General features: G+C 38.8%; 2 protein-coding genes and 2 long non-coding RNA genes across 6 annotated transcripts; 3 read left to right on the forward strand and 1 right to left on the reverse strand.

The window, feature by feature from the left end:
• The first annotated feature begins 18,058 nt into the window (after positions 1–18,058).
• LOC109183661 lies at positions 18,059–23,849 on the forward strand. The gene is made up of 5 exons (XM_019333717.1): positions 18,059–18,135; positions 18,253–18,291; positions 18,393–18,476; positions 18,587–18,745; positions 23,629–23,849. The coding sequence occupies exons 1-5, from the start codon at positions 18,060–18,062 to the stop codon at positions 23,847–23,849; spliced, it is 579 nt and encodes a 192-aa protein (XP_019189262.1). The 5' UTR covers position 18,059.
• Positions 23,850–28,064: 4,215 nt separating this feature from the next.
• Positions 28,065–28,510, forward strand: LOC109183676. Its single transcript, XR_002054593.1, has 3 exons — positions 28,065–28,120; positions 28,281–28,330; positions 28,426–28,510. It is a non-coding gene; the product is annotated as an uncharacterized LOC109183676 (long non-coding RNA).
• Positions 28,511–29,513: 1,003 nt separating this feature from the next.
• Positions 29,514–35,860, forward strand: LOC109183601. 3 transcript variants are annotated; one of them, XR_002054572.1, is made up of 8 exons: positions 29,514–29,539; positions 29,634–29,659; positions 29,748–29,805; positions 34,716–34,781; positions 34,996–35,055; positions 35,136–35,186; positions 35,345–35,391; positions 35,478–35,860. It is a non-coding gene; the product is annotated as an uncharacterized LOC109183601 (long non-coding RNA). The 3 variants fall into 3 exon arrangements; XR_002054571.1 differs by having other exon boundaries at positions 29,525–29,659; XR_002054573.1 differs by lacking the exon at positions 35,345–35,391 and having other exon boundaries at positions 29,525–29,659.
• A 3,273-nt stretch (positions 35,861–39,133) lies between these two features.
• On the reverse strand, positions 39,134–40,078 carry LOC109183663. The gene has a single exon (XM_019333718.1). The coding sequence runs from the start codon at positions 40,076–40,078 to the stop codon at positions 39,134–39,136; it is 945 nt and encodes a 314-aa protein (XP_019189263.1).
• Between the last annotated feature and the right edge of the window lie 32,011 nt (positions 40,079–72,089).

The raw sequence follows: 72,089 nt of genomic DNA on the forward strand, positions 1-72,089 counted from the left end.
GCACCTAGGTGCAACTAATTATAACGTTAGGCACCTAATTATAACGTTAGATGCACTTAGTATTGATGCTCAGTGTAAATTTTACTTGCACCTGTAATACATTTTATATGCACTTGTAATACATTTTACATGCACTTAGGTGCACTATATGAAACTGCTACTTACACTTGTAATACATTTTACTTGCACTTCGATGTCAATTACTTGCACTTAGGTGGTTGATGCGGTGCTGTTGACGATTCGTGCGTGGTCTGTGTGGTGTGCCAACGTTGCACACACACACATATTCTCTTTAGATAATGATAGAAAAACTAGTTTTGGTGATTTCTTTTCCTGGTGTGCTCTCATGTCAACTATATATAAACTACCATCTCAAATTTAGGCTGCTGATTTTGTTTGTTCTCACTAACGGATCTCTAATTTTAAAATTATACATCCACTTTATCATTGTACACTCCTGATACCCTGTGCATCCAAACTGCTACATGGATCTCAAGGTTAGTGAGGATGGGGCAAATGAAAAGGGGACAGAGCATAACACTCACAATCATCCTTCAGTAAGATAGTACTAATGTGATTATGGGTTAGTCGAGTCATCAGTCATGTTTGAGGTTAGTGTATACGCGGAGCAGTATCATCGTTGATTGTATTACTGGGAGTTGATGATCACCGTTCAGTGCTTTAATAGTACTTGTGATTATGTGTACTGGAGTAAATGAAGTTGCTTGACAGTTGACATCCTGTGATTATGTGATACTTTTTGATTGTTTTTGATTAGTAAATGAACATCCTTTTCTAAATTAGAGCCTCAATTATCTAATAAATTTTAGGTTTTCAAAAAAAATCTAATTAAGTACTGAACACTATTAATTACTATTAACTCAGGTAGCATAATTTGATTACTAGCAAATGCAGTATACTTGTACTAGATACCAATCATCCTAGAGTTAATTAATAATAATGCTAAGTTGAGTGACCAGGGCCGGATTTTGGGCTGTGCAAGCAGCCCAACAGCACAGGGCCCCAAATTTTAGAGGGCCCAATATTTAATTTTTACTTAGCTACTTAAGATATTAAAAGAGATAAAAATTTCAATTAATTTTTAGAGATTACATAGAAGAATGGTAAAAACATGTGACTATTGTGTTTCCTTTGGGAAGTTAAAGGTTCAATTCTAGCCTGTGACATCTTTCATATTCTCAAGCTTTTGATAGGGCCTCGTATGAACTACGGACGAGCACAGTACTATTAAGCTAGATCGTGCCGGTGAAATTACTATGCGTTATTTAGTATGCAGCAGACAAGGGGCCAAAGGCGGTGGTCACATTGAAAGACAGTGTAGGTATGTAGTAGTGGCAACCGGCAACGGCCGAGAATGGTTTCTAACAGAGTTGGGAGCAACGTCAAGATTTGTTTTAGGAAAGAGGATACTGGGGAGTTTAAGGTATCCGTATTTATAGAGGAACAAAACCACAGGTTGTGCTTGGAGGGTGCTAAATTATTTATGTGAGGTAACCGGAAGCTTAATGTGGCTCAACATGCATTTTTATCGAATTGTGTTAAGGCTAATGTTGGCACTTCTACAGGGTTCCGGCTATGCAGGAAGGTCGTAGGCTCGTTTGAGAACGTAGGTGCAACGGCGGAGTGCACTGTTGTAAATGCACAAAATTTGGAGCACAGGCAGATCACTACTTCTGATTAAATTTTGGAGCATGCATGCTTTGTCAACATAAATCTGCTTATTAAACCTTGGACCTTGGTGCACAAATTGGACTTTGGTGAACAAATTAAATTTTGGTGGACTGAGGGTGTTGTTTTTTTTTTTTTTTTTATTGGTGAGCTGCATGACCTGCCGTGATAACTCATCTTATTAACTAGGATACAACAGAAAGAACTTTGGTTACTGTTAAGTGTTTCTATCCACCTTGATCGGCCAAGGGTACCTGGGATTGCAAAAGTGCTTTTTGAACACTGGTAGGCTAGGCGTGTTCCCTCATGTTTGTTTGGGTGCACGGTTTGCCGTGAATCTACTTGTTATTAAAGTAGGATATTGCAGGAAAATCAATGGGTGCATTGAAGTGATTCTTTCCGGCCAGTGTGGTGCACCCATACGGAGGTGCACTGTTGACAAGGTTTCAAGTGTTTATAGCATTGTAATAAGTAGATATCCTAATGCAACGTTTTTTTAAATAGCTAGATTATTAAGCTAAGTTGGTTGTGCACAAGGATTCAGTATAGTGCACACAGTTCACTGAAAACAGCATTATAATAAAAAGTTATCCTAGTGCATGCAACGATTTTTGTTCCAAAAATAAAGAGGCATGCATGCGCTGCTTATCGGCCTCCGGTCTTATTTTCCACCACTCAGGTTTCCCATGTTTCCCTTCCCTATATTGGCTTACCAGACATTAGACGCTCATACCGTGCTACCCGCTAGGCGACCGATACCTTGTGCACGTTCATATCAGACATTATGATATCGTAGGTCTGCTAACTGCTCTTTGTCACCTCTAGTTACGTTATATATATGGCAATCCCACTCCCTGGGGTCTTCACCAAGCTAAGGTAGGATTCCATGTGCCGCATCGCATTGCATATACACCGGCCTCTTGCGGATTTGTTGTTTTGCGCCATACCATCTGCATCCGCTTTGGCTTCATGTTCCTTATCAGAACTGCACGAAAAGGTTATTCCTGCTGGCTGTCTAGGAAAGATGGTAACAAATCCATCTGCAAAAGAAGATACACCATAATATAGAACTGGTAAACTCTAGTTTGTTGCAAATCCAAAACGCTAGGAAAGACAAGTTTTTCATGCATTTAAAGTAAGTATGCTCAACTCAACGGGTAACCCATCAAAAGTACATGTACCATACTTGTGAATGCACACACTATGCATTTAAAATTAGATATATAGCATATATAATCAGTATGTTTTAGTTTTCTAAATGTACAACTGCAATGCATTTAAAGCCAGAATGCACAATCAGAATGCATTCCCTTTGTATATGCTCATTTGTAATGCATTTGAAGTAACACTGCACAACGGGACAACCAACCCATAGCATTGATTATACCATTCAGAAGAGTGCACACACACAGCATTCAAAATTTGATACCACAAACAGAATGCATTCCATTTAAAATGCATTCGATGTTAGAGTGCACAACGTGACAACCAACGGATAATACCACCCCACAGATAACACAATCCCAGAGCACAACATATAATTATTGTAAATTTAACTTTAACTACATTACTACTTGACAATCTGTCTTTAAATAAGCACAGATCTTTCTCATATGCATGTTGGTAGTATTGCGCATGGAGAGTATTTAGTGCCATTGTTAATCTTGGTTAGGTGCATAACCCTCAACATAGTTCATTGAAAACATTTCCATTCCTACTTTCAGACCCAACCACCCGCGCAATGCACCGCCCCAAACGTATTGCACTTAGCTTCCAGCCACCACCAGTATGCAAAACACCATAGCGAGGCTGCCGTTCGACAATAAGGGCTGCGAATCGTCCAGCGAGGAGACCACGCCCAAAGGCTGAGGCGCTAAGCGAAGGAAATGGATTTCACCCGCACACGGATAAACCTCCCAAATTGACCACTGCTGAAACAGTCTAAGTAGAAGACCAAAATACCCCTTGTGCATAGACTACTAGATGGGACACGGTGCACCTGGTCGACGTGTACCCTAATTTATGGCCATTTATCAGTATAAATGCACGGCCAATATGAGTGCACAAATGCACATGATAATTGAAGTTCACACCAGAACTCTATTATATATATATATATATATATATATATATATATATATATATATATATATATATATATATATATATATATGGGGAAGCAACTTGGAACCACTAGACCACAAGGTCTTTGGCACATGTCAATTTGTTTACTTCATCTAACTTTTAAAAATAAATGTGATATTATTACTATTATATATAAATTTATAACTACATATATAAATGATGTTGATTTTCAAAGTTTAAAAATGTGAAAGGTAAAATATATTATTATGATTTTAGCATTCTACTAATGACAAATATATATATATATATATATATATATATATATATATATATATATATATATATATATATATATATATATGTATGTATGTATGTATGTATATTTTACCTTTCACGTACTTTATGTGTAAAGCGTATACACCTTAAGTGTATAACTGACGCACCTTAAAAGGCGCACATTAACTGTTAAAATGACGCACCTTAAGTTTCAACAAAAAACGCACATTAAGTTCTCAACTGAAAAAGTGACGCACCTTAAGCACGGAAACCACACACCATAAGAAGGAACACGACGCACCTTAAGCAGGGAAACCACACACCTTAAGAAGGAACACGACACACCTTAAGCACAAAAATTACGCACCTTAAGTTTGACCAATACATAAAAAGATCATATTGTCACCGTGTTTTTTTAATCTGTGTTCAATCTAGACGGTTGATTTTAGCGAGATTAATGGCTATCATTCAACCGCATCTTTCACCTGGACACATCCATTGCATTTGATCTCTCTCTCTCTCTCTCTCTCTCTCTCTCTCTCACTCACTCACACAGTGACTACCCAAAAATTTATTTTTTAAATTCTATTTTGCGAAATTCCAAAATAGCTATTTTTCACTCTTCCAAATTTTTTTTTTTTTTTAAACAGTGTTTGAATTAATTATTTTAGCCATGTTTTTAAAATAAATTCAACACGAGATTTATTCCATTTCTAAAATCCTAAATTCTCGGGTACATTAGGTACCAAATTTTGACCCAAAAGTCAATCTGAGTGAAACCGGAAGAAATCTGAGAAACCTGAACCAAGTGTTTATCAAGAAAACATTTTTCGAAAAACTTATTTTTGATCCCAAACTATTTAAAACCACATTTCTAGACTATGATCCATGTTGCAAGGTGGACCATAAACTTTCTACCACTTGTTTGATATTTTTGAGAGCCAACCAAAAGACCACTTTTCCCTCCACCAATCATTGATAATCTTCCTAGGGTTTTGAACCCTATAAGATGCCTCACTAGCCACATTGTTTCCCTGATCTCATTTCTTGGCCTCCCAGTGAACTCTCTGCAAACCAAAGAAGCACAGTAAGTATTTTCTCATCAATCCATTCATTTCCTTCTTAAAGATCTCTATTTCTTTTTTCCTTTAAATCTATGAAGTTCCTTCCTTGTGGTTTTCTTGGTTGTTTGAGGGGTTTAGGAGGTGAAGGAATTGCTAGCTAAGTGGGGAGGAAGAAGGGATCCATACAAGGAAGAAGAAGCAACAAAGGTATAACCCATGGACTCCCAACTACTTATTTGACTCTGTGAATGGCTAGATTGAAGATTAAATGCTTAGAAATGTTAGATTATTGTTATTGTTGAGCTATTAAAGAGTTATTGTTGATATATGTTGGATTTGTGAAGTTTTGGGAGTGTTGTTTTGCACTCGAAGTGTCTAACAGGAGAAGAGGATGGCTCTGGTACACACTGTCTGGTACACCAGATAGCCTCACGGTACTAGCCAACGGACCTCGAGGAGGTCCGCCGGCTAGCACAGTAGAGCAACGGCTCTAGGGGACGTGTAACACCCCTAAATTTTGAAACTTTTAACGCTTATGAAATACAGGCAATTCTATCATTAAATCCCAAACAGAGCATAACTAAACATAATTGTTGGGGTGCTATATATGCCACATCTGAGCTGGAGAACTCAGATGCACAGGCTAAACTATCTAAATACCAGAAATCCTAAAATCAATATCTAATACAACTTCGAGGCACGCAGGCTGATAAAAGAACTAATCTAGCTAGGTTCACGGGTTCAACTAGCGTGCTCTGGAGCTACTCATCTGTGCCTGAAAGCAAAATATATCTGCTCAGCGAATAATGCTAGTAACCCACTCTAACGCGTTAAAATACAATATATATATATATATATATATATATATATATATATATATATATATATATATATGTATATATATATATATATATATATATATATATATATATATATATATATATATATATATATATATATATATATATATATATATATATATATATATATATATATGCCATTTTGAACCAGGAATAGATATATACTTATGAAACTCTAATTTAAAACCGAGAACAGACTCAACAGGTAAGGGTAGGCACATTCATCAGATATAATCACGCATATGAAGATATTATCACACACCCTAAGGTCACAAGACTATTTCACATCATTCATATCAGTATATAATCATTATCTCAACACGTAAACACATTTGGTGGTGCCGCAGGACCAATCGCATGCCCATATATGAGGGTCAGCGCATATAACTCTGACACGGCCTCGAAGCACCCTGCCTTGTACCGCAACACAAGGGGATTGATCGCAACCAATCGATGAACCGCAGCTGATTTATAACGTTTGATCGCAACCAAACGGTGGACCGCAGCCCGAATAGTAGGTATATCTGATCGCAACCAGATTATAGACTGCAACCCTATATATATTTATATACCCGTCCGATCGCAACCGGCCGGGTTAACAGCCGATGGTTCTCAACCCATCCAACTGCCTGTATAGCCAATTGATTGCAACCAATTGGGGTATCATGCACAAATAACATATATCCAAGCACATGCAGCCCACATTAACACATAAGGAGGGGGAAATCATACATATATAACTTATGCGTGGTCAACCACATTACTAGAGATACGCCTAAGAGTTCATGCATCTTCATCCTAGGCCAACGGGATACCAATTCGACTAGCATGCAATACACAAGACTCTTTTATCCTATGAACGGTACCCGATACATCAAACTAGACTCAAGCACGACAAATAGGATCCAATGGGATGCCACGGGGCACGGGGAAACATCAAACGGGGAAAACCACCACGTTCCATGCTGGAAGTCCAGCGGGTGGCCGGCGGGTGGAGGGCCACCCGCCGGCGGCACATCACGAGGCAGCGGGTGCCCGGCGGGCAGACGCCTACCGGCTGCCGGGCGGCCTCATGGGGTAGCGGGTAGGTGGCGGGTACCCCTGCCCCCACCTATCCCCCACTGACTCTTATGTAATAATTCAGTCTCGGGATTCCTCGTGGAGCCCGAAACCATGTCCAGACACATTTAAACACAAACGACGACACCACGTAATCAAGTAATGGATTAAAACCAAGAATCACATTAAACACATCCTAACATGACTTCTAAACATAACCAGACTCAATACCCGAACATGCAAAATCCCACCCAAACATACCAAGAATATCACAATATGAAATCCACGTTTTAACCCTAGGGCTCTAGTCATAATTAAAGTACAAGATCATAATTTATCTTAAAATCAAGAACATCAAGATTATCACATAAGCATCAAGATCAACACATAAATATCAAGATCATCCCATAAACATCAAGATTATCTCATAATCATCATAAAAGCCTTATCAAGACACAAACATCGAATTGCATATCAAAGGAGCCAAAGAAGAAGATTATAGCAAGGAAAATAGATTTTGTTGAGACATGGGTTACCTCTTAGCCTTAATTAATCCCCCCTTGGCTATTAAGGTTATTCTCTAAGATTTCCATCTGATTGATCTCCATAGGCTTGGTGGTGGGGAATCTACCGGGAATATTTTCGTGTAATATAACTATGGGTGGTAAGGGTTCTAATTGCTTTCTAATCCCCTATTTATAGAATCAGGAATCCTAATCATAATCTGAGTAATAAAGGCCTACTTTCTTTATTCCTAATAGATATATAGGTCTAGGATTCCCAATTAGAATCTGACTAGTAAAAGGTTTATTCTCTTTATTCCTAATAGGCTTAACTCAAGTTTAGGCAAGGGTCCACAATCCATGGTGGACCACGTTAATTAATTAAAGGGAATTCTAACCAAATTAAATCCTTTTTAATTATTATTAACGAAATTAATTAAATAATTAATTCGGGATTGAAGGCCGTAACACGGGGTGTTACAGGACGGATCATAGCATGATCCGCCGCCCAGGGCCGGCGCTTGGCGGAGCCAAGTGGCGGGGTTTCCCAAGCCCCGCCACCAAGCTCCGCCAGGTCAAAAAGAGTTTCTGGTCGGGCCCTCTGTGGCTCAGCTACGTGTCGTTCGGATCGGGACTCGTGGGCCCTTGAGGCTCGGACACTCGGGTTTGTTACGACGCACTTGTAGAAGTTAGTTTCGTTGAATTTGGAGTTGAAATGCTTGTTTTACAGTAGAAGTTGTGTTGAGATTTATTCTTGTTGTGTTCTGTAAATTGTTTGCAGTGAAGGAAAAATAGAAGTATTTGAGCTTAGTTATTTGAGAAAAGAAGCATGATCATTATCTGATAGTTTTGATTGAAAAGCATGTCTATGTACTTATTGTTATTTATTGAGAAGCTTTGCAAAGATTGTGAGAATTTGGATAAGTCCAGTACATGTATTTCCTAGTTTACAGTAAAGAGAATTTGCTAGAATTTGAAGTACATTTTGAGCTTAAAGAGCATGATCAATACTTGCTAAGTATTTGCTAAGAAGTTTTGCTAAGTGTTGAATTATAGGCATGAAATAGTACCTTATTTCCTTGATTCACAGTGAAAGAGAAATTGAGATTTACTTTACAGTAAAAGAGCATGCTTAGCATTTCATGGTTACAGTGCATCATTGGCTCTTAGTAAGCCTAAGTTTTCTCTCAAAAATCTATATCTATTTTGGAAAACCATTATCTAGTTGCATTGAGAAGTTTGCATGATAGTTGATTTCCAATTTGTGAGAAATGAGAAGTTGTTGAGAAACTACGTGCATGAGCTTGCATAAGTTAAATTGTTGCATGAGAAAGAAGCGCATGAGTTATATCTATATATAAGTATTGTGAGGAGTTTGAGGTTGGAGACCCTTTGGACTATGTCCTTTCGGAAGATAAGAGAAAGACAGAAAGTTGAGAAAGAAACAGACATTGCGATCCGATATGAAGTAACGAGGTCGATATTCCCGAGTTACTAGGTTGGATACTACTCGCCGGGTTTGGAATCCCGGTTAGGGGGTGTGCACACTGACAAGTACGATACCTGATTCCACAGAGTTTGAGAAAAGAACCAAGAGAGTGGTTCTGTGGGCGAGATGAGTATTAGGTCGGCTAGATGCCAAGCCCAGATAGGCCCGTTCACATTGTAGTGAAGTTCCTACCTCGCCCACAAGTAAAGAAAGTAAGAAAGAAAGAAAGAAAGCAAGCAAGTCAAGAGACTCAAGTGAAAGAAGAGAAAAGCGAGTCATTGTGACTCAACAAGAAACCTCCACAGAACAAGTGTTCATTGATACAAAAGAGCGAGTGCATATGTATATCTATCTATATACTTATACTTAAAGCATCATGATTATCTTGTTGCATGGCTTTCATGACTTGCATGTTTAGCATTAAAGCTTGAAGAGAAGTATGATACTACATTGTTGTTTATTGATCGACTTGATAGCATGAGTTTGCTTGTTAAAGTTAAAGTTCATTCTTATCTATCAGTATGAGCTATGTTTAGAAATATCTGTGAAAGCATGAGATTTATGACAAGTTGAGTACTTAAGAAAGCATGCTTAATTGATAGTTAGGTTGCAAGCATATAGAACTTATTGTTGAGTATGGTTTGAGTTATTGCTTAAGTAATTGAAAGCATTTGATTTAAGTATGAATACCAAATATTTTCCAAAAGTATATATATAGTACTTTACAAGGTTGAGTGGCGTTATACTTAGCATTCGTGCTAACGAGTTGTTTTCTATTTACTTGTTTGTTAACCCCTTTCAGGTGGACCCAGTGTTTGAGCACGCTCAAGATAGATTAGCACGTAGCTTAGAGTTGCTAGATGTTATTCTACACTCTGTTTTTTATGGTTGTTTAAAACTCTGTTGTTTAGATGTTTTGTAGACTGATGAGCTTGAGTCTAGACATTACTTATCCTAGCCTGTGCAGTCATCGTGTGTGGTGACTGTGGCAGTGACACCTCTTTTGAGATTTGTTTTAAGTTATTAATCATATCTTTTCCTTGTTTAGTTATCTTTTGAGTTAAGTGTTGGGATTTAGATTTAAGAAAAGTGAGGTGACACACACACACACACACACACACACACACACACACACACACACACACACACACACACACACACACACACACACACACACACACACACACACACACACACACACACACACACACACACACACACACACACATATATATATATATATATATATATATATATATATATATATATATATAAATCTAATAAGTGTGACTGAAAGTTGGTACCCTTCATTTATGTCCATTTTTCTGTTATCTTTTTTGATACATTAAGCTATAAATGTTGTACTATATAATTTTTTAGACAACAATGCCCATACGGTTATAACTTCCGTTATCTATTTCCATTACTGTTACCATACACTTGCATCCACCATATATTTTCTTACATTCTTTAATTGTTTTAATTGTAATAATGTATGTAGATATTATATTAGAATATGTAATAAATAAATTATTAATCATACCATAATTATTAATATACTTTTTAATATATAATATGAATTCTACAACTATAAATTTTATGAATTTTTAAAATAAATTATAAACTTTTATTTTTTAAAAAAATTATAACTATAATTTTAACATTGAATACTAATGTTGGGCACTTAGTTTTGCGCATCGCGCATAGAAAAGACTAGGCCTATACTAATAAGAGCCAAAGAGAGTTAGGCCTATAATGGGTAGAAAAAATGACGGTCAAATTTTTTAATCAAATGAATGTCTCAGATTGATTATATTTTAATTTTTCCTTGAGATTTCCTAATTTACCCTTAATTATATGATTATCCGTTAACTTTTCCGTTAAATATTATCTTCTCAGTTAATATTTGTTAGTTCACTGTTAACTTACTCATTGATTTCAATATGAAAGGTCTTAGGTTCGTACTCCATCTCAATCAAAGTTGGCATAGTTGGTACTCTATTTTACTCTTATTAAATTAAATAATAATTTAGTAGCTACAACAAAAAATAATAAATATGCATTTCTTTAATTTAGAATTATGTGTCTACAATGCCTTTATTAAAAAAAAATTATTCATTATCAATAAATTAGATAAGAGAAATAATTTCATTAGTTATATTGTCTTTTTTTTTTTTTTTAAGGTCAACCAATGGGTTGTATTTATAGATAAGCTGAAATAGAGTCAGGCGGGACAGTGTCCCAATATATAGCCGTATCGTACTGAAAAGCTGTAGAAGCTAAACTATGTGCTAAATAATTTTACGATCTAGGAATGAAATTAATACGGAAAAATGCAAAAGTAGATATGTAGTGTCTGCATCCATCAATAGCATAGCCAATGTATGATCGTGGCGGCGGATCTGCTGAAGTCAAATAATTTCGAAGAGTCTGACAATCTGTATAGAGCTCAATAGATTGTTCACCACGCGTACGTAACCAAGAGAGGGCCTCCTTACATGCATATGCTTCGGCCATAAGTGGAGAGAAACAATGGGGTAAGGCCGCACTGTACGCTGAGACAAACCGATCGTCCGCACCCATGAGTACCGCTCCTACTGTAGCTGAGTTGACCGTATGATGATAGCCGACATCGACATAGCACTTGCTCAGCCGTTGCATAGGACACTGGGGCGGTGGCAGCAGTTCCGGACTCTGGTGGGTAACGTGGCGCGAGGCTCTCGGCTGCTGTACATCTCGAACATTGTGATTTGTATTGGCAGTAGGCGGTGGCAGTGGCTCGGCCACGTTGTGGTGGGTAGCTGTAGCCATTGGGGCGGATGCTCCATTTGGTGCATTGGCGTGGACTTGTTGCCATGTGTGCATGGCGGTTTCGGCCATAGCTAGCACCCTTTTTGGGAGTGGTAAGTATGCATCCTATACCGCTCCATTCCGGGCCCTCCATAGATGATAAAGAATTGCAGCTGCGTAAATAATTCCATCAGAATCTAGAATATTTAATATTGCACTAAACCATTCATAAAAAACATTCGCCACAATATTTGGGAATGAAAGGTTAGATAGTGCCCAAATGGATTTTGCATATTCACACAAAACCAATGAATGCATAATATCCTCATTGGCAACCCCACACATGGATAACGGATCAACTTCTACCCTTTTTATAAGTAAATTGTTGGTAGTGGGAAGGATATTACTTATAGCTCTCCATAGAAAGGTTTTCCATTTGGGTGGAATTTTTTGCTTCCATAAAGTGAGCCATTTAGTGAAGCCCATATTTACATTATTCTCATAACTTCCAACAATGCACCTATAACCATTATTAACCAAGTAGCAATCTCTGGGGTCCACATGCCAATACTACATGTCATCATAATCTGGGGAAACTGGTATCTTTATGATCCTATCCACATCATTTGGCTCAAAAATATCAGTGAGCAAATGATGATCCCATGTTCCTGTCTCCTGATCAATTAAATTCATCACTTTAACATTGGCCAACTGAGGTGGCATCTCTGTCTGAATCATAGGGTCCTCTTCATCTTGTAACCAAGGATGTCCCCACACTATGGTAGAATTTCCATTCCCAATTCGTCTTCTCACGCCACTACAAATCCCTAATTTTGTTTGTTGCTGGTTTAATTTATGTAATTATGTGATGCCCTAATAATGGTAGTTGTTGGAAATGTTAGGTTCTAAATTCTGCATCAACTGATTTACTGTATTGGGATCTGGCATACCACCCAGAAGGTCTGGTAAACCAAGTCCACCAAGCCTTTAGCTGCCATAATACTCCGCCATCAGTGGCTAGGGTTATTTCCCATTCCTGCATCTGAGAAAGAGTGCCTAGGATAGTACCTTGCTTTGTAAACTTTTGACACCAATGAGTAGGGGTGAGCAAAATTATCGAAAAATCGACAAAATCGATAACCGACCGAAAATTTCGGTTTTCGGTCGGTCATCGGTTATCAAGTTTCTAAAAATATCGGTTATTCGGTTTTTTGGTTTTTTATCGATTATTGATGTTCAAAATAATCGGTGGCCGAATAACCGACAATATATATACCATTAATGAAATATATATAATATATATATGTTATTTGTAGTTTAGCCCAATAGATGCCCAATCCATAAGCAAAGCCCAATGCCTTAATATCAACCAAAATAACCCAATCTGCCAAAGCAATATAATATCCTATAATAATCTAACACTATTTCACTAAAACACTAACATCCCTTCGACAATCCCCAATTCAACATTTCAACCCACAAAAATCCCTAAAACGAGTCTCTCTGTTTCAGGCTTCATCGGCATCTCGTTCAGCGATGCAAATCACAATCGACTTTCAAGGTTTCACAGTTCTCACGATCAACCTTCGGCACCAGCTCTTGGCACTCGGCCAGTCGGTGGCTCAGCCCATTGGCATCTTCTCTTTGATCTTCACCTCTTCAAAGTTCATTTTGCGGTTCTGCCCAAGTCACAGTTCTCAGTTCTCACAAACTCGCTCCAAGGTATTTTGTTTTGGTGACTACACTGATAGTAGTCTTCTCTTTGATCTTAGAAATGATTGGAACTTGAAATTTTAGAGTTTTGATTTTGGATTGTAAGTTGTGTCATTTATAATTGAATATATTAGCCGTCTTCTCTTTGATCTTGGAAATGCTTGGAACTTAAAATTTTAGAGTTTTGATTTTGGATTGTAAGTTGTATAATTTAGAATTGAATATATGATGTAATAGTATAATGTTATTTATTTGAAATTTACCTTTGCTTTGTGCAATTCTCGGTTATTCGATAACAGGTATAATCGACCGAAACCGACCTTTTCGGTTTCGGTCGGTTAGGTATAAATAATCGGTCGGTTACTAGAACCTTAAAAAGGCAAAGGCAATCGGTTAATCTGTTTTCGGTCGGTTATTGACTGTAACCGACCGATGCTCACCCCTACCAATGAGCTAGTATTGGTAAGTAGCCTCCAAGCCTGTTTACCCAACAGTGCTACGTTAAATGCTCTCAGGTCTTTAAAACCCAGACCTAGTTATATTGTCTTTATTTTTCTCCAATATAAAATTCTTTACATTCAAATTCATCAATTGATTATATTCGCTACATTGTCCTTACAATGTCTTTATTCAAAAAAAAAAAAAAATATTCATTACCAATAAATTAATTAAGAGAAATAATTTCATTAGTTATATTGTGTTTATTTTTCTCCAATGTAAAAATTCTTTATATTCAAATTCATCAATTGATTATATTCACTACATTGTCTATTATTTTTTTTTGTGCACTATTTTTAATTAAATATCAAAGTTATAATACAAAATAATGCTATATATTTATTTACCAAGTATTTTATTAATACCATGAAAAAATTTAAAAAAATATATAATTAAGCCAATCATATTAACTACTTGAGGAATTTGTGGACAAAGAGAGTATTCTACTACTACAGAAATGTATTACAACGTTGCCCTTTTAACATCGGTTCTTTACAAAACTGACGTTAAAAATGTAAAATAATTTTCATTTTTTTATAAATACATATAACATCGATTTTTAGTTAAAACTAATGTTATATATAATGAAATAAAAAAAAATGAAATTAGAAATTATATGACGTCGGCTCGTAAATTATTGGACAGGTTCTTAAAATTGTTGTGAATTGTAAAAGATGTACAAGATTAATGCGGTGGAAAATCGTAAAATAAAAATATAATAAAAACTACGTCGATTATTTATAAATAACTGACGTCATTTATTATTATTTTTTTATTTTTAAAGTTAACATAAGACGTCGGATTTTACAAAAAAATCGACGTATTATGTCACTTTATTTTTTTAAAAAAAATATACGACGTCGTTTTTTTTAACTGACATCGTATCTCTTTATTTACAACGTCTGCGGCATAGACATCAGCCGAAAACGGACGTTAAGTGTCTTAAAAAACAGACGTTATAAGCGATTTTTGTAGTAGTGTTCAAATCACACAACAAATTAAAGTGAGAAACTATCGCGCAATGTCTTTGTTTGGCAATCAGCGGTTAGCTTTAGCGGATTATATTAGTGGATTTGACCAGCAAATTATAGCAACGGTTGGTAAAAAGATATTTGAAAAAATTAGCTGTTTAGATTAACATGTAAAATGACCTAAGGGTATAATAATAATAATAATAATAATAATAATAATAATAATAATAATAATAATAATAATAATAATTATTATTATTATTATTATTATTATTATTATTTAATAATAATAATAATAATAGTATTTTAATAAAAGAAATAAAAAAAAACATATGGGGAGCCGAACGTTCGACTCCCCTTAGTTTTTTCACTTTCCCCACATTGATGGGAAAAGTGGCTTGTGAGCCTTGAGGCTCCTATAAAAGGAGTCTTAAGGCTCCAATTTAAAAATAAGCTTGCCCATCCGTTGATGGGCAAGCAGTGAGCTAGCGAAATTGACTCTTGTTATTCAAGGAGTCAAAATGCTCTACAGTTTGAATTTTTATTTTTATTTTTTTAATATAGAGGTGTTTTGGGGAAATCATTCTCAAAAACGCTAAGTGAAAATATTGTTGGCTTGGAACAAATTGTTACTTAAAACTATTGAATAACCAAACACTTTTTTTTAGCATTTTGATCTTTGGGTTACATCATATTTTACCAATCATTCAATATCTTTGGGTTACATTATAATTAAAATTTTTAAATTTTTACTACTTCATTTAAATTCTTTAAATTAGCAAAACAACTAAAGGACTGGTACCGTTGATTCATTCATTGATCTTGTATATATATGCATTTATTAAATATATTAGAACACTTTGAATAAAAAATACTTGATTACTATTTAAAAAAGTTTAGTAACAATTAATGAATCTCCTATATTATATTGTATTAATATACTATGAGTTACATATTTAAATAAACAAATTTGACATTAAATTACTTATGTATGAACTTCTCATATATAATCTTGTATTGATATACTTTCAAATATTTATTTAATTATAAACATTGAATATTAACTCGTTTGCGCAATGCGCATGTAAAACTAGTATATATATATATATATATATATATATATATATATATATATATATATATTCCACTTCTAACATATATATTATTTTGTATTTTGAATATTCTTGTTGTACGCTGGACTTCTTTGCCATATGATTTATTAATTTACAAGTAATTTATTAAACTATTCTCAATTATTTATTATGTTTTTTAATATTAAATTAGTATATAGCAGGGATATATTAGAGATTTTAAAAAGTTGAATGAGAAAATTTAATTGAACTAAACATTTTAATTTAATCTCCAAATAATTTAATTGTTATATTTCTAATGTAACACCAAACAATTTTTTATAAACTTATTTCCATCAAATATAGGGTGTGTTTGGTTCGCACATAGGAATCGGAATCGGAATGGGTATCAAATACTTGGTAATGGTAATGGGTTTTGGTGAAAGTATTTAACATGTTTGGTAGTAGGGTAGAATGAGAATGGTTATTAATAGTAGTGCTTGAGAATGAATAAGGGAATGAAACCCTTATTTTATTTGGGTATGAGTTTTTCAATTGATGGGGTATTCGAAACCCATAGTAGTGTTCTAAAAATCTATCAACCAAACAACAACAATCACTTTCATACCCATTCCTATGTGCAAAACCCACCAACCAAACATACCCATATTCTCCGGCCTTATTTTAGAAGAATCTATCCCTTTGCTCTGATATTCGGCAAATTATGCTGTGCATCCGTATGCACCAAGCATGGTGCATACGGATGCAAAAACGACGTCGTTTTTATAAAACGCGCGTATCCCCTTAAAAAAAAAATTAGGTTCGAAACTATAATTCTATAATCGATGAACTATAATTCCATAATCGATGAACTATAATTCCATAATTGATGAACTATAATTCCATAATCTAATCTATGAACTAAAATTTTCAGAATGAATGAACTAAAATTCCAGAATCTATGAACTAAAATTTCAGAATCGATGAACTATAATTCCAGAATCGATGAACTATAGTTCCATAATCGATGAACTATAATTCCATAATCCATGAACTAAAATTTCATAATGAATGAACAAAATAATGTTGTTACTAGGAATCGAACCTGAATTTTTTTTTTTAAAGGAGAGACGCGCGTTTTTAATAAAACGACGTCGTTTTTGCATCTGTATGCACCATGCATGGTGCATACAGATGCACAGCATAACTATTCCTGATATTCCTCCATACCTGTTGGAAGCCCAAATCCCCTGGAGGGGAAGAAGTCAGCAGTCCACTCCCATAGTATTTGTTGAATCAAATCAGATCAGTTCCATTCCCTCAAGTTTCTCTCCATCACTTATTGTGCTATTCTCTCTCCATTAATTTAATATAAATAAGGGTTTGTAATTAACTTTCAATATCATCTATCAATTTGGTATTCATCTGATCTTCTTCAAACGTAGGAATCGTTGTAACTTCTTTTACAAAGATTTAATATATATACCACATATGTTGTATCTCTCTCCCATATAGCTTGTTTTATCTATCCGCATTTATAATTTTTCTCGTTTATTTTTAAACTTCTTTCGAATATTATTCCCTATAATCCTCTTTTTCTCAAAAGGTTGAATTTTTACCCCAAAGGCCTCACATCCCGACTCGAAAAAGTATTTGAGATGATTAAATCATAGTAATTCAATGGCTCAATGGTGTGCGTACTGTCCACTTTAGGCATAATTCTTACACTACTGCTGTCAAGGTTCGAATCTTGATTTAATTTATTCTTCCAAATACTGTCTACTGAACCGAGTTAAACCCATGTGGACAATTCCCTATATTCCCAACCCAGGCACGCAGTTTTGCAAGAAAGAAATAACTTGGGATTCATTCTCTGAATGTGATTTCATTCTCGATGGATCGATCTCGAATTCAATAGCTGCTGTATGTACGTTGTTTTGAATTTCATCTGAAAGTTTTCCTTAATTTCTGTATCTCAGCTAGAGGTGACAAATGGCGGTTAATGCGTCTGAAATTGTCGAAATCGCAAATTACATCCAACATGTTAAGAAAGTTGTGGCAATGGGAGGTATTTTGATCTGATGTCTTTTTCCATTGTAATTTGTAGTACTTATAACTAAAATTGTGATTTGATTCGATCTAATGTAAATATTATTGTAATACTTATACAAATCTTACAACCAAGAACTCATCCAAGAACGCCAGAGACGTGTGGCAGCTAATGGTATTTCGATTATATTTCCTTCTGAATCTGAATTTCAAAATATAATTCGAGAAAATTAAAGGATGTGTTTAATTTAGAATCTGAATCATCTTCTTCTTCAGTTGGTGACAGCTCCATGACTGCACTTTACAAACTTATGGAACAACACAACCAACAACTTCACAACCTTCAGGCTGCTGTTTCATGTATGTATTTCGATCTCATCTTTTCTGTATATATATATATATATATATATATATATATATATATATATCATAAATATGTGTCTAACTTTAATTTGAATCTGAATCTTCAGCTGCTGAAAGCTTCACTAGGGACATTGATAAAGTTCATGAGAACCTAGATAAAGTTCATGAGGACCTAGATAATGTTCACCAGGCGATGATTCGACCGATATCTCGCACGCTCACTAAACTGCAGCGCACAATTAGCCAATATCTGTTCGAAGCTACAGGTATATACAATTAAATCCACATATATATATATATATATATATATATATATATATATATATATATATATACCCTCATGAATGCATGTATTCAATGTTTATAATACAGTCGGTAGGGGTATGTGTTATCTTTTATAATCCCTAGAAAATAAGGTCCTATTTGTTAAAATATTAGGTTAACAGTTAATTTTAATTTTTTTTTCTTGAATTTTTTTTTTTGGCCGTTTATTTGATCACTATGAACTATTTGACTTGAGTTAATGTAGTCCCTAATTATATGTACCTAGTTAGACAAATTTTTAAATATTTAATAATTTTCTAAATAAGAGTGAATTTAAATAGATTTTAAATGAGTAATGAGAATAGAAATCATTAAGCGCAATGATACATACCCCTCATGTATTTCTCGTACAAATTTTTCTTCTGAGATGTCATCATGTGATTTGGTAATTATATGTACCTAGTTAGACAAATCTTTAAATGTTTTCTAATTTTCTAATTAAAAGTATTGTGTTTAGAAATAAGCTTTTTATAACTCCAAAATACTAAAATTCAAAAAGTTGCAATAATTTTTTGAGAAAAAAAATTATACAAAACAACTAATTTACCAAACACCTTTCTACTATTATATAGACTTTTTTTTTTTAATTTTTTTTTATTTTTTTTATTTTACAAAGGAGCCTTCACCAAGGCTCGAACCTAAGATATCCCACATAAGGGGCCAACCGGTTGCTGGTGGACTACAAGCCACTTGGTATTATATAAACTCTGTTCAGAGCTTAGTTAGGAGTATGAGCTTGCTTATTTTAAGCTACAACTAATAAGCTTTGTTGGGTAATGTTTCTAAATAAGCTCGTAGTTTAAAATAAGAGTAGTAGCGTTGCTTCTTAATTTTTTTATTTTTAAATGAAATCCTTTACCCTTCACAATTAAAATCCTTTTCTCTTCTCATTTATGTCTGCAACTTTCCCGCAATTATTATTATTATTATTATTATTATTATTATTATTATATTAAATAGATTCGCAATACTATTGCTACTTCATATGTGATGCTAGATCATGATTATGCTAATAATTTTATTTCAAAATGTTAATTTTTGTTGAAGACAAAATGTTAAATTTTAATATGTAAACAAACTAAATTAAATTTTTTGAAGATGATTCTGTTAGGAATATAGCGGACTAATGCGGAAGCGAAGAATCGAAAATTGAGAATTATAGAAGTTAAATTATAGAGAAAATATATATAAACGAAGAAATTATATAGAATGACAAATGAATATAATATAAAATGAGAAAATATAAAATATATATATTAAATTGAATATAATATATATATGCTACGTGAAGAATAAAGATAAAGAAGGAAGAATGAATTCAATTTGATACAATTACAAAGCAAAGACAAATGCTATTTATACATTGCAAAGGGAGACAAATGTGCATGAATAATGGGAACATGTGCATTACGTGGGTGATGGTGCGACATGCAGTTCGTAAGTGTTGGAGCGCAAGGTGGATGGCCATGCGACGTGGATGCAGCAGAAGATCAATTCTTCATGGATTTGAAGCCACACACTTATGTCTTAACAATCTCCACCTTGGATCAAATCCATTGTGGAATTAACAACTGGAACAGCCCGACTAAACTCAAGCACTACTTGAACTTAGCAACAGGAAGAGTCTCGAAATAGCAGGATGGAACACCATCAACCTCCTGTGTGACTGAAAGAGCATAAGCAACCAAGTTGGTTTCATCATCACTAGCATACCTAGCAGGTTTCTTAACTGTCCTCCTAGGACGATCCATAGCAATGGAATACTCTCGTAGTGGCTCGACGAGAGGTGCGACGCTAGTAGATGCATCATCTTTAGTATTACCATCAGCAGTAGTAACACTATCAATAGGCCTGAACTCAAACTCCACCTTCTCACCAGTACTCTGTGTCTCATCTGTACTGGGAACTTTTCCAGAAGAAAGTAGTGCATTTTCATCAAAAGTGATATCTCGACTCAGAATGATTTTCCGAGAATCAGGAGACCATAGACGATACCCTTTTGACTCAGAGGCATAACCAAGGAAAATGCATTTGACAGCTCTCGGGTTCAATTTACCCGTACTGGAATGAGCATAAGCAGGACATCCAAAAACTCTTAAGATAGAGTAATCAACAGGATTACCTGACCAAACTTTCTCTGGAATTTTGAAATCAAGGGATGAATGTGGAGATCTATTTACCAAATAGCAAGCAGTAGAAACAGCCTCGGCCCAAAAATCACGCCGTTTCCATAACCCAGCATTAGAGAGCATACAACGAGCTCTTTCCAATAGTGTCCTGTTTAGACGTTCGGCAACACCATTTTGCTGGGGTTTACCAGGCAAGGTCTTGTGCCTGGCAATTCCATTTGCCGCACAAAAGTCATTGAAATCTGACTCACAGAACTCCAAGCCATTGTCTGTCCTGAGCTTCTTGACTTTTTTACCTGTCCGAGTCTCAACAAGTATTTTCCATTTCTTGAAAATAGAAAATGCTTGATTTTTATGTTTCAGGAAATAGACCCAGACTTTGCGAGAAAAGTCATCAATAATAGACATAAAATATCTACAGCCTCCCATAGACTGGAATTTAGTCGGTCCCCATAAATCGGAATGTATATATTCCAATACATCTTTGGTACGGTGTGTAGCAGTAGAGAAACTAACCCTCTTTTGTTTTCCAAAAATACAATGCTCACAAAATTGTAATTTATCCGTACCTGAACCAACAAGGAGACTTTTCTTGCTCAGGAGATGCATGCCTTTCTCACTCATATGCCCCAGACGCATATGCCATAATTGAGTGAGATCCGCATCAGACATCGATGAGGATACCGCTACTGAACCTGTCACAGTACTGCCATGCAAGACATACAAGCTTCCAGAACGAGAAGCTTTCATGAGAATAAGAGAGCCTTTTATGACCTTCAGAACTCCACCTTCAGCTATGTACTTGCACCCCAGAGATTCCAAGGTGCCCAAGGATATCAGATTGCGTTTCAAATCAGGAATATACCGAACATTGGTAAGAGTCCTGACAACGTTATCATGAGTTTTAATCTGAACACTTCCAATTCCACTAACCTTGCATTGAGTATCATTACCCAACAAGACAACTCCACCATCAACCGGTTCCAGAGAGACGAACCAGTCTTTGTGAGGACACATGTGGAATGTACAACCAGAGTCCAGAATCCACTCGGTTTCGCTCCGTTTGCAATCGGAGCTAACAGATAACATAACATCGCCTTCTAAATCACTTTCAACAACACTAGCTTCTGCGGACTTTTCTCTCTCTTGCTTGTTTTTCAACTTAAAGCATTCAGTCACATCATGACCATGCTTCTTGCAGTACTTGCAGGATTTGTTGGACTTACGTCCTTTGGACTTGGATCTAGAATTTTTATTGCTACTCCCTGATTCAAGTGAACGACCCCTTACGGTCAAGCCTTCACCTTTGTCCTCAGACTTAATTTCAAAGTCAAACTTTTCTTTGGACAATAGGTTCGACTTAACATTGTCGAAAGTAAGGGTATCACTACTATTACCATACAGCATAATTTCTTTGAAATGCGTGTATGATCTAGGGAGAGAGACAAGCAATAAAACAGCGCGATCCTCATCTTCAATTATAACATCAATATTTTCCAAGTCCAATAAAATAGAATTGAATTCATCCAAGTGAGATTTAATAGAAGTACCTTCCGTCATACGGATTGTGTACAGACGCTCCTTCAGGCGTAGCGTGTTCGCCAGAGTTTTGGCCATGTAAAGCGTATCCAGCTTGGACCATAAATCTGACGCAGTCGTCTCACTTAACACCTCACGTAGAACCTCTTTAGACAGGCACAAAAGAATGGTTGAACGTGCCTTGTCATCCAGATCTTCCCAATCTACATCTGTCATTGTAGCCGGTTTCTTCTTCTTCCCAGCTAGCGCTTTCTTCAAACCGTTCTGAGTTAGAACGGCTTCCATCTGAACCTTCCAGATAGAAAAGCTAATTTTCCCGTCGAACTTCTCGATATCGAACTTGGTAACAGTTGACATCTTTGAAAATAACTCTCAATTAAACCGCTCTGATACCACTTGTTAGGAATATAGCGGACTAATGCGGAAGCGAAGAATCAAAAATTGAGAATTATAGAAGTTAAATTATAGAGAAAATATATATAAACGAAGAAATTATATAGAATGACAAATGAATATAATATAAAATGAGAAAATATAAAATATATATATTAAATTGAATATAATATATATATGCTACGTGAAGAATAAAGATAAAGAAGGAAGAATGAATTCAATTTGATACAATTACAAAGCAAAGACAAATGCTATTTATACATTGCAAAGGGAGACAAATGTGCATGAATAATGGGAACATGTGCATTACGTGGGTGATGGTGCGACATGCAGTTCGTAAGTGTTGGAGCGCAAGGTGGATGGCCATGCGACGTGGATGCAGCAGAAGATCAATTCTTCATGGATTTGAAGCCACACACTTATGTCTTAACAGATTCTTTTTTGTCTTTTTACATTTATTATTTTATCAAAAAGCTAATTTAACAGCTAGCTTAACCGCTCTTTAGTTTTAAGCTCACTTATAGTTTTTCAGCTTTCAGTTTCTTTTTAAACTTTGAGCTACCTTTTCAGATATGTTTGCCAAACATAACCATTACCAAATAGAGCCGCGATTCCATTATATTATTCAATACATTATAATAGTTGCCGAGTTAATTAAATCGGAGTTTCGAAATATTGTCCAACTGATTAATTCCATTAGACACTAGTAGCTTTAATTTAGTTGTGAATTAATGCATTTCAATGTTTAATTCCAATATATCCAGAGAAGAAATGCATTTCAATGCTTAATTTCGTTCCAGAGAAGAAGTGGAAAGAATTCGTTGATATTCTTAACGTGATAAAGAGGGATAGACAGATTTATCTTGAGTCACATCCTCTTAATGATGTTGAAGCAGAAGGCGGAAATACTACAGCAGAGGTAGTGGATGCCTTCAAGAAAATGAAAATTGAATCAAAGGTGGTGGAGCTGTTTTCAAGATTATAGAAATCATAAAGCTATGACTCTATGAGAATGACCCCAAGTGTTTATGGTGTAAAAGGAAAATAGAGGAAGATGGTGAACATACAACTGAAGGACTTTCGGAATCTCTGTGTTGAACAAGACGAAGAGAGAAGATAGAAGCGGGAAAGGAAGAAAGTGTTTTTCATTAGCTGGAATGAAGCTGAATACATTCGAATATATATCCAGGCCATCAAAGCAAGAAACGGTTATAACAACCTTCGTGTAAGCCAATTACAAGAATGCCCTTACTTTACCAAATTAACCAGGGGCATTTATGTCTTCTCCAATACCCCCCCGTAAGCTTGGCGTATACAAGTCGTGTGTACCAAGCTTAGCCTTAAAGTTTTGAAACAGAGAGGATGGCAGAGGCTTCGTAAACCCATCTGCCGTTTGATTAATGGAGGAAACAGACAGGAGTTTGATCAGGCCTTGATTTATCTTCTCACGAACCACATGGCAGTCAATCTCAATGTGCTTGGTGCGTTCGTGGAAGACGGAGTTCTCGGCAATTGCGATCGCAGACTTGCTATCACAGAATAAGGTGGCAGGTTTATTTGACATAAGCTGCAAATCATGGAGTAGATACTCAAGCCATTGAACCTCGCATACGGTAGTGGCAAGTGCCCGATACTCTGCTTCTGAGCTAGAACGAGACACCGTTACTTGTTTCTTTGAACGCCATGTTATGAGAGATGCGCCAAGGAAGACACAGTAACCGGTGACGGGCTTGCGTGTCTCTGCGCATGCTGCCCAGTCCGAGTCTGAAAATGCCTTGAGATGCATATCAGTTTGTGTAGGGTAGAATAACCCTTGGCCTGGTGCACCCTTAATGTATCGCAATATGCGATGAGCTGCTGCCAAGTGAACATCTGTGGGAATGTCTACAAACTGGCTTAATTGTTGTACTGCGTATGTGATATCAGGCCTAGTGGCCGTGAGATACAAGAGTCTCCCGATTAGCCTTCTGTACAATCCGGGATCACTGATAGGAATACCTTCATTATGAGCAAGCTTCAAACCTGAAACCATTGGAGTATTAACGGGTTTACATTCCAAAAAACCGGCCTCTTCCAAGATTTCTAAAGTGTATTTGCGTTGGCAAATAGTTAGGCCTGTGTTGTCCATGTGTGCCTCAATCCCTAGGAAGTAATTTAGTGTTCCTAGGTCCTTAATCTTGAATGTGGAATCTAGAAACTGTTTAAGGCTTTGGATGGGTTCCAATTCTGCACAAGTGACAAGTATGTCATCAACATACACCAAGAGAGCAATAAAGTTGCGTCCTTCTCCTTTTGTAAACAAGGATGGATCGGCCTTAGATTGTTTAAAACCGATATGAATGAGGGCTGTGCTTAGTTTGGCGTTCCACTGACGGCTGGCCTGCTTTAAACCGTATAAAGACCTCATTAGTTTGCATACAAGGTTCTGCTTCCCATTCTCAAACCCCGGGGGTAACTTCATATATACTTCCTCATTTAGATCGCCATGTAGGAAGGCGTTATTAACATCTAGCTGATGAATGTGCCATGATTTGGAAGCAGCCGTGCATAGGAAAGTCCTGATCGTTGTTAGCCTAGCAACCGGTGAAAAAGTCTCAAGGTAGTCAATACCAAGCTGCTGTGTGTAACCCTTTGCTACAAGCCTCGCTTTGTGCCTCTCAACTGTGCCATCGGCCTTCAATTTTACTTTGTAGACCCACTTACATCCTATAGGGATCTTTCCCGGAGGTAGTTCAGTGAGTTGCCAAGTCTTGTTCTCTTGTAGTGCAGTAATTTCAGCCAGCATAGCATCTCTCCAACAGGCATGCTTAACTGCCTGTGTATAAGTCTTTGGCTCATTTGTTGAAAGAACTGATAAGGCAAAGCTTCTGTGAGAAGGCTTAAGATTGTCATAAGTCATCACCTTTGATAGATGATGTGGTGATGTCTTGTTGTGCATAACACTATCACAATAATAGTCTTGCAATCTGCTAGATGGCTGCCTTTGTCTATTTGAACGACGAACTTGGACAGGATGGATTGGATTAGGATCACTCATGCTATCATTAGTAGGAACTGCATGGTAGTGTGTAGAGGTGCTCCTTGCAGAATCAGAGATCAATTCAGTTTGTTCACTGTGTCCAGAGGCTGGGATATTGTCATTGGACTCAAGCCCATGATACGACTCTGGCATATCTGGTGTTGCAGACTCCTCTTGTGGCTGGTGGTGTATATGGAGACCAGGATCCACATACTCAGTTATGGGAATGATGGGTAGAGATGGAGCCATGGGATCAACTGTGTGACTGGACTGGGAATTAAGAGGAAATTTGTCCTCATAGAAGACCACATCCCGGGAGATGAATGTGGATCTATCAGCTATATCATACACAATGTAGCCTTTCACTCCTGCAGGCACACCAATAAACACACATTTCCTGCTTCTTGGAGCCATCTTATGTCGAGAGTTAGAGAGAGTAGCAGCATAGCATAAACATCCTAATACCCTTAAGGTGCTAAGATCAGGAGGCTTACCATACAACTTTTGATATGGATTCGACCAATTGAGGATAACTGAAGGCAGCCTATTGATGAGATATACTGCATGCATGACACACTGACCCCATAATTCAAGAGGAAGACCTGCCTGGAACCTTATAGCTCGAGCTACTGCAAGGATGTGTTGATGTTTTCTCTCCACCACGGCATTCTGCTGTGGAGTATTAACGCATGATCTCTGATGGACAGTACCATTCTTTTTGAAGAATTCCTTCAAATCAAACTCTAGGCCATTATCACTTCTCACGGTCTTGATGATCACTCCAAACTGAGTGTGTACCATTTTGAAAATTTTTTTGATCTCTTCCCGAGTGTCTGATTTTCGTTTCATGAGCTTCAACCATGTGTGTCTAGAGTAGTTATCCACAATAGATAGAAAGTATCTTTCCCCTTTTAGAGTTTCAACAGGAAAGGGGCCCCATATGTCCATGTGGACTAAATCAAAACAAGCCATAGAACTAGTGGTACTTATAGGAAAAGAAGATCTCCTGTGTTTGGCAAGGTGGCAAGTATCACACACCAAGTTCTTTGTGTTGGAAACAGGAATATCAAGAAGGTGCAGTTTATTAATGGGGAAATGTCCCAGTCGTTGATGCCATAGCTCAACATTATTACATTTCACAAAAGAACTATCAAAAACAACAGAGTTGACATTAGTTTCTGGTGGCTCATTCAAGAAGTATAATCCCTTCTCCTCCTTAGCAAAGCCATTGATCCTCCCATGGTCCACTAGAAGACACTGATCATATGCAAATATCAATAGATGAGAGGTGTTTTTCAGCAACTTGTTCACAGAAATAATGTTGAATTTAAATGATGGGATATGTAAAGCATCATTCAGCCACAAGTTGTTTTTCAGCTTTATGTTTCCCATATGCTTGACAGTAACACTGTTTCCATCTGGCAAATTAACCATGACTCCATCCACAGTTTGATAATTATCAAAAAATTCAAGGGAACATACACTAGTACAAAATTGAACATAGAAGATTGACCATAGGCCACCATTGTTGAAAGAATGGTTGTCTAATCTTAGTCCAAAAATTCGCGGTGGCAATTTTGTAAATAAGTGATTAATAATCCACTACCATTGTTAGCTGTAATGGTTGTCCATTGTATTTTGTATTTATTTAAAAAAAATTGATTTATAAAAGGGCAACCATTTCTAATAGAAATGGTTGTCTTAAAATAGAACTTGTTTTATAATTGGCAACCATTCCTAATATAAATCGTTGCCTAAGATTAACCCTAGATCTGTGTCGTCCCATGCCCATCATCTAATCAGATCAGAACGAAATATTCCATCGATCTCATACTCTCAGCACGCCGATATGCTCCCATCCGACCGAGGCTCCGTTCCGAACGCCGCTGCTCTCGCCCGGCGACCCACCGCCACCACGTCGCAGAACTACTCACTTGCCGAGCTTTTGCAGCAATGGCGTCGTGCTCCTCCCGAGTTCCGTCGCACAAAGTGAGTTTTCTCTGTTTGGTGTCATCACCGAGAAGTCAGATTATTGAAGTGCACGGCTCTCAGTATCCTGTTGCATTTACATTTCGGTGTTTAAATTGGGTAGAGCGTTACGTTATTCTGGTGCCAACTTGTGTAGGTTTACTGATGATTTCATTTCTGATGAATTTGATTGAATCAATGCTGACTTATCGGCGAAAATTGAAGAGGGCTTTGGGCCGAACAGCCTTGGAATTCTGTCAATTTCAGATGTTTTAGGGTAAATCATAGTTACACAATACATCTGTTAATCTTTTAGATAGAAAGTTGTAATTGTAATTTGGCTAGCTGTCAGATTATTGAAGCTGCATTATCAGTATGATGTCAGCTTGTTATATGTGTTTTGCATTCTCATCCTTTTTGTTTTTGTAGGTTCCTGAGTATACTTTGTTGCATCGAAACCTACTTCTTCTTTCACCTAGGTAAGAATATATTCTTGACACCATAGATATATGTGATGTTTTATTTGGATATAACATTATAAAGATTGAGTTGTAAAGAAATTTTTTCTTATCAGATTAGCCAACCTGCCAGAAAGTGTGAAACAGGAGCTGGAAGATCCTCATAGAAGGTAACTAAACTTATCCCATGATCAATCCTTAAATCATAGTGTTTTATTTTCATTGTTCTATGAATGAATGCATTGCTATTCTCTAATATTTGGTTGTTTGTTCCATCTCTAATGGCTGCCATCCTCATACTGTCTGTATTGAACTCCATATGCAAGTTTGTGCTTGGGGATTTTATTTTCCTTTATTCACCATTTAATCTTAGATTTGATATGGCCTTGGGACTTATGGCAGGGATTTTATTTTCCTTTATTCACCATTTAATCATGTTTTTTCTATAAATTTATATGCATCACATGTTATGTTTAACACTTTAACCTGCTCTCTGTGCTGTTTTCTGAAACTTTACATATATTTCATGTTTCCTTGGACTTTCTCACTGCTACTTGATGTTTATTACACAGATACACTGAAAGGATCCTCAACTGAGAAATCCCTTATTGAACGGTTAAGATCTCTTCTTTAATATCCATCATACCTCTGATTAATTTCCATGTATCAAATCTGTAAAACTTTTGTATGTCACCTTTGAGTTTCTGCAGTTATATATTTCATATTGCTTAAAGATTATGCTCTTTTCTATCCTTGTAAAGATTATGTCTTCTCTGTCCTTGTAGATATTCATCATATTGCGGACGAAATATATGGCCCCATAGCGCTCTGCCTGAACTTGAGATGGGTATATTTTATCTATTCATATATCTATAAATTCAACATTTACTTATTTGCATTGCACTTTTTTGGTCTATTTCAAATCCAAATTTTCTTGATACTTGATTACAGATGGTATCTCTACCCCATTCAATGTTGTTGATAGAACAGCAACACCTAAATAGTCTATATTTTCATAGGCATTATATGATCCTGTTTTAATCAATCCTTGTACTGTAGAGGTTGGTCACATTTTATTTATTTTTTTCCTTTGTTATCCTGCAATAGAATTGCAAGACATTGCTAAAACATGTAATTGAATTTGTGAGTGCAGTTATTGCTGATCCAGGAGGAGGTGTCTTCATATCGGATCCAAAGAAGCCAACACCGTTATCTCATATAAATAATGATGTGGATATCTGTTCCTTCAATTGCTGCTTTTGTGCAAACAGTTAATTTGAAGTAAATGCAATATACTAATGAAAATCTTTTATTTATCTTACAGGTGACTTAGTTACAAATGTTTTCAAGGTAAAGTTGAACCCGTCTCTTGCAGATGCTTATGGAGTTGAGTACTATTTCCTAATGCTGATAGATATCTTATGAATTTCATGCTCAGGGACCCAACAAACAAATACTTTGTCAACTGTCAATGCTTGAAAGAAAAATGGCTCAAGGTGATTTTTCTTTATATGCTTGCTACTGTATTGTGTGCAATCCAATCCATTTGATTCTTACTTCAGTGCCATCATTGCTGTTGTTTGAATGTTGCATCAGTAGCTTCAGTTTTTTTTCAGTTTATTCCCATGTTTAGTTTACTTTTATTTACCAAGTCTTTAGGAGTTTAATTGTCAGTTACTTGTTAGTGCCTTAGTGGCTTGATGTTAGCTAGTTAGTGGGTTAGTGGCTATCTTTTGTTTGTCAGTTTTTTTCTGTGTATTTAAGCAGTGTTTCACCTGTTAATAAATGCATATTTTTCTCTAAAATAACCAACAAATTGGTATCAGAGCTTCTTTTCTTAAGGGATCTGTGAGTGAACCAAGGAAAACCCACCATAAAAACCTTACCTTCCTTTATTCAATCCATAAAATGGATTCTGAAACTCCTTTTACAGCACTAGCACCACCAGTGTTTAAGGGAGAAAATTATCAAATATGGGCAGCTAGAATGGAAGCCCACCTAGAGGCAAATAATCTCTGGGATGCTGTTAAAGAGGACTACGAAGTTCCTCCCTTAACAGATAATCCAACCATGGCTCAGCTGAAGAGTCATAATTTAAGGAAATCAAGGAAGTCGAAGGCAAAAGCTACCTTGTTCGCAGCTGTCTCCGAAGAGGTCTTTACAAGAATCATGAATCAGAAATCAGCATTTGATATTTGGAATTTCCTCAAAACTGAATATGCAGGAGATGAAAAGCTTAAAGGAATGCAAAAGTTGAATCTGATTCGTGAGTTCGAGATGCAGCAAATGAAGGAGTCAGAGGCAATCAAGGAGTACACAGATAAGCTTCTTAGTATTGCGAACAAAATTAGGTTGCTTGGTTCAGAATTTTCTGATTCTAAGATTGTTCAGAAAATACTTGTAACTGTTCCTGAAAGATTTGATGCTAATATATCCTCCATGGAGAGTAGCAAAGATCTTTCAACAATCACCTTGGCAGAACTAAACAGTGCTTTACTGGCTCAAGAACAAAGGAGACTGATGAGAAGTGAAGGTTCTGTCGAAGGTGCACTGCAGGCTAAGTTACAAATCAATCACGGAGAGAAAGACAAGAAGAAGAGTTCCAAGAAAAACCCACGTGATGCAGCCAACAGCAGCAAAGGAGAAAAGAAGAAAGATTTTCCTCCTTGCAAGCATTGCGGCAAAAAGGGTCATCCTCCTTTCAAGTGTTGGAGAAGACCTGATGTGAAGTGTGGGAAGTGCAGTAAACTTGGGCACCATGAAAGAATATGCAAAAGTAATTCCCAACAGAAGGACGATGCCCAAGTAGTAAGCGAGCAAGAGGAAGAGCAAATGTTTGTAGCATCTTGTTTTACAAGCAGAAGCTCAAGCTCAAGCTATTGTTGGCTCCTAGACAGTGGTTGTACCAATCACATGACCGGTGATGAAGAAATCTTTAGAGAGTTGGACAAGTCCCAAGTATCCAACGTCAGGATTGGTAATGGTGACTGCATTCCTGTGAAGGGAAAGGGAACTGTTGCCATAGAGAGTTGCACAGGTACTAAATTAATTTCTGATGTTTTGTATGTCCCTGACATTGATCAGAATTTACTTAGCGTTGGACAACTAGTTGAGAAGGGATTCAAAGTCATCTTTGAAAACAAGTTGGGTATAATCAAGGATACTTATGACAATGAAGTCATAAGAATTAAAATGAGAGGCAAAAGTTTCTTACTTGATCCGATGGAGGAGGAGCAAGCAGCTTATACAGTTACTTCGACCAACACACAGACTTGACATAAGAGGCTAGGTCATTTTCATCATGCAGCAATTTTGAATATGCAAAAAAGGAAGTTGGTTCATGGCTTACCTCACATTGAGTCGGATCTACCAAGTTGCAAGGCTTGTCAATTTGGAAAACAAGCCAGACTTCCTTTCAAAAAAGGAGCCTGGAGAGCTACCGAGAAGCTGCAACTTATCCATACAGATGTTGCTGGACCTTATAGAACTCTTTCACTCAATGGAAGCAAATACTACGTTGCTTTCATTGATGATTTTACAAGGATGTGTTGGATCTATTTTCTCAGGTTCAAGTCAGAAGTTGCAGGTGTATTCTTCAAATTCAAGAACTGGATCGAGAACCAAAGTGGCTGTAAAATTCAGATTTTGAGGTCAGATAATGGCAAGGAGTACACCTCAAGTGAATTTGATAAATTCTGTGAGGAAGCTGGAATTGAGCATAAACTTACAGCCCCATACTCTCCATAGCAAAATGGGGTCAGCGAGCGAAATAATAGAACTATAATGGAGATGGCCAGGTGTATGCTCCATGAGAAGGATCTTCCGAAAGAATATTGGGCTGAGGCAGCAAATACTGCTGTATTTCTGCTGAACAGGCTACCTACAAAAGCAGTCAACAGCAAGACTCCTTTTGAGGTGTGGTATGGTTATAAACCACAAGTAAAAAATATGAAAGTCTTCGGTTGTTTATGTTTTACTCATGTGCCACAAATTAAGCGTGACAAATTAGACAAAAGAGCTGAGCCCGGCATATTTGTTGGATATAGCTTAAATTCTAATGCTTATAGAGTTTTTCAACCTGACACAAGAAGAATTCTAATAAGCAGAAATCCGTAAGCTTACGAATGTTTTATCCGTAAGCTTCATGGAGAATGATAAATGGAGTTGGAACATTGCAGAAATTCAGCAGCCAAATGGTCTGAATTACGACGAGTTAATTGACGATCCTCCTGTTCGAGGCACTAGATTACTTGCTGATATCTACCAGAGATGCAACGTTGCTGTGCTTGAACTAGCAGGATATCAAGAGGCAGAGAAAGATCCCAATTGGAGGGCAGCAATGCAGGAGGAGCTCGCTATGATTGAAAAAAATCAGACTTGGGAGTTAGTTGAAAGACCTCAACATCAGAAAGTGATTGGAGTGAAATGAGTATTTAGAAAAAAAGAGAATGCTGATGGGTCACTCAACAAATATAAAGCAAAGTTAGTGGTTAAAGGGTATGCTCAAGTTTTTGGAGTAGATTATTTTGATACTTTTGCTCCTGTTGCAAGGCTAGATACAATCAGAATGTTACTAGCTATTGCAGCACAAAAGCAATGGAAAATCTACCAACTCGATGTCAAGTCAGCCTTTTTAAATGGCTTTCTGGAGGAAGAAATTTATGTTGAGCAACCTGAAGGCTTTGCTGCAAAAGGGGATGAAGACAAGGTTTATTTGTTGAAAAAGGCGTTATATGGCTTGAAGCAGGCTCCAAGGGCCTGGTATAGCAGAATTGATGAATACCTGCTGAAACTAGGCTTTGTTAAAAGTCCTAGTGAGTCCACATTATATATCAAAGACGATGGAAATCATTTTCTGGTTGTTTCTTTATATGTTGATTTTAGTGACTGGCAGCAGCATTGAGCTTATTAAACAGTTCAAAGAAGATATGATGAGAGTCTTTGAGATGACTGATCTTGGAGAAATGTCATATTTTCTGGGAATGGAAATCAAGCAGAGACGAAATGAAATCTTCATTTGTCAACAGAAGTATGCAAAGGAGATTCTAAAGAAATTTAACATGGATGATTGTAGGAGTGTGAGCACTCCTATGTGTCCAAAAGAGAAGTTATGTAGAGATGATGGAACAACTAAGGTGAATGAGTCCATGTATAGAAGCTTGATTGGTTGCTTGATGTATCTTACGGCAACAAGACCGGATATCATGTATGCTGTAAGTGTTCTTTCAAGATTTATGAATTGTGCTAGTGAGTCTCATTTCAAGGTTGCAAAAAGAGTTCTCCGTTATGTGAAAGGAACTTTAAGCTTTGGTGTTAAGTTCTATCAGACACCAAATTTTGAATTGCAAGGTTATTCTGACAGTGATTGGGCAGGGTCCATAGATGACATGAAAAGCACTTCCGGTTTCTGTTTCAACTTTGGATCTGGAATTTTTACGTGGAGTTCAAAGAAGCAAGAAATTGTGGCTCAATCAACCGCTGAAGCTGAGTTCATCTCAGCAACAGCAGCTGTCAATCATGCCTTATGGCTAAGAAAAATTCTAAGTGATCTGCACTTAGAGCAAAAGGCAAGTACTGGAGTTATGGTTGATAATCAAGCAGCTATAGCTATCTCAAACAATCCAGTTTTTCATGGCAAGACTAAGCATTTCAGCATCAAGTTATTCTTCATCAGAGATGTTCAGAAAAGTGGTGCAGTTCGGCTGAAGTATTGCAAGACTGAAGACCAGTTAGCAGACATATTTACAAAGCCTCTTGCAAAGGGCAGATTTGAAGACTTGAGAGAAAGACTTGGAATTTGCATCTACTGATGCAAGGAGGAGTGTTTGAATGTTGCATCAGTAGCTTCAGTTTTTTTTTTCAGTTTATTCCCATGTTTAGTTTACTTTTATTTACCAAGTCTTTAGGAGTTTAATTGTCAGTTACTTGTTAGTGCCTTAGTGGCTTGATGTTAGCTAGTTAGTGGGTTAGTGGCTATCTTTTGTTTGTCAGTTTTTTTCTGTGTATTTAAGCAGTGTTTCACCTGTTAATAAATGCATCTTTTTCTCTAAAATAACCAACAGCTGTTATCATCTCAAAAAGGTAATCTTTTGAAGCATTTCAGTGGAAGTATAGTTATTAACACTCAAAACTAGCAAGCAGTTATAATCACGCCAACTTAATTATACTAGTGTTGGAATGGTATAGTTTTATTTGTGTTGTGTTAGTGGAGAAAGTATTATACATGTGAATTTGGCTCAATAATACCAAACTCATATAAAGACTTCACCTCTTTAGAGTACTTGTAAGATCTATTCTCTCCGACTTCACAAAATAATGTTACTTGCAGAGGAAATTAAAGACATCGATATTTTTTCTTATATGTATATATATATTCACGGATAAATATGAATCATGTGCATCACAGGTACCTTGGAAGCAATAACTTGAGCGGGGAGCTACCCGCAAACATCATAACTAACACGCTTTTCTTGTATGTCCTGTCTGGATTTATCCAAGAATTTACATTTATATATATATATATATATATATATATATATATATATATATATATATATATATATATATATATATATATATATTTGAGCTTTTCTTCTGTTGTGTGGTTGAAACTGAGGATTTTAACGAGAAAACAGTGCTAAAGTTGTACCTTGTTGCCTTTTTCTATTGATCGGTCCTTGCCTCAGAGATATCTCGTTCAATCAAATCTCTGGAACTATACCTGCCAATAAGTCATATATTTCACTGTGAGCCTACTCCTACGACCCTCAACTTTCAAGATTTTTATGTATCGAGATGCCTCCATATATTTTTTTCTTTTTTTCAGAAATGCTGTTGGCACTTTGATCACTAGCGAAAAAAGGTCACGTCCGCGCAGGTTAGTGGCAAAAATTCATAGCTTAATTAGGTATTTGGTTTATTCTATTTTAGTGCGCTTTTGTTGATGGAATATGCAATCTGAGCAGATCATTAAATGTTTAAACGTGGATAATAGATTATATTTTCTTACCTTTCTATGCAAAACTTTGATGATAGTGCTTGCTTGACGAAAAATTCGGTGTGCACTAAGAAAGCTTTATCAAGTAAGTATACACTAAAATTTTGCAACAAGAAAGAGACGATCGAACTAGTGGATGATTGCTTAACGGAACCATTTTGTCAATTTCAGCTTCATTTTCGATCAAATGTGGTGGAAATCAAATAGTAACTGTGGATGGGTTTCAGTTTGATGATGATTCGGAGATGCTAAGCCCAGCGTCGTTCTACATGAGCTCGAACAAGCAGTGGGCAGTGAGCAGTTCTGGAATATTCATTAACAACCCGAATGGACAGAACTATACAGCTCATTCGTTTTCTCAGATCCCGAACACTTAGACTCTGAACTCTACAAAACAGTCCGGATATCCCCGAGCTCATTGAGGTATTATGGTGTTGGGTTAAAGAAAGGCATATACCGAGTCGAGCTTCATTTTGCTGAGATACAAATGGACGATATTAAGGACTCTTGGAAAGGCCTTGGGAGGCGCTATTTCGACGTTTCCATTCAGGTATGGCAAACTATTAAGGACTCTTGGAAATGTCTTTTTTTTCCCCCCTTTTACTCCCGTTTTGAATAGTTCTTTTGGGGAAACTAAAATCTAATATTTTCTTTTGTAGCTTTTAATTATTTTTAATTTAGAATTGTAAATATGTAATTGTACATGGTGTAAAATAAATATAGTTTTAAAATTATTTTTAATTTTTTTTATTTTTTAAATCAACAATACGCGACCATTCCTGTTCAAGAACGGTCGCGTAAAACTTTTGTATAAAAAAATAAAAAAAACAATACGCGACCATTCTTGGTCAAGAATGGTCGCGTATTACTGACAATGCGCGACCATTTCACAATGGTCGCGTAAAGTCAATGCCTTTACGTGATATAGGCAACCATTGTACAATGGTTGCCTATTGTCTTTTACAATGGTTGCCTATCTGCAATTCTGTACTAGTGATATTATGTGGTCAGTAGCACCTGAGTCCACAATCCATGTAGAAGATGAAAGAGAAACTGAATTGATCTGAGTAAGTTTAGAAATCTTGCCTTCATTCCCAGTATTGATATTATTAAACTTGGGAGCCAAAGTCACAGCAGCAGTACTAAGTTGTTGATTGTTCCCCAACTGGTTTTGTAGAAGAGATATGAGGCTCTGGATCTGATTAGCAGAGATGTTCTCGGATTGTGCTGTGGTCATTGCATTCGAAACATGTTGCTTGCCTTTAGACTTGTGGCCCGGTATCCATCCCGGAGGATAACCGTGCTTCTTGTAGCACTTCTCGATTGTATTGTAACACCCCGTGTTACGGCCTTCAATCCCGGATTAATTATTTAATTAATCCCGTTAATAATAATTAAATATGATTTAATTATGTTAGGTTTACCTTTAATTAATTAGTAAGGTCCATCATGAACCGTGGACCCTTGCCCGAATAAGAATCTTAAGCCTGTTAGGAATAAAGGAAGTAGGCCTTTTACTATTCAGATTATGATTAGGATCCTCTTTAATTAATATGGTCCACTATGGACCATGGACCCTTATCCCTAAAACAAGCCCTAGCCCTATAAGGAATAGAATTAGTAAACCCATACCATTCAGGCCCTAACTAGGAGTCTTAAATATATAAATAGGGAACTTAGGAGGCACCTAGAATCCCCCACAAGAATAACGCCCCACCACCCCAAAAGAGCTCCAAGAATCCCCTTAGGAGAAATCAAGAAAGCAAGGAAGCTTAAAGAAAGATCCTTCATAGCCAAGGAATTAATTAAGGCTAAGAGGTAACCCATGTCTCAACAAAACCTATTTTCATAGCTATGATTCCCCCTTAGGGTTTCCCCCATATTATTGTGTATTGGCGAGATATGATGATTATTATTGATGTTTGATGTGATGATCCCATGAGAGATCTTGATAATCTTGATATTGGGAGATTCTTGATGATTATGGAATTCTTGATGATTATATGGAGTTCTTGATGGTTATGTGTCGTTCTTGATAATTGTGTGATGCTCTTGATGTTTATGTGTTATTCTTACCGAATCTTGCAATTAGAAGACGAACCGTATTCTTGTTGATATAAAAGTGATTGGAACCCTAGGTTGTATCGTATAATCTTATTCTTGGATTATCGGGTGGGGAAATCGCATGTTTGGGTGTTGATTATATTTAGAAAAGCATGATAGGTTATGTGCCGTTCGTTTCTTGTATTTGAATCGTTAATTGTCTACGTGTTGTCGTTAATTGCATTGAAAAGTGTCTAAGCATGGTTTCGGGTTCCACAACGGTTCCCGGGGCGAAAAGTGATGAAAAGAGTCAGTGGGGGGTAGGTGGGGGGTAGGGGACCCGCCACCTACCCATGGCCGTAAAACACCGCCCGGCAGCGGGTGGCCGGCGGGCGGGCAGCTGCCCGCCGGCGACCCGCTGCCCGGAACAGTAGAATCCGGCGGGCAGCCGGCGGGTGGCCCCCACCCACCGGCTACCCGCTGGAAAATTATCCCACCCGGGACCCCGGCTTCCCCGTTTGATGTTCCCCGTTACCCGTGGTGTCCCAACGGACTCCGTTTATCGTGCCTATGTCTAGTTTTATGTTTCGGGTACCGTTCGTAGGTTTATGAGTCTATTATATTGCATGCTAGTGGAATTGGTATCCCGTTCACCTAGGTGGAAGAAGTATGAACCCCTTAGGACTATTCTTAGTAAGTGATGGATCACGCATAGGTTTTGTTATACGTTTTCTCCCCCTTCCTAATGTGTAATGTGGGTTGCATGTGCTTGCTATGTGTTATGTGTGTGTTACCCCAATTCGGTTGCGATCGGATTGGTTATCCTGAGCTGCGGTTCAGAAGCTGGCTGCGGTCAGATTGATACTCTTGGGCTGCGGTCCACCGTTTGGTTGCGATCAAACGTTTCTATACGAGCTGCGGTTCGTCCTTTTTCCTGGCTGCGGTCAGATGACATTCTCTTGGGCTGCGGTCCACTGTTTGGTTGCGATCAAACACTATGATGAGCTGCGGTTCATCGGTCGGTTGCGATCGACCCCTCCGTGTTGCGATACGGGGCAGGGTGCTGCGGGGCCGTGTCAGAGCTATATGCGCTGACCCTCATGTATGGGCATGCGATTGGTCCTGTGGCGCCAACAAAGTGTGTTATGTGTTGTGACATGGACGAGTTGTGATTACGAGTGTCTTGGGGGATGTGACTATGGGATTTATATTGGGGATTGTTCATGTTGGGTTATGATCATTGTTTATGCTTTGCCTTATCTGCCTTATCTGTTGTGAACTGCATATGCTCGTTATAATTGTTGCTTGTGTCTGGCCTTACCTGTCGAGTAATTCCCGGTTTTAAAGCTAGAGTTCGTAGGATACATCTTCATGTTTAAAATGGTTTTCGTATATCTATATATATCTCTATATATTGTATTTCAACGCGTTGGAGTGGGTTACCAGCATCTCTCGCTGAACAGATATATTTGGCTTTCAGGCACAGAAGATTAAGTCACTGGAGTGCGCTAGAACTTAGAAGTAGATAGTTTCCCTTTTGGTCTGCGTGCCACGTTTACGTATTTACGCTTTGAGGATATTAGTTAGTTAGCCTGTGCACTTGGGTTCTCTAGCCCAGGTGTGGCATAGCACCCCGAACGCTTGTATTTATATCTTGGGATTTAATAAGATTCCCTACCTTTATTATAAGTTTTAAATGTCTTGAAAATCTGGGGTGTTACATGTATGTCCACTCATTCCACAAAAGGTGCACCTAGCTGTGTTCTTAGTTCCTGCTCCCATACTCATTGAATTGGTTTCCTGCTATTAACAAAATTAACACTGGTGTTAGAATCATCAGAATGGTCCTGTACGGTTTCTACTGCATTAGCATGAGCGATCTCCAATCCAATGCTATTCAAGTTGGTGATGTTAAGCTGTCTCTCAAACTTCTCAGCCATCACGAATATCTTATGCAACTCGGGAAGAGGATCAAGCACAATGACTCCAGATTTCAAAGAATTGTATTCTTCATTCAAACCTTGCAAAAATCTAATTATCTGATCGATTTCTCTGTCTTTCCTGATTTCGTCTACTAAATCACACGAGCAGCGTGGAACACACTTACAGATCGGAAGAGGACGAAGAGCATTCATCTCCTCCCAAAGAGTCCGGCAGCCTGTATAGTAATCGTTGACAGTCATGCTTCCCTGTCTTAGGCCATAGATTTCGTTTTGCAGAGATGAGATGCGATGTGCATCTCTTTGCGAGAATCGTCTTCGCAGATCATTCCAGATTTCCTTGGCCTCCTCCATGTACATTACACTTTGCGCTATTGAAGTGTTGACAGATTTCAGGATCCATGCCTTGACGATGAGGTTGCATCTTCTCCAAGCACCGTACTGAGCATGGCCGTATTCCGGCGCGATGAAGCTTCCGTCAACCAGGCCCCATTTATTCTTCACCTCGAGGGCAACGCGCATGGAGATGCTCCACGAACTGTAGTTTCCACTGCCGGTGAGAGGTGGACTGACTAGAACCACATTGGCGTTCTCGTTGACATTTAGATACAAAGGATTGTCTATATCTTCACTGGTATTGTTCCTCTGCGGAACTCTCTGTGCGTTGATCACCGGAGGTGCGCGAACAGGAGATCCAATGATCGGAGATCCTGCATGAACTCCCTGACTAGACTCGCCAGAGCCACTGACTGCGGCGGCGTAACTTGCTCGCCGTGGCTCTGATACCATTTCGGAATCTCAGTGTTGAACAAGACGAAGAGAGAAGATAGAAGCGGGAAAGGAAGAAAGTGTTTTCATTAGCTGGAATGAAGCTGAATACATTCGAATATATATCCAGGCCATCAAAGCAAGAAACGGTTATAACAACCTTCGTGTAAGCCAATTACAAGAATGCCCTTACTTTACCAAATTAACCAGGGGCATTTATGTCTTCTCCAATAAGGACTTTTTAAATTTTATCTTCTTTTTTCTTTTATCATATAATCACAATTTGCTCTTGGTGTGTCAACAATCTTATCTTATCTATAAAAGAGGACATGTGGCCTTTCCATAACTACTACCACCATGGCTATCGCTATCATCACCACTACAACCACCACCTCAAATAATATGTTTATTTTTTAAAAAAATTTAAACGGAAAAAGATGCAATTTCTTAAATTTCATCCAAACAAAAATAATACTGAGTTTTTTTTTTTTTTTTTTTTTTTTTTTTTTTTTTTTTCTTCTTCAAGCAGCCTACTTTGTTTTTGGGTTCAATATTGATTCAATAATTGCGACAATAGCTTTTTCTTTCCTTTCAAAGAGACATTCAATTCGCTGTCATCATATCATTGACTAATGCCTCTCGACCCTTAGTCTTTGATTATTATGATATATTACTACATGTTCTGAACTCTTTTCTCTTGTCACAATTAGTTGTTTGTTTAAATTTTTGTCATTTCACAGTTAACAAATTAAAGATAAGCTAACAATATATATTTTCATTATTCAGTTTCTTTAAACTCATATGCAAGGGATCTATAAAAAAGGACTTATATTTATCATTGTGTCTTTTTTGCAACTTTATTTATTTTATAGTTCAATAAAAGAGTTAATACCCAAAATGGTCCTCGACTATAGTGGTTTTTCTCAATTTCATCCTAAACGACTTTGGTGACCTAATATCATCTCAGACTTTTGTGTTTCGCTCAATTTAGTCCCAGACTTTTGTGTTTTTGCTCAATTTAGTCCCTCATTTGTTATTCTGTCTATTTGGTGTTAAATAAATAGACAATTCAGTAATTTTAATATTGGCATCTCTTTACTCATAAACATGTGAACTGCGAAATCCTTTTTTTTTTTTTTTTTTTTTTTTACGAATTACTCCCAGAATTACTCCTAAAACTGCGAATATAAAATTTGATTTGCAGGTCCGGGACGTACAAGAAAGAGGAATTTCGCACTTAACAAGTTGAAAGTAAAGAGAGATCAATATTGACATTACTGAATTGTCCCTTTATTTAACACCAATTTGAGCGAAACACAAAAGTCTGGGACGATATTAGGTCACCAAAGTCGTTTAGGATGAAATTGAGAAAAACCACTATAGTCGAGGACGATTTTGGGTATTAACTCTTTAATAAAATTAGGGTTGAGCAACGAACGGGTTCAGCAGTTTGGGTGTCTGGGTGTTCAATCCGAACGGACGGACTTCGATTAAAGATTTGGAGGCCCAATTTGTTTTCCATGTAAATCGGTCGGACGCAATCGTTATGCGTTGGACCCGTGTCCAGCATGCTTGCTAGACACGGGTAACAGTGCCGTTAGGCACTGAACTGTACATTCATAACTCCATAACTGTACATTCATAACTCCATAATTGTACATTCATAATTTTCGAAGCTCTATGTTCACAATTTTAGAGCTCTATGTTCATAATTTTATCACTATATGTTCATAATTGTAAGTTCATAATGTTAGAGCTCTTTGTTCATAATTCGATCAATAACTGTACATTCACAATTCCATAACTGTAGATTCATAATCTCATAACTGTAGATTCATAACTCCATAACTGTAGATTCATAACTCTATAACTGTACATTCATAACTCCATAACTGTACATTCATAATCTTCGAAGCTCTATATTCACAATTTTAAAGCTCCATGGGCATAATTTTATCACTATATATGTTCATAATTGTAAGTTCATAATGTTAGAGCTCTGTGTTCATAATTTCATAATTGCATAACTGTACATTCATAACGGCATAACTGTACATTCATAATCCAAAAAAAAAATAACGGCGTTAACGGCAAAACGCGCACGATTTTTTTTTTAACTAAATGACGCATTTTTTTTGAAAAACGATGTCGTTTTGGGCCCGTGTCCATAATAATTGTGGACACGGGTCCAGGGCATAATTTGCCGGTCGGATGTTTGGGTTACTTATTTTAATATTTATTGAATTAAATTGACTAATTTTACTTTCAAATCTTTCATGTTCCACATGACTTTTTGATATTACAAATATACAATATATATTCAAAGTTCAAAGCACAACACATACCAGTTTTTAGTAGTTAAAAACAAAAGTTTGACTTTCGAATCCTTTCCAATGTTGTCCTTCCGTTGGTTAAAAGCGTCATACCGTATATTTCTTCTTCGTTCTCCCCAAGGGATGAGCTGTGTGACACCCCAAAAATCCACATTCAATCCATGGAGTAATTGAATAATTAAATTCAATTAATCCTATTTTATTTGAAGAATTAATTCCTAAAATCCTGATTTTTAATACTCAAGGACTAGTATTTGACTAGTCAACCTTAAAGTTGTGTTGTACCTTGAGCTTTGAGGGGAGTTCCCTTGTTCCTTACACTTTCTAAGGGTTAGTAAGGGTATTCTTGACTTTTCACCAAGAGTTAGTATTGTAACCTAACCTAGAAGGCTTTTCATTTCATTCCTTACAATTCCTAGAAAATAGCTCTACCTTCTCTCTAGAAAAGAAGTGTAGCTTATTCTCCAAGCCAAGTTGAGACCCTTGTCAAGATTCCAAGATTTGCTACCAAGATTCAACCTTTCACCTATTTGGGCATCTAGGAGGGTAAGATCTAAGTTCACCTTGTGTTTTTGGTCCCATCTTAGTTGTCTTTTTCTTAAAGGTAGGATCTTTATGATCTTTTAGTTTAATCTTGAAGTGGGTTTGGAAAATAAGCCTTGTGAGGAGCTTGTTGTGGTGTAAAGTGAAGTCTTTTGGTCTACAAGAGGTAACCCATGCTCTACAAAACCTATTTTGCTTACCTATATGTGATTTCTTGGATTCTACATGTGTTTTGCTATGAAATGTGAGGGTTTATGCATTTGTCTTGTGATATTGCATATCTAGAGCTTGTGTTTAGGGTTCCTTTGTGCCATTGCTTGGCATTTTCCATGATTCAAGTCATTTTGTTCTGTTGGGTGAGATTTGGCATGTTTTGGACTTGAATTTGAGTTTGGAGATAAAAATCCCCGAAGGGATCTTTTTGCATAGAAGTATGTACCTGCGGGCGGAACGGCGGGGAGAGCCCTACCCGCCGCCCACCCGCAGGTACATAGGCTTGTGGGTAGTGTACCCGCGGGCGGAACCACGGGTAGGGGCCTACCCGTGGGTCCACCCGCGGGGAACACGGTGGAGTTTGTTCGGGATTTGTTCCCCGTGATCCGTTTGACTCGGTATTTGGTCTTTTGACTTCCCGTTGTTCTTTTGTGGAACTATTTGAGTGTCTTCTTGATGTTTCGTAAGCCTAGAACTATATGGTAGGTATCCATGTAGGACTTTGGTGTCTTGAATCGTGCTAAGTGTTCAACATTGTGTTTCGTTGAACCAAGAGGTGTCTTGTGTGTTCCTCGGAACTATCTTGAGTTTCCCCGTTGATGGGCATGCTAGTTTGTTGTCTAAATGCTAGCGTGTGTGTTGTTTGTACCTTTCGTTTGGTTGATGATAACTTGTGTTATTCATCGTTGATGTTGTTGGGCTGTGACCCGTTCCTTGATTGAGTATGTTTCATACCTTCGTTGTGATCCGTTGTTTGACTCTTGTTGAGTTGTGGTGCGTGTGTGGCTTTACCTGGATTGCACAATTAGTGGTATGGGACACTAGTCACCAAGGTATTGCAGCGGTCCTCGTGGTGGCCGTGACGTGATTATGGAGTTGTGGCCTTTGTGTAAGGTTCACGTTTTTGGGGGATAACATGTGTTATCCGGGCATGTGTTGCCGTGTACGGTACCTTGTGTACTATGAATTGGTGGTCTCGTTGGTGGTCGTTAGTGGGGAACGACGGTCCCGGGGGAATAAGGTTGGATTAAAAAGTACAGGGGTCCTGGAGGTAATGGTTGGAAGAAGATATATGGTTGGGGGTAGCCATAAGGTTGGAACAGGGCATAAGGAAGGCATATCAACTCGTGATGGGTGATGTTGCGAGGGCTAGTATAGCTGGTGTTGTGTGTTCTTCTCTCGTGACGTGTGTAGTCACGGAGGCATGTGTTGTTTTGGCATGTGTTGCCATCGGTCTTGTCTTTATCCTTTGCGTTGTGGTTAACCTTTGTGGTTTGGGATGTGTCCCCGTGTTATCCTTGTGAGTGATGAGTCTTGTGTTGACTGTTGATCTTGGTTTTGACTTATATACTTATGTATTCCGTTTCGAAAATGGTTTTACATCTTATATCTATCTATGTATGATATTTCACATGTATTGGTGGGTTACCAGCAATTATCGCTGACCGGGCGTCGTCCCAATGTTTATCTTTGTATATTTCAAGTGATGTCTAGACGAGCGCGATGTCTAGTGCCTGGTAGCTTAGTACCCTCATCCTTGTTTTGCGGCCTGTGTGCCCATGCAGTTTTAGATTGATGTTTTTGGGATAGATGTATACACTTGCAGATTGTTTGCCGTAGCATTTACCGTGTTTGGTAGACGTGGCGTGACACCCCGTTCGAATTTCTTTTATCCAGTTTTCGTTTTATCTTCCGCTGTGCTAGTTTTGTCGTTTAATCTGCATGTGTTAAGGATTTTTATCTACCTTGTTTGGGGGGGGGGGGGGGTGTTACAGTTGGTATCAGAGCCTAGGTTTGAGCCTAGGATGAGTTAAGTCTAGACTTTCTAAGTAGTTAAGTGTGTTTTGAGACCCTTAAGCGACCTTAAGAATCTAAGTGTTAGGTTTAGGACTCTAGGTTGCGCGGCGAGGTTGTGAGTTCTCTTGTCGTTTTCTGTTGTGTGTCTGTGCTTTGTTTTCCTTTTAGTTTTGGTTCTCTTTAGTTAAGGCACCAGGTAAGGGTGCGGGCCATGAGTTTCCTCCCGTGATCGTGCTCTTGCTGTAGAAGTCGAGGATGACATCATCGAGACGTCGTGCAAGATCTTCGAAGCTGTGGTTTGCCCGGAGGATCGCCAAGTGAACAGTTAGCTACGTTCTACCCTCGGCAAGAAGCGGACTTGTGGTGGATGCTTGAAAGGCCAGCCTGTAGACAAGATCCGGAGTTCAGTTGAGAAGACCTGAAGGTTAAGTTACGTGAGCGGTTCTATCCTGTTCGTGTCAAGGAAGCCTACCTTTGTGCAGCCGACCCCTACCAAGTTCAGCTAGTTCAAAAAGGAAACCGGAAGATCAAGGCTAAGGGAAGGTGCTCCGTTTGCAAGAAGTGTGGAAGTGACCACCCCGGCGTCGTCTGTCTTAGGAACCAATATAGTGTTTTGCTTGTGGTAAGAAAGGTCATCGGTTCTTTGAGTGCAAGGCTAAGAGGAAGACTTCAACGGATTCAACAACAACCTCGGCAAGGCAAGATCAATAGTTGTGAGACAGATGCAAGTGGGAACCGTGGAAGTAAGTTTTGTACCCTTTTGTTGCACCTCCCTTCGTCTTCGTGCCTTTCCTTGCGTGCTAGCTTCGAACATTAGCTTGTTTGAGTGTTACCCTTGACCCTCGTTAATCTTTCCTTTCCCCTTAGACAAACCCTATCACCCTTTTTGTCAAGTGATCATTCTTTCCGAACCTTGTCCTTGTTTTCATTCCGACCCATCTTGTGCAAGGCGGCAGTGTCATCAGCTTATGAAGAAATCTGGCAAGGTCTAGGAGTTTAGCTGCGTCTGAGTCAAGGTAGAGAGCCTTCAGTTCGACAAGTGTAGTGACCAGCGTCAAGCCGAAGTTTCGCCAAAAGTCGTGAACCCTTTTACCTCTTGAAACCGATCTTCATCCCTTATCTGTTTCCGAGAAATCTTTCCTATCTCTTCGAGCGTCGTTCTTGTTTCCTTCGATTCTATACAAGATGACAACCTCGTTTTCCTAAGTTGCAATCTTGAAAATCTTGATTTCCTCCTTAACCTACGTTATTCTTGAGTCTAAATCTAGTCCCTTCATTAGGAAATCCTTTCAATTCTTTCAAACCTTGTTCTTGTTCCCTTCTTGAAATTGATTCTGTTCAAGGTTGCAACCTCATCTTTTCTAAGTTGTGATTTTGAAAATCTTGATTCCCTTTATAATCAACGCTATCCTTGAGTTTTTAAACCGAGTACCCTCCGTGAGGAAATTCTTTCAACTCCCTAAAACCTCGTTTTGATTCCTTACTTCTTAAGTTGTAGTCTTGTTTACCTTTCTTCTCTTCTTAATCAACATGTTCCTCTTGTTGTTGAACCTAAACTTTTACCTTGATCCTTCCCTTTGAATCGAACCTCGTTCTTGTATTCCCCGCGTCTAACGATTCTGTGCAAGGTGGCAATCTTATTTCCTAAGTTGCAACTTTGATGACTTTGATCCTACTCCTAAGTAACGAGGTCCTTGAGTTTCTGAACCCAAACCTTTCGCTCTAATCCTTTCTGTTGAACCGAATCCCTTCTTGTGAGCCTTCTTCCCCTGAGTTACCTTTCTCCTTTGTTACCGTTCCTGTTTTGGTCTTTCATCCGAACCGAAGCCTTGGAGTTTTCAAGCGTTGCTTTGTGGAGAGTTGGAAGTGGTGTGCTAATGCAAGTGTTAAGTTGGCAGGCTGCATCAAGTTAGCCCAGGAGTTCGAATCATTAAAGCATCAACGTGCTAGCCTCGTGCGGGAGTCTCTATTCTAACGAGGAGTGGTAGGGAGTCTGAGACCCCCACAGTGACACACTCCATTCCATAATTTAGTTGTCCCATTGAACCTAGGTGCCAACTAGGTTGGGTGTCCACTATAGAACTTTTATACCATGGGTTTTAGGCACATTCCTCGTTTCAACTTCTCAACAACCATTTGCTTACCCTCAAATTAGCGAGTTAGCGGCCGTTACGTTATCTTTTGACCTCACGTAGTCAATAGAGATAACACCTGTTGTGAGGAATTGCTTAATGGTATTATGTCTACGACTTATAAGTCTAGACTTACCATTGCACATCTAACTCCGTACTTAACCAATTTTGGCTTGACTATCGCAATGCACACAAATTGGAGGTACGAGTTTTCCCAAATAGGAATATCCTCAAACAAATGGCGTAGCCATTCAACCTTTTCGCGACACATGTCTAAGGCTCTCAGCTTAGATTCCGTCATGGAACTTAGCTATCACAAGTCGTTTCGAGAATTTCCATACAACCGAATGCACTGACCTACATAAACATGTAGCCTTAAAGTTCTTTGATATTCGGTTAACGTGCTATACTTTCGAAGTACAGCTAGATATCCCACGTAGTGCAGTCCAAAGTCACGAGTATACCTTAAGTATCTCATAACTCTCACTATTGCCTTCTAATGCGTATCACTAGGGTTACTCTTGTATGTCTACCGAGTTCGTTAACCACAAAGGCAATATCCGGCCTAGTACAACTCATTAGATACAATTAAACTACCAATAATATGAATGTATTCTCTGTGAGAAAAACAATCTTCATGATTATTGGCTAGTTGTACGTTAGTATCTAATGGTGTCCAAGCCACCAGATTATTATCCTTTCAAGGATTCAATCAACACAATGAGATTGGCTTACCACAGTCCATACGGTCATCTCACGATTTTAATCGTGAAGACTAATCCGCCAAACCCATATCCTTCATGTCAAATATCAAATTTGACATGTTCCTAGTACATTTGATCATTTGATCGTTACTACCCACAATGAGTTTATCGTGTATAAACAAATAGTGATATCATCGTTTATCGTACGCATTTCGTAGTCACACTTGTCACCTTTGTTTATACTAAAATCGTTGGTCATCACTGCATGATCAAAACCTCACATGCCAAATGCTAAGACAATTGTTTCAAACCGTGCAATGATCTCACCAATTACACACTTTCTTTTCACGGCGCGGAACCACAAGACCCTTAGGTCGTTCTATGTTCATTAAGAAAGCGGTATATCTATTTCGATGAACTTCCAAATCTCGCTTAAATGGCTATGGCAAGTATCATACTTATGGATTTCATTCTTATCGCAAGAGAATATATATTGAAGTAACCGTGGCACTTGCGTTGCATGTAATCTACAATTACAGGCCCGACCATTTACTTCAATATAACCAACCAGTTTTTATCTTCCGACACCTGATCCATTAAGATCCAAAGGTTTTACAACCCGGAGGAAGAACAACCAGTTCCAAGCATGATTCTCTAAGATAGAATCTATTTCATTTTTTGTAGCATCTTTCCACATTGGTCCTCTCGTAGAAGTCACAGATTCTACACACGTTTGAGGCTAATTTTCTAACACGCTTGTCAGAAAATCTGGTTCATTTTCTAGTAAACAAGTTATAATATGCGCATCACATTCTAGCATGTACGTCCGAAAATCTAGACCAAAGAATTTTTCAATCCTTTGCTACGTCTAGCTTTGAGCTCGGGTTCTATTTCAGACCCTCCAACCATAGCTACGCCAAACGTTCTTTTTCATCGTGCTAGGTTCCTTATTGAACCTTCACAGAAATGCATCTTGTAAAGAACGATGAATTTCTTGATTCAATTTATCATATTCTTATGTACATCCAAACTATAGGACTCGTGTACTAAGAACTAATAAACTCCTTTGGCAAGACACCCCCACATTTCAGGTGTTAGTAGGAAAGCTTCCTACCTGGCCACAACCCATAAGAATCCTTATCGAGTTTCATGCGGGTAACTTATTTAAAAGGTCCTTACTTGTCCAAAGTATTGTCTCACCCCACACACTTTGAAGTAGACCCGAACTTATCAACGTCTTGATATTTATGTTCGGCAACATCGTTCGATTGAGGTGAACACCGTGCCATACGCTCGAGTACGATACCAATGCTTGCGCAGAAATCACCAATAGGTGTTTCATATTCACCACATTGATCGTTCATAACCGCATTAATCCACGATTAATTTGGTTTTCTCTTTTATTCTTATAAAGAATAAACATGTGCTGCAAATTAACACATCTAGTAGGTGCGAACAAATCAGCACTTGCGAATCCATTCAGGATTGACCGAAGCTAAAACCACGAATCAGTGCTTCCGATATTGAAGCATCATTCGGTGCTTAGCAAAGCACCAAATCGTTACTGTGAATTTTAAATGCACCAGCTGGTTGCATTATAATTCAATAGCGCAAAGCGTTGCTAATTACCTTAAGCACATTCTAGTGCTGTCCAACTTCATGATTAAGCAAAACAAAGCTTAATCACAAATATGATTAGGTACTGCCACGTACCATTCATACGTTAGCAAGCTTCTTATGTGATAATCACATAACACTTTATAATGCTAAATTTAATTAGCCCTTTGCACAGTGCTAATCAACATTTTGGACGTCCAGTGCTATTGTAACACCCCTGATTTTTAGGCATATTTTAAAACATTTTAAGCTTAAGAAATATGAATAAGTCTATCATTAATACCAAAATAAGCGGAAGCTAAACATAAGAGTTGGGGGTGTTATGCCACATCTAAGCTAAGAACTTAGATGCACAGGCTACTAACTAACTAGTCATGATCCATAAAAATCGTTTGAATAACATCATGGCTCACAGGCCGTCAAAACCAAAGCTAACACTATCTAAAACTAGGAACCATGGCTCCGTCTAGCGCACTCTCTAATCAACTAGTCTGTACCTAAAAAACATATCGTGTAGCAACCGTTAGCGAATAATGCTAAGTAACCCACTCCCACGCGTTGAGTACAATATATATAGATATAAAAAAACCATTTTGAGACTTGGGAATACATAAATATAGTCCTATACAACTTTAGCTTTAAAATCAAGATATTGACTCGTAGGAAGGTACACTCATAAACATAATCAGACTCATGACATACCATTAACATCGACATGATAAGAAAACATTAAGAATACAAGAATACAAACCACGACCACATGACATGTCCATGTTCCAACCTTATACCAAGTTCCAACCTTTACATCGCTCCATTCTTATATCAGTTCCAACCTTTACCTCCGAGACCACCCTGTACGCCAGTCCAACCTTATCCTTCCGGAGTAATGCTCCCCGCCTGCTTTTCCGTTGACTTGTCCGCCGATCTCAGCACATGCAGTGCCATAATCATAATTGCACCGCAGCGCAATATCATAAGCACACGCAGTGCCATAACATAGGTACCGCAGCACCGTAACATAAGCACACACAGTGCATCATACCGCCAATCTCATATCTTTTACCATACATGGACATTCACATAACATTTAAGACTCAACAATAGTTTCATCAAGGGATAATCGGGGAAGGGTACGACATATATACAAACTCATGATGACAAGTAACATCGAGACAATCATAAGGCTCATAAGAAACATCATAGACTCTACTTTGGACTGATGAGATACAAGACCAGACCACGTACATGATCCAAGACTCACAAATCCTATTACAGCACTTAGGATATCATTCTAGACTTACAAACATCAAAGAAGACACTTCGGGGCACGGGGATCGACCAAACGAAGGCCAACGGACCACCGTGCGCCGGGCACCAGCGGGTGGTACGGCGGGTGGACAATCACCCGCCGACCTCCCGCCGGCTGAACTTTACTGTTCCAGCGGGTGGTCGTCCACCCGCCTGCCGCCTGCCGGAATGTACTTTGTGACCAGCGGGTGGTCAGGTGGGGATTCGACCCTCCCCCCCCCCCCCCACCGACTACCCGCTGGAACATACTCCTGTGGTAAATTTTCCACTTCGGGAATTAAACAATTTTGCCCAATTTCAAGTCCAAACACATCAAAACTCACACCAACAATAATAGGGACTTGAATACATAGAATAACCCAAAGAATGACATTATTGAACCCTAAACACAAGCTCTAAACATGCTTAAACACAAAAATATGCATACAATCGCTCAAAAATATCAAGAACATCAAGAATGCCAAGAAATCCGATACGAACCCTAAATACAAGCTCTATCAAGGTATAATCACAAGATAATGTATTCCATCATTCAAGGATACCAATAAATCATAATATAGCAAAGAAAATAGGTTTTGTAAGACATGGGTTACCTTTTAGCCTAATTAAACTTCTCACAACTCCTAAGATCTTTCTTCAAGGTCCTCTTCCAATTGATTTTTCCTAAGCTTGGTGATAGGGAAATGTCTAAACTTGATATCCTTCAATGGTGGAAAAGATGGAGAATTCTTTGACTAGGTTTTGTGAGGGATTTTCGAGTATGAGGGAATAGGCCGGGATGGGTGAAAGGGTTCTAAATGCTTTCTAATTCCTTTTTATATAGGTTAGGATTCCCTAGAGAAATCTGAAAGGTAGATGGGCCCTCCTTATTTATTCTAACAGGCTCCAAGGCTCTATTTTAGACAAAGGTCCACGGTCCATCATGGACCATATCTATAAATAAGGGATTTTGGTCACATTAAATCCTTTTAACCACTCCTAATGGAAATCATTGAAATACGGATGGGGAACTTATGAATTAATTGAATAGTTAATTCGGGTTTGAAGGGTAAATTTACGGGGTGTTACATCTATTAAGCACTACAATTAGCACTACAAGAATGCTAAATTCAATTAGCATTTTCCGTTAAGCTCAAGCTTAATTTTGACGTCCCAACAATTTGTCTCAAATTACATTTCATACTAGTATAATTTGGAATTTTTGATCAAGTTAATTCTAACACAATTTTCCGACTAGTTGAACCAAGCTTATATAATCGTACTCAGAATATTATTTAAAAATATTCAAACACTTGAGTTGTGACGCTCACGATTATATAGCTATCCCATTTTTTTGACAAATTAATCTTACTTGAAATCTATATCGTTCAATATGAACTAGGACCGAAGTCCGTTACGAGATTTCAACCTGTAACACATTTGTTATGTTTCGTTTCGGCCCTTAGGCCATTTTAGCATTTTCCAAATAATGCTACGTGATGCACTGGGCATCCATATTGAATATTTTATATATTAAAATATCACACAAGAATATTTTAAAATATACAAAGTTCAAAACACATAAATGGAACAACTTATTTTTATTCAATAATAAAAATGTATCATAAGCATGATGCAACATTTATTTAAAAATAAATAAATAGGAAAATACATTGGAAACAATCGTCCACTCCACGAAGGGTGGTCCCTTAACGCACATCGGGGATACCTTGGTTGTGACCTCACTCGTCCAACCATCAACATTCTTTAACGAAGGTGAAGTTGTCCTAAACTTTCGTGTGCCTTTCCTTTGATTATGGTTGAGGTCGTTGTTCACACTACAATAATCCTCAGACCATGTAGTGATCACATAGTCATTGGATCCTTCGTGGCTTTTAGTCGACCCACTAGGCATCACAATAGGTACCAATTGTGTGCCACCAACCACTAGTCTACCGGTTCGTAAACCAAAGTTCTCCGAAGCACTATCGTGAGATTTTGCAACTGCCATGCAAATATCGTTTCCAACGTTGCCGCCATCAATTGGCATCTCGGAATTTGCAAAAACGTTGCTGTTCCGATGATTTGTGTAACACCCCTAATTTTTAAAACTTTTAAGCTTAGGAAATAAAGGCAAATCTATTGATAACTCCCAAACAGAGCATAAACGAAACATAATAGTCAGGCTGCTATGCCACATCTAAGCTGGAGAACTTAGATGCACAGCCTAAACTAACTAATCTAAATATAAATCCATAAATCCATAATTGCGTACAAATCAGGGCTCGCAGGCCGTCTAACTAAATCTAAGGCTATTCCGACTAGATCCAGGAATCTAACTAGCGCACTCCAAGCTACTAATCTGTACCTGAAAAACATGCGGTGTAACAACCGTCAGCGTATAATGCTGGTAAGTCATTCCAACGTGTTATGTACAATATAGGTAAATATAAGAAATCATTTTGAAACTGAAATATATATATATATATATATATATATATACTTACGAAACACTAATTTAAATCCAAGACACGACTCAAGACACAACAACAAACACGACATTATAGAGTAATTATAAAGACTATCATGCATCCTACGAACATGTTACAAGACACGATAGGCAGATAAGCACATAAATAACAAATAGAGACAACAAGGAATCCACAACAATCATTTAACAAGCAATCATCAAGCCACACAATCCATCTTCCAACCTTATACCAAGTTCCAACCTTGTAGCTCTCTCCGTCCTTATATCAATTCCAACCTATACCTCCAGGACACCCTTATATCGCCTCCCTTATTCCTCCGGGTAACTACATGCCCCCACTGACAAACCACCTATCAACCACCAACATATCAAGATAGCGGCGCAGTGCCATTCACATGATCCGTACCTCTAGTGCCAATACCAAGGGAGTGACACCCCGTAATCCAAATTCAATTAAGGGATTAATTAAGTAATTAATCCTAATCCTATTGATAATTTAATTACTTAAATTCCTGAAAAATTTAATAGTCGGGGACTAGTAATTGACTAGTCAACCCAAAGTCAAATGTTGTACCTAAAGCTTTATGAGTGGTTCCCTTGTTCCCTTACACCTCTTCATTTTTAGTAAGGGAAATAAAGACATTTCACCCTATCTTAGAATTGCAAGCTAACCTAGAGGACACTCCTCATTCTTTCCCCTTACACTTCCTAAATTTGAGCTCCTCCTTCTCTCTAAAAGTTAGATAGCTTTTCTTCCAAGCCAAGTTGAAGCTTTGCCAAATCCTCAAAGTTTGTCTTCAAGATTCCAGCTTTCCTACCTTTGAGCATCTAGGAGGGTAAGATCTATGCTTATCTTGTGTTTTTAGTGTTTTCTAAGGTGTTTTTCCTTAAAGGTATAATCTTTATGATCTTTTGGTGTGTTCTTGAAATGGGTGTGGAAGGTGAACCCTATTAGGAGCTTGGTGAAGTGTTAAGTGAAGGTTTTTGTCTACAAGAGGTAACCCATGCTCTACAAACTCTATTTTGCTTACCTATATGATGATTTATTGGATTCTACATATGATTTTGCTATGAAATGTGAGTGTTGATGCATTGTCTTGTGAAAATGCATATCTAGAGCTTGTTATTAGGGTTCTTGCATGCAATTGCTTGGCTATTCCTTTGATTCAAGTCATTTTGTTGTGTTTGGTGAGATTTGGCATGTTTTGGACTTGAATTTGAGCTTGGAGTTGAAAATCCCCGAAGGGATTATTTTGGTACAGGTGGTGTACCCGCGGGCGGAACGGCGGTCAGTGGCCGACCCGCCGCCCCACCCGTGGGGTACACACTCGTGGGACAAAGGGTTCCCGCGGGTGGAACCACGGGTGGTGGTCCACCCGTGGCCCCACCCGCGGGGGAACGTTATGTGGTTGTTGGGGAATTTGTTCCCCGTGATTCTTTTGACTTGGTATTTGGTCTTTTGACTTCCCGATGTTCTTTTGTGGAACTATTTGAGCGTCTTCTTGATGTTTCGTATGTCTAGAACTATATGGTAGGAATCCATATAGGTTTTGGTGTCTTGAATCGTGCTAAGTGTTCAACCTTGTGATTCGTTGAACCATGATGAGCCTTGCGTGTTTTTCAGAATTATGTTTGGTTTACCCGTTTGACAAGCATGCTAGTTTGGTGTTTAAATGCTAGCGTGTGTGTTGTTTGTCCTTTCCTATTTGTTGATGATGACTTGTGTTAATCATCATTGTTGTTGGACTGTGATCCATTCCTTGATTGAGTATGGTTTCATATCTTCATTGTGATCCGTTGATTGATTACTGTTGTGGTGTGGTGTGTGTAGCTATACCTGGATTGCGCGATTAATGGTATGGGACATTAGTCACCAAGGTACGGCAGCGGTCATCGTGGTGGCCATGACGCGATTATGGAGTTTGTGACCTGTGTGTAAGGTTCACGTATTTCTTGGGTGGCATGTGTTGCCGTGTGTGATCGGTATCCTCGTGTACTATGAAATCGGTGGTATTGTTGGAGATTGTCGGAGAGGGGACGACGGTCCTCAGGGGAATAAGGTTGGACTTGGCGTACAGGGGTCCTGGAGGTAAAGGTTGGAACTAGATATAAGGTCGGGGGTAGCCAAAAGTTTGGAACCGGGCATAAGGAAGGCATATCAATTCGTGATGGGTGATGTCACGAAGACTTGTGTAGCCGTTGTTGTGTGTTTCTCTATTTGTGACGTGTGTTGTCACAAAGGCAATGTGTTGCTAATGGTTGAGTCCTTATTTCTCTTGTGTTATGCATGTCGGGTGTTAATCTACTGTGTGATGGTAGATTATGCCTTGAGCCGTTCTTGTGAGTCATTATTGCTTCTTGACGTATTGGGATATGTTCCCTTATCTTTATTGAGAGTGCATAGAGTCTTGTGTTGATCTCTATCTTGGTTTTGAAGTGATATATACAATATTCCGTTTCGCAAAAGACTTTTGTATATATAAACTATCTACCTATGATATTTCACATGTATTGGTGGGTTACCAGCATCATTCGCTAACCGGGCGTCGTCCCTTATTTTATGTGTTTCTTTCAGGTGCTGAGTAGACGAGAGCGCGGTCTAGAGACTGTTAGATTAGACCCCTTGAACTTGGTTATGTTTTGGCCTGTGCGCCGATGTTAGACTTTAGTCCTTCTGTCCTTGACTTTATTTTGAATAATGGATTTTGCGCAGATGTTTACGCCTGTGCGTTCACTGTTGAGTGAGCGTGGCATAGCACTCTACGTTTTCCATATATTCCATATCTAGTCTTCCGCTGTGTATGCTTTTATGGGTAGAATTATCTGCATGTTTAAGTTTAAATTGATATGGAAATCGGGGGTGTTACAAAGGGGTCAGCGCATATAGCCCCGACATGGCACCACAACACTTATAACCTGATCCATTCTCAATGGCAAGCTAGTCGAAGGTGGGTTTGTGCCTTTAGCACAGTAACCGCTAGGCCTGTACCTTTAGTACAATGACCGGGCACTCGTTGTGCCAACCGCCAACAATTCATTTCCACCAATCACAATCTCAACATCATTATCATCTATCACACAGGCCATTGCGCAATGACCACGATACTCATCAGCATTCAATCAATCAACACATAATCAAATAATTATCAAGACGTATCAACAACGACACGTACTACACACAAATTCCTAGAACGGTATTCAAAACTTCAAACGAGACTCATACACAACAAACGGGGTACAACGGGACACAACGGAACACAGGAAACAACTAACGGGGGAAAACACGACGCCCCGTACCCACTTTCCAGCGGGTGGGTGGCGGGTGGTCGCCACCCGCCGGCGGGTAGCCATGATTCCAACGGGTGGCCGGCGGGTAGGCCACTGCCCGCTGGAGTTGGGCACGCCGGGCAGTGGGTAGGTGGTGGGCGGTCATCCCCCCACCTACCCCCACTGGTACGCAGACAAATTTTCAGTCCCGGGATCTCTCGTGGAACCCGAAACCATGTTCAGACACATTCCAACACATAACGACAACATCACGGATTCAATTAACGGAATTAAATCAATAATCGTTCCAAATACATTCTAACACGACTCCTAAACATGCCAAGACTCAACATCAATCATATAACGGTTCAGGAGCATCTGGAACCTCAAGAACATCAAGAAATCTATTTGTAAAGTCTTAAAGATAAATCCTAGGCTAGACTCAACACCTGATCATGCACAACCCCACCCAAATATACCAAGAACATCACAACAACGGGATTCACGGTATAAACCCTAGTGACAAGCTCTAGACATAATTAAAATACAATATCATACATATAATCAATCACAATATCAAGAACATCAAGATTATCAAATAAACACGATATAAACCCTAGGCAATGCTCTATCAAGACTCAATCACAGAATTACACATACGATTATAAAAGGAGCCAATGAATAAGTTATAGCAAGGAAAATAGGTTACACCTTCCCCCACTTACAAGGAGCTTTGTCCCCGAAGCTCAGACACAGATCACTCCCTTTGTCCCTAGGTGTCATGCAGTTTTGGTTTTCTAATTGGGGAAATGTGGCTCAAGTTTGTTATCTAGCGAGTGTAGAGTGGGGGTAAATTAGGTCAGAAGATAGGCAAGGATTGAGATTTTGAGTATACCTTGGTTTCCTGTCCCCGAGCTTGAAGCTCCATGCGTGCCAAGTATGGTCTCGATTGCCGCCACTCTCCTGTTCAATGATCTCATCACGAGAATCAAGGACGAGAATCCCTCATCCATGATCCGATTCTGCCTCATGAGTTGCGCGAGGATGCGCTCGTTGGTGGACCTCTCGTCTCGGTCCTCCGTGTTTCCCCTTCCCTGTGCGCGTTCAGGTTGGCTAGGCTTGCTTTCTTCTTCCTGCTCCTCCTGCCCCTTGCTTTTTTGCATTGCCCGTCTCATTTTCTTGTTTGAGATGTCCAACTGATCCACTAGCATTCGTCGTTCTACTGGGGATTTCAGGCAAACCTCCTCGAAGGTGATGTACTGTCCCTCTTCGACGTGGTCGATGCCGTTGCGGCGGAGGTTTTGGGCATTGAAAACCATCCCACTAATGGGTCTGGCTCCAGTCCGGCTTATGTCCACCCCTTTTCTTTCCATGATCCAACTCAGGATCATCCCGTAGGGTAGATTGAGCCGGTTGCTAGATTTACAGAATTCCATGTGCTTCAACATAAGAGCAGGTAGATTGAACTTGACCTTATGCTTAAGGAAATAGGAAAAGGTGCATTCCAAGCTTCCCACATCCTTGCTCTTGTTGTTAGTGGGCAACAACCTGTCGGACAAGATCATAACTAGCAGTTTTTGCTCGACGGTTAACAACTTCTTAATTGGCCTCGTAGCCGAAGTGAAACCGCTTCTCTTCCCAACAAATAACCGAGATAATCCTTGTACCCCATGTCTCGGGTGCTAACCCATGGCTTTCGGTCATAGTCTGACACACCCGTGGCGGTCAATTTCTGGAGTTTAGGCAGACAGCCCTCAGTGAGCACTATCTCTTTGCCCCGAACCTTGGAGGTGATTTCCAACTTGTCCCCTCATTTGGTAGCTACCAAATGGCAATAGAATTCCTTTACCAACTCGGGATATGTATCCCCCTTAATCGTGAGGTAGGTATCCAAAAGGCCCTGGAACTTAAGCATATCAACCAACTCAAGAGAGAATTGGTCAGGTTCGAGTGCTTTACCTCCGATCACCGTGTAGTCAGCTTTATTGTAACACCCCGAAATTTTAAAACTTTTCAATCCTATAATATGAAAGTAATTCTATTAAATAAATCCCAAATGGAGTATTCTAAACATAAGGTCTGGGGTGTTATGCCACATCTGAGCTGGAGAACTCAGATGCACAGGCTATTCTAACTAACTATCCTTTAAACATTGTCATTACATAATCAAGGCGCGCAGGCCGAAAGGAAAGACTAACTATCTAAGCCGAGGTCCTCTAGCGCGCTCCGGTAGCTAATCATCTGTGCCTGAAAGCCAAATATATCTGTTCAGCGAATGATGTTGGTAACCCACTCCAATGCGTTAAAATACAATATAGGTATATATGTAGATATAGATATAGGAAAAAACCATTTTGAAGCAGGAAGATATATATACTTAAGCGACTCTAGCTTTAAAAACCAGGAATAGACTCGACAAATAGAGATAAGCATATTCAACAGTTATAATCAAGCATATAAAGACACTAGCATATATCCTAGGGTCACAGATTCACTTCACATCATTCATATCATCATTCAATTCATATCTTATCACATAAGCACACTTTAGTGGCGCCACAGGACCAATCGCATGCCCATACATGAGGGTCAGCGCATATAGCGCTAACACGGCCCCGCAGCACCCTGCCTCGTATCGCAACATGAAGGGGTCGATCGCAACCGACCGATGAACCGCATCTCATCATAACGTTTGATCGCAACCAAACAGTGGACCGCAGCCCAAAAGTGAACCTCTGACCGCAGCCAGGAATATGAACCGCAGCTCATGTAAAACGTTTGATCGCAACCAAACGGTGGACCGAAGCCCAAAAGTATATCTCTGACCGCAGCTCAGGTATAACCAATTTGATCGCAACCAAATTAGGGTATCATGCACACATAACACATAGTAAGCACATGCAACTCATATTAACACATTGGGAAAGGGGAGAAAACGTATAATGAAACCTATGCGTGGTCATCCACATAATAGGAATAATCCTAAGGGGTTCATACTTCTTTCACCTTGGCCAACGGGATACCAATTCAACTAGCATGCGATACACAAGACTCTTTTATCCTACGAACGGTACCCGAAACATCAAACTAGACTTAGGCACGATAAACGGAGTCCGTTGGGACACCACGAGGGTCGGGGAAACATCAAACGGGGGAAACCACCATCCCGAAGTGGGGAAACCAGCGGGTGGAGGACCACCTGCAGGTGGCGAGAAATCGGGCAGCGGGTGCCCGGCGGGCAATCGCCTGCCCGCCGGCTGCCCGCTGCCGGCGATGCCCAAATGGGGCAGCGGGTAGGTGGCGGGTTCCCCTACCCCCCACTGACTCTTTTACAATTCTTTGGTCTCGGGATCTTTCGTGGAACCCGAAACCATGTTTCGACACTTTTAAACACAAACGACGATACCACGTAGTCAAATAATGGATCAAAACCAAGAATCATATTGAACATATCCTAGCATGACTTCTAAACATAATTGACACCCGAACATGCGAAATCCCACCCAAATATATACCAAGAACATCACAATATAAAATTCCCAATTTAACCTAGGGCTCTAATCCCATTCAAATCATCAAGATCATAGTTCATCTTTAATATCAAGATTTATCAAGAACATTACACAATCATCAAGATCCTCTTATCATCATCAAGATCATCAAGATCACACATAAAATCATCCCATCAATCATCAAGATCATATCGTAATTATCATAGAAGATTTCATCAAGACACAAGCATATAGAAGGAGCCAAAGAAGAAGATTTTAGCAAGGAAAATAGGTTTTGTTGAGACATGGGTTACCTCTTAGCCTTAATTAGATTCCTTGGCTATTAAGGCTCTTTTCTCTAAGATCTCCTCTTCTTGATTTCCCCTACGTTTTGTGGTGGGGGATTCCTGGGAATTCTTGTGTGGTGATATTTATTATGGTGTGGGTTCTAGGTGCCTCCTATGCCCCTATTTATATATCTAAGAGTCCTAATTAGGGTCTAAATGGTATGGGTTTGCCAATTCTATTCCTTATAGGACTAAGGGGTTGGTTTTAGGGATGAGGGTCCATGGACTATGGTGGACCCTTCTTAGTTAATTAATGGATTTTAATTCTCTTTTTAGGGTAAGTAATTAAATAATTAGTTTGGCTATGGATGGGGGTCGATTTTCCGGCGAGAATTCCGGTGGCTTTTCCGGTAAATTCTCCAGCAGGCACAACGAACGGCGACCACGGCAGGGGCCTCCGCGCACGATGCAGCTGCGGTGGTGGGGTGGCGGCAGGTTGGTTCTGTGGTGAAGGGGGGTGGCGGTGTTGCGTGACTGGTGCGACGCGGTGGACTGGCGGTGGTGCGGCATTCGTCTAGGCGGTCGGCGGCGGTTGCAGAGGGCGATGTGGTGGTGACGGGCGGCTGGCGGTCGGCGGCCGGTGGTGCATGGGGCGTGACCAGGTGTTCGACGGGTTCTTGGGGGGAAGATTTCGGCTGGAGTGGGTGAGAGAGAGAGAGAGAAAAAGTGAGAGAAGAAGAAGGAGGAATAAGGGTTTTTGATTTGGGGATTTTGGGTTTTAGGGATTTGGAGGGGGTTAAGAAGGTTGTGTTCCCTTAAGGTTTTAAGAAACAATGGTGGTTTAATGGTTAAGGCATTAGTTTGGGAACAAGAGGTTGAAGGTTCAATTTGTATAAGTTACATTAGGGTTTTTTAGTGCACTCTTTTTATGCTTTTGACGACTTCCTATTATTCGTTTGTCCCAGGGTGGCAAGTGTTCCGATTAGGCTTTCTAGTTGTTTCCTTTGGTTTCACCGAATGTTGGTTTCGGGATTCGTAGATTTGTAGAAGGCATGAATTTAATCCTTTAATTAATTCGGGGTTGGAGTAAGGGGAATTTAAGCTGATTGAACTAATTAACTTGGCTTTTATTTAAAAGTATGGGGACTCTAAATAATCAAACTAAGTAAGTGATTCTACTAAAAGGTAGTTTACAAGGGTTCGTAGTTTATCTATCCTAGAAAGAATTCTTCTTCTGGATTCTCTTCCAATTGATTCGTAGGGTCCTCGTCTCCGAGGGCTACGTTTTCTACGTCGATCCTAGCTTCGGCTTCGAGGTCGAGTTGGGTGCGACTGATGACGAATACCTTTCCAGGTGCCCCGTAGTTCCCTCCATTGTTCGCATTCCCTTGTTGGACCGCGACCGTAGGCTTTTCACTTGGGGGTTGGGTGCACTAGAAGGCCTTGTGTCCTTCTCCTCCGCAGTTGAAGCACTGTAGGGCGTTTCCGAAACAATCCTTGCCTCTATGGTCCTTGTTACACCTTCTGCAAAGGAATGGTCTTACGTTGGCTTCGTTGTATCTTATAGGAGGTCCTTGATTCGGTGGGTTACCCGTCTTTGTGTTAGAGTCGCTCTGGTTCTCTTTGCAGTCGGTCCCCCACTTTCGTTATTCCTTTTTCGGATTTGTTCTTGGACTCCCTGTTGTAGAAGTTGGATCCCGTAAAGGTCGGCGACGCTAGTGTAAGCCTCGTTGAGGGTTCTAGGTTTACTTACGGTTAAGGCCTTCCGAGTTTCGAAATTGAGGACCGCCACAAACTTCTCTATTTTAGTCGCCTCTGTAAGCACCAACGCAGGTGCGAAACAAGCTAGCTCAAGGAATCATTTGTGGTATTCCATCAAGGTGGCCATTCCCTGCTTCAGGTGGAGGAATTCTTCGTACATGGCCGCCCTCACGTGTGCGGGGTAGAACCGTCCTCGTAACCGTGCCTTCAAGGATTACTAGTTGAATCCTGGTTTTTGCCTACAGGCAGGTCTTTCGTGAACCTACCAAAGACCAGCCTCGTGTCCGAAATAAAACGAGGCTAGTTCCACACGGCGTCCCTCTGGGCACTCCACTACCTCGAAGATCTTATTGAATGTTCAGATCCATTCTTCGAGGTTTGTGGGATCTTCTTCCCCTGCGAAGATGGGTGGGCGATGACTCGAAACTTGGCGGGCTACGTCTGAGTTCCCGTTCGGTGGCGGTGGTCGGTTGTTGTTATGGAGAATGGCATTACTCAGCTTCTCATTGGTGACTGACTTCTCAGGGGTGACCCTCAGGGGTTCTTGACTGACTTCAAATTGGTGCCATCCCGGTGTCTACAGGGTCAATGTCGACCGTAATTGTAACACCCCCGATTTTCGAAACTTTTGAAACTTATATAAAGAAGGTAAAATCTCATTAAATCCCAAAACATAATATAAAGAGTACGGGGTGCTATGCCACACCTGAGCTAGAGAACTCAGGTGCACAGGCTAACTAACTAATATCCTCAACAAAGTGAATGCATAACGTGGCATGCAGGCCGAAAGGGAAACTATCTACTACTATGCTTCATGGTTCTAGCGCGCTCCGGTGTTTACTCTTCTGTGCCTGAAAGCCAAATATATCTGTTCAGCGAGAGATGCTGGTAACCCACTCCAACGCATTGAAATACAATACATATATATATATATATATATATATATATATATATATATATATATATATATATATATATATAGATATACGAAAACCATTTTGAACATGAAGATATATCCTACGAACTCTAGCTTTTGAAACAGGGATAGACTCAACAGATAGGGCTGAGCACAGACAGCAATTATACCAAGCATATACAGTTTACAATAGGCAAGGCAGGTAAGATAAGCACAATTAATAATCATAACCCAACATATACGATTCCCGATATGAATCCCATAGTCACATCCCCAAGACACTCATAACAACAACTCATCCATACTTCATCACATAGCACACTTTGTTGGCGCCACAGGACCAATCGCATGTCCATACATGAGGGTCAGCGCATATAGCTCTGACACGGCCCCGCAGTACCCTGCCCCGTATCGCAACACGGAGGGGTCGATCGCAACCGACCGATGAACCGCAGCTCATCATAGTTTGATCGCAACCAAACAGTGGACCGCAGCCCAAGAGTATGTCATCTGACCGCAGCCAGGAAAGTATGAACCGCAGCTCATGTAGAAACGTTTGATCGCAACCAAATGGTGGACCGCAGCCCAAGAGTGTAAATCTGACCGCAGCCAGCTTCTGAACCGCAGCTCAGGAATAACCAATTCGATCGCAACCGAATTGGGGTGTCATGCACACATAACACATAGCAAACACATGCAACCCACATTAACACATTGGGAAGGGGAGAAAGCGTATAACAAAACCTATGCGTGATCCTTCACATACTAAGAATAGTCTTAAGGGGTTCATACTTCTTCCACCTAGGTCAACGGGATACCAATTCAACTAGCATGCAATATATAAGACTCATAACCCTACGAACGGTACCCGAAACATCAAACTAGACACGGCACGATGAACGGAGTCCGTTGGGACACCACGGGGATCGGGGAAACATCAAACGGGGAAGCCGGGGTCCCGAATGGGGGAGATTTCCAGCGGGTAGCCGGTGGGTAGGGGGCCACCCGCCGGTAAGCACTGTTCCGGGCAGCGGGTCGCCGGCGGGCAGCTGCCCGCCCGCCGGCTGCCCGCTGCCGGAGACGTCCCTTCTGGCCGCGGGTAGGTGGCGAGTCACCTACCCCCCACTGACTCTTTATACACAAAACGCCCCGGGAACCATTGTGGAACCCGAAACCATGCTTAGACACTTTACAACGCAATTAACGATCAACACGTAGACAATTAACGGATCAAATACGAGAAACGTACGGCACATAACCTATCATGCTTTTCTAAACATAATCGACACCCAAACATGCGATTTCCCCACCCGATACACCAAGAATAATATCATACGATACAACCTAGGGTTCTAATCACTTTTATACCAACAAGAATACGATTCGTCTTCTAATTACAAGATTCGGTAAGAATATCACATAAGCATCAAGAATGCCATACAATTATCAAGAACGAAATATAAACATCAAGAACTCCACATAATCATCAAGAACACCATAATTATCAAGAATCTCCCAATATCAAGATCACCCATGGAATTATCCCATCAATCATCAATAATAATATCACAAATCATCAATACACAATAATATGGGGAAATCCTATGGGGGAAATCATAGCTATGAAAATAGGTTTTGTTGAGACATGGGTTACCTCTTAGCCTTAATTAATTCCTTGGCTACGAAGGATCTTTCTTTAAGCTTTCTTGCTTTCTTGATTTCTTCTAAGGGGATTCTTGGAGCTCTTTTGGGGTGGTGGGGCGTTATTCTTGTGGTGGGGATTCTAAGTGCCTCCTTGTGTTCCCTATTTATATATCTAAGAGTCTTACTTAGGCCTAATTACTATAGGTTTGCTAACTCTATTTCTTTTGGGATTAAGGATTGAGTTTAGGGATAAGGGCCCATGGACTATGGTGGGCCTCCCTAATTAATTGTTGTGATTTAATTCTTTCTCTTAGGTGATTAATTAAATGATTTAATTGGTTTTAGGGGTCGTAACACGCGGTGTTACAGTAATAGTAAGTTAGGGATTCACATCCTTACCTCGATGCTATAATTTACGGGGGACTTTCAAGTTAAGCACAGAACAGATTAGGGAGAAGTTAAGCAGGTAATGATAGATAAACTCATAACCTCACCGTGTGTCCTAAGCTTCCTAGATCTTATGTACTTAAGTACCTAGAGTCTGAACTTAATGCCCTAAAGTCTTGTCTTAAGGGTCTTATCCTAGGGTCGAACTTTAGGCTCTGATACCAACTGTAACACCTCTAATTTTTAAAACTTTTAAGCTTAGGAAATAAAGGCAAATCTATTGATTAATCCCAAACAAAGCATAAACGAAACATAATAGTCGAGGTGCTATGCCACATCTAAGCTGGAGAACTTAGATGCACAGGCTAAACTAACTAATCTAAATATAAATCCATAAATCCATAATTGTGTACAAATCAGGGCTTGCAGGCCGTCTAACTAAATCTAAGGTTATTCCGACCAGATCCGGGAATCCATCTAGCGCACTCCAAGCTACTAATATGTACCTGAAAAACATGCAGTGTAACAACGGTCAGCGAATAATGCAAGTAACCCACTCCAACGCGTTAAGTACAATATAGGTAGATATAAGAAATCATTTTGAAACTGGAATACATATATACTTACGAGGCACTAATTTAAATCCAAGATCACGACTCATGACACAACAACAGACACGACATTATAGAGTAATTATAAAGACTAGCATCCATCCTAAGAACATGTTACAAGACATGATAGGCAGATAAGCACATAAATAACAAATAGAGACAACAAGGAATCCACGACAATCATTTAACAAGCAATCATCAAGCCACACAATCCATCTTCCAACCTTATACCAAGTTCCAACCTTGTAGCTCCCCTCCGTCCTTATATCAGTTTCAACTTATACCCCCAGGCCACCCATATATCGCCTCCCTTATTCTTCCGGGCAACTACATGACCCCACCGACAAACCACCTATCAACCACCAACATATCAAGATAGCGGCGCAGTGCCATTCGCATGATCCGTACCTCTAGTACCAATACCAAGGGGTCAGCGCATATAGCCCCGACATGGCACCGCAACACTTATAACCTGACCCATGCTCAATGGCAAGCAAGTCGAAGTTGGATTTGTGCCTTTAGCACAGTAACCGCTAGGCCTGTACCTTTAGTACAATGATCGGGCACTCGTTGTGCCAACCGCCAACAATCATTTCCACCAATCACAATCTCAACATCATTATCATCTGTCACACCGGCCATTGCGCAATGACCACGATACTCATCATCATTCAATCAATCAACACATAATCAAATAATAATCAAGACGTATCAACAACGACACGTACTATACATAAATTCCTAGAACGGTATTCAAAACATCAAACGAGACTCATACACGACAAACGTGGTACAATGGGACACAACCGAACACGAGGAAACAAAAACGAGGGAAAACACCATGCCCCGTACCCACTTTCCAGCGGGTAGGTGGCGGGTGGTCCTCCACCCGCCAGCCACCTGCCGGCGGTTAGCCATGATTCCAACGGGTGGGCGGCGGGCAGGCCACTGCCCGCTGGAGTTGGGCACGCCGGACAGCGGGTAGGTGGTGGGCGGTCACCCCCCCCCCCCCCTCCACCTACACCCCACTGGTACACAGACAACTTTTCAGTCCCGGGATCTCTCGTGGAACCCGAAACCATGTCCATACACATTCCAACACATAACGACAACATCACGGATTCAATTAACAGAATTAAATCAAGAATCGTTCCAAATACATTCTAACACGACTCCTAAACATGCCAAGACTCAACATCAATCATATAACGGTTCAAGAGCATCTGGAATCTCAAGAACATCAAGAAATCTATATGAAAAGTCCTAAAGATAAATCCTAGGCTAGACTTAACACCCGATCATGCACAATCCCACCCAAATATACCAAGAATATCACAACAACGGGATTCACGATATAAACCCTAGTGACAAGCTCTAGACATAATTAAACATACATATAATCAATCACAATATCAAGAACATCAAGATTATCAAATAAACACGATATAAAACCTAGGCAGGGCTCTATCATAACTTAATCACAGAATTACACATACAATTAACAAAGGAGCCAATGAATAAGATATAGCAAGGAAAATAGGTTTTGTAAAACATGGGTTACCTCTTAGCCCTTAGTCAATATCCTTGGCTACTAGGATTCTTCTCTAAGATTTCCCTCCAATGGATTCCTCTAAGTTTGGTGGCGGGGAATTCCTTTGCTAGGTTTCCACGGGGAATATCTCGCGGGGTAGGATTAATTGTGGCAGGGTTTCTAAATGCTTTCTAATTCCCTATATATACATTCAGGAGTCCTAACTATAATCTGAATAGTAAAGACCCACTTTTCCTATTCCTTATAGAATTAAAGACTTGGTTAAGGATAAAGGTCAATGATCCATTGTGGACCATACTAATTAATTAATGAGAGTTCTAGTCTTATTAAATCCTTTTTAATTATATGTTAACGGAATTAATTTCATGGTTCCAACACATTTGGAATCCTTCGACTTGTTCATCCAACAAATAAGGTTTTAAGATTGTAGGAAAAATGAACCGAGTCTATATAATCACAAAATAATATTTATATATATCCACACGAATATATATATATATATATATATATATATATATATATATATATATATATATATATATATATATATGATTATATTCAAATACAAACTGCTCTTAAAATACAAACATGCGGATTTGATGGGGCCGTTGGATGATACGATTGGGTGGTTAGGACTTGTTGATGGGTTTGAGTCGTTTTATTTCCTATTCGTACGTTTTTATGTTAGGGGGGGCGGGGGGTAATTATGGTATTTGACTCAATTAGTAACCTAGTCAGATTTCTCTATCAGTTTCACGCGCCTTTACTTTTTGCTTTGTACTTCGTATTTTTTTTATCGCTCTCTTTTTGTAGAAGGTGAAGCAACGCTGTAGATCACTCGCGTCATTTGGTCAGCATTCCATCGTCGTTCTTCACGTAGCAGTGGTCGTCGGTGAAGTCCGGGGTACAGCGAAGCGTTGGGGACCATATGTTCAGGATGTCGGCCGAGGTATTTTTTTTTTTTCCTTTTTGGCGGTTTTTGCATTTTTTTTTTTGCTGTTATTGTGTTCTGTGTTTGTGTTGTTGTTTTTGTTTGGGTTATGCAGACATGTCGGCAACCTAGTTGTCGTGTGTGGTGTGGGTATTATGGACCTGCCGGGTTTTTTTTTTTTTTTTTTTTTTTGTGAAATCCGTTTAGGAGTTTGTTTATGGATCTATTTCTTGTTCCTACGTGTTGTCAACTTTTGGTGGCCGGATTTTGGCTAGAATTTTAATGCGTAGTGTCTGTTTTTTTTTTTTTTTTTTTTTTTTTTTTTTTTTTTTTTTTTTTTTTTTTGGGTAAAATTCGTTTAGGGTTCTATTTGTTGTTCTTACCTGTTGTCAATATTGGGTTAAATTTTGCCAATTTATTTTTCTGAAGTCTTTTTGTCCACTTTTTTATTTTTTTTTTTTATTATTTTTTTTTGTTAATTTGGCGTTTTGATTTCGACATTTTAAATATATGTTCTGTTTTCCCCATATACATATTGCACTTTGGTAGTTTGGTATGCTTCAGATGAATGCCAAATAAACAATACTAAGATTGGATTACTCCATGAATGCCAAATATACATATTGCTTACTACTGGATTGCTCCAAGGACCATGAATGCCTCAGATGAATGCACTTTACTTACTACTGTGTTGAAACTAAGTAACCTGATGTCTAAATTTATTATTTTATAGGGCAAAGCTATATTATTTAAAAAAAAAACAATACTAAACTATTCCTAGGATTGCATGTTTCATTGTGATTAAGATAATAATTAAATTTGGTAATTAGTGAATCTCTGCGAATGATACTGTATTCAATATGTATATATTATTGGTTACTATTGTGTTGAAACTAAGTAACTTGAGGTCAGAATTCATTGTTTTTGTTGGTCCCGAAAGGGTGGCGAGAAGTCGAGAGGGGAGGGGGGGGGGGGGGTGGATAGACTTCTCTAACTTTTTCAACTTCTTTTGCAAACAACACTTTGGTAACTTCAACTCTAAGTAACAAGCATAAACAAGTATAACAACTTAGAGTGTGCACAGCGGAAAATGTAACGGCAAAGTGTTTTGCTTTAATTGTGTAGTGCTCAAAGAGAGATTCTATACATGCATCACGTTAGAAACACTTGATATAAATTAAGGATGATGTATGTAAAATTTCACTTGCATGCAAACGAGGGAACTATCAAACCCAGACAGATAAAGATACGCGATAAATCGTAACGGGTTAGTCCACAGATGATATAAGCATGCACGAAATTAAATGAGCAGTAAGTAAATAGAGAGAGAGAGATTTATAGTGGTTCAGAGGTGGTGTAATCCTCCTAGTCCTGTAGTCCACTCTTCTCCTTTCACTCCAAGGAGGAAATTCACTATTCTTCGATCACCCAGATACAATAGTGAATAAGTGCCCAGCGACACTTCTCCGAGTGCTTCGCACAAAGCTACACTCCACCAAGGTTTTTTGCAAGCTCCTCTTGTTACTCCGCCTTCCCGAGTACTTCGCACCAAGCTGTACTCCTACACCACGAGAACTACGCACCAAGCTACGCTCTCACCGGGTTTTCACAAGCTCCTCTTGTTACTCTACCCTTTACAACCGAGTGCTACGCACAAAGCTACACTTCAACTGGGTTTTTCACTCTCTCCAGTTACTCTACCCCTTTTCTACACTCAGTAGAAGATTTATAATGAAATACAATTTTTCTCTCACTCAGACTTGAATTCTTTCGTATATAGCTCAATATATCACTTGATGATTGATTGGATAATTTTCTTTGTTGTTCAAGTGTTTTCTGAATCTCTTTCGAATTGGTGTTTTTCTTCAAGTCTGCTTGGGCAATTTATAGCCAAAGAAAGCTATTTGCCCGTTGATCAACTTTCGATCTCGATCGTCCAATTTGAATTGTAGTTGATCAAATAATTTTGCCAACTCGGTCTGCAAAATCATTTCGCCGTCTGTCAGAAGATTTTGAGTAATCTTGCCGTTGCTCTCCTTTAATCTGACAAAGCTTTTCTTTGGAATGGGTAGCCTCCAAATTTGAATTTCTCTGGCATGACTTTTGTTAAATTATTGATCTGATGTGCCAAGTTGATCAAATAATATATATGCTGATTCATATATATGCTGATTCTTGCTTGAGTATTAAAAAGGTTTCCTTCATATATCAGCTTCAAAAGAATGTTTCTGTCTAACTATTTTGTCATGATGATGTCATAGCTCCTTTGATGATGTCATGTCCCAATAGTATATCATGTTCCACCTTATATCATGAGCTAGTATCATGTTTTTATAAAATTGCTTCAAGTGGGAGTTGAACTATAGATCATTTGATTTGCTTTGCAAAGCTTCTTCCATCTCAATTAAGTAACCAATTAATACATTTCAAGACTTAAATTCTTTTGTCTTATCTCTTCACGTGGATTTCACAAGCCATACCACACTGTGATGTCATCATCCGATAGTAGTGACGTCATCCTCCGATATATCTTGCTATCATGTTATAAAAATGTTTGTTTCTTCATGATAGTTCTACCCGATATCACTACTTCATGATAGCATTTCTCTTTACACCAAAAATGCTTCCAATGGGAATTGAACTATAGATCATCTCGCATTAAGCATGCTTCAATAAGTTTTCTACCATGTCATCCATCTCAACCTTTAATGACTTAATGCTTAATAAATGTCTTAAGCTATGATCCCGCTTTCATTTATTCTTCCTTCAAAACTGCTTTGTGTTATTATATGTTGTTTTGCTTTGTGGAAGTTGTGGGTGAGCATGGTTTAACAGTTTTACTGTTTGTTTTCCCTTTTTGCATCATATGCACACAACTACTCATTGTTGTGCACCTGCTTCATGATTCAGTTGATCCATTTTTATAGGTTATCCCATTGAATGATTTGTTCACATCGACCCATTTTTTAACGCAATTTATTGACATCAACTATCGTCGCATACAATTTTACATGCATGCTGGGTTAGATAACGCACGCGCTCCACTACGCTCATACACACAGTTAAATAATACTTCATATACACATGCATGGTAAATTTTATAAAATCAACGAAAAAACTAAATTTCAAATCTAAATCGTAAATGCTAAACCTTAATTAAGCAGTAAATAGTGAACCACTAAGCCAAATAAAATAAAACACCCAACAATAAACTCTAAAATTGAAACCCTAAGTGCATTGCACTTTCGCATTTTTCAACTGCAATCTTTTAATACTAAATATATATGCAAAATGTTAATACTAAATGTGCAAAAATGTTAATACTAAATGTGCAAACCTTGAAAAGTTTGACTCTATTACGTTGTAGTTTTTGTCTATACATACTTTCTCAACCTAGTGAAGCACAAATAATCAATTCCCTCACTGAGGTTCAAACCTGTGACATCCCATTTGGGAGAGCGAATCAAATAAAATTCTTATATGCAATAAAATATTAATTCTTTATATTTCGCCAAACACCTTGTGCTCAGATGGCACCTCTGTGGCTCCCCTTGAGGAAATGTCACAGGATTGAACCCCGGTGGTGGAGTATTGATTCTTTGGGCTCCAATAGTTGGAAAGTATAGAACAGATACTACCTTGTAATAGAGTCAATAGTAATAAAAAAATCTTTATATTGTTAAATAAAGAAAACGCAAGGAGAAGAAGGAAGAGAGGCTAGGAAGTGAAGGTAGGTGTTCTCATGGCAAGATATATATACAAGGTAAGAGTAAATATGTACTAAATAGAAATAAGTACATCAGTTACCACTATTACAACATGGATAATAATGTCCACAAGAATATTTATAACTGTAACACCCACTTTTCTATCTCTTAATCACAAATCTAAACCACAATTATCATAAACAAAGCAGCGGAATTAAAAGCTAAAAGATAACTAGTGGGAATGTCACCGCCACAACCACCACTCCGTGGTGATTGCACAGGCTAAGGGGTAGAACTAGAAACAAAATAAATATCTAACATCCATAATATAAACTGATATCATGAGGGGGAAAAAGGTCAC

Source organism: Ipomoea nil, unplaced genomic scaffold (genome assembly GCF_001879475.1).
Source record: "Ipomoea nil cultivar Tokyo-kokei standard unplaced genomic scaffold, Asagao_1.1 scaffold1149, whole genome shotgun sequence".
Lineage (NCBI taxonomy): Eukaryota > Viridiplantae > Streptophyta > Magnoliopsida > Solanales > Convolvulaceae > Ipomoea > Ipomoea nil.

Coding starts and splice junctions, on each gene's coding strand:
- LOC109183663 (XM_019333718.1), bottom strand. CDS start 40,078: ATGGTATCAGAGCCACGGCGAGCAAGTTACGCCGCCGCAGTCAGTGGC.
- LOC109183661 (XM_019333717.1), top strand. CDS start 18,060: ATGGCGGTTAATGCGTCTGAAATTGTCGAAATCGCAAATTACATCCAA. Junction 18,292..18,392: donor GAGACGTGTGGCAGCTAATG/GTATTTCGATTA, acceptor CTTCTTCTTCAG/TTGGTGACAGCTCCATGACT. Junction 18,746..23,628: donor ATATCTGTTCGAAGCTACAG/GTATATACAATT, acceptor CAATATATCCAG/AGAAGAAATGCATTTCAATG.